We start from the raw sequence: 62422 nt of genomic DNA on the forward strand, positions 1-62422 counted from the left end.
AATAAATAAATTATTATTATAATTATATATATAATTTATTATATTATTTGTTATAATTATATTATTATTATGTTATTTATTATAATTTATAAATATATATATATATATATATGAGCCAAATGTATATATATATATATACATTTGGCTCAGGGATCTCGAAAAAAATTGGAGCATTTACGAATTCCGAATAACCGTGAATTAAAAATTTCAAGCTATTTTTTCAGACTTGGAATTCTAACCGTTTCCAGTAACCTCCCATAGAAACAGGAACAAATCGAGGATTATTAAACCACGTATCCACGATTTCTACATTGCAAATATTTTTTGTAGCTTTATCTAAGCGAATCATCCGGTCTGTAAACCTTCGGTATTTCCAGGAGCAAAAACGAAAGAAAAAAGAGAAAAAAGGAACCATGAAAGGAATAAAAAGAGAAAGGAATCGAAACATCAACTCGCCAGTTGGTCAGAGAGTCGTGGAATCGTTTCGAAAATGTTCTCACCGGGAGAGGGAAGGCGAGGGAAGGAAGATCGGTGAACGTTCGGTGTTCCAGCAAGTGGGAACGCAACAGGCCGGGGAATCCAGCGAAAGAGGAAAAACGGGACTGCGAGAAATAATCCGCGGCTCACAGCTTGTCCGGTAATCGCTCGCGTGGCACACCTATGCGATATACGGTTTTCTATACGTCGTGTTCGTACAACGTAACGTACAGAAATCGGCGAAACTCGGCGACATTACGAATCGTCCACGCGAACGATTTTATTCCCACTGGCTAGAACCATTGTATGCAATGTAATTTTTTTCAGCCACGGAAATATTACCATCTTTCTTGTCACATCCTGTCGTATTTAGGCAGGTTTTTTTCACCGCAGCACTACTGACGATGAGAATTAAAATTAAACAATATTGACAGTATTGCCGGATCTGTTTCAAGAAATCGATTATTCATTGAATTAAAAGTACGTGGTGATACTTCATCGATGAAGGAACATAATTTAAAACAGAGGTTGATGAAAATTGGGATGAAAAATTTAGTGCATATTTAACTGTTAACGTCTGTTTAAAAGTATTAGAAAAAATTGATTCAAACATGGTATTTTTATGAACAATATAACTTTTATAATATATATATATATATTATAAAAGTTATATTGTTCATAAAAATACCATATTTGAATCAATTCTATATACTTATATATACTTACTTTTATAATAATAATATATATATATATATATATACTTTTATAATAATATATATATTATTAAAATATATATATATATTTTATATATTTTATATTTTTATACATATTATTTTTTAAATAATATATCTAAATAAAAATATATAAATTATTAATAAAATATAAATAAAATATATATATGTATAATATATTTATGGTATTAATATATATATATATGTAAATATATATAAATTATAAATAAAATATACATATATATATATGTATATTATTATTAAAGTATATATATATATATAATATAAAAAATAAATTACGTATTTTTAGTATAAAAATTATGTATGTTATATTATTTTAAATATATATATATATATATATATATATATATATATATATACTTTTAATTTTTATATTATATATATAACTTTTATGCTTAAAAAAATGAAAAATTTTTTCACGTACAAAATAGATACATTCACGAGGCAGAATAAAAAAAAAAGAGAGAGAAATTTTCACATGCAATCATCCCCTAATCGGTCGTCCACGATTTACGAGACACCGCGTGTACAACGTCTGTGGTCACAGTTCTTCTCTCTAACCCCCTTACGATCTTACCGATCTCCACGTTCCTTCACTTCGCGCCGAAAGCCTTCGTCAATCAATCTTCCGTCTCAGCGTCGAACTTCCTCAAATCTCCGCGCGCGGCTCTCCGCTTCTCGATCGGTCGATCATTCTTCCTATTCGCGAGTCGTCGTTGCGCAACGCGGCGACGACAGGTTTAGAGAAATCGTAGCGTTCGTTTCCTCGTGGCATTTAATTCGATAATTAACCGAGGGAGATCAGAGGTTCGTCAAACACGAGTAACGAGCGTATAATTCGAGGAACGAAGTGCCGATTCTCGTGAGAAAGCCTGCCGGTCGATCAACGCCGACCGATGATCGAAATGAATCGGCACCCGAGCGCAAGATTTCCGCGTCAACAAAGTGAGAACACGCCACGCTGCGCGTCGAAATCGTGCGAAAAATAGACGAAGATCGCGGTTGCTCGGCTACGCCGTCGCTCTACCGATATCCGCTTCCGAAACTGTCCGTTTCCAGTCGTGATTGCGTAAACGGAACGACGATCTTCTCCAATTTAACGCTCTAGAAGTAATAAATATTCAACATTCCAAGATGGCGAAGTTCGAGCTGACAAGGCGGAAGCTCTGATCGTGTTTCTTTGAAGGGTAATTGAAAAGATTAGATTAGCTCGGATAGGGAAATATTTTCGCGGGGAAGTTTAATTGTCCGGCGTTATTAGCGGGAATTTCTTGGCCGGCGGTAACTTTCGTTTCTTTACTTTTCGATTACACGTCGAAGCATTTTTTTCTTTCTTTTTTTTTTTTTTCTTTTTTTGGTAATTGAAAAACTTGCTCGATCATTTTTTACGCTCGAGCAAGTATCGTTATCCGAGCGAAACTTCTCTCGAGCCCCTTGTTAAGAAATTTAATTGGTTACTATATTGAATAAACTCGATTTGACTTTGTCCTTTTTCTTATTTAACGCGAATTATCTTACGCTTCTTTTTCTTATGTGAAAACTGTACAAAAGACAAGAATCCTGTTTCGTCTCGGACATGCGAAATTTCTTTTAAATCGCCTAGGAGATAAAATCTTGGAGAGTGGATTCGATAATTATCTGCAATGTAGCAATAATTGTTCGTTATATTGGCTGCACTAAATGATTATGTATAAACGTTAGTCGATTTTTATTTCACGACTAGATATATTTTGATCCATTATCTTAATTTCTCTCTTTTATCTTGTTTGTAATGACGATGATAATGGCTATTTTACATTTGCGTCAGAATGAAACAACGTTTCCATTTTCTTTCCATCATTTTTCTACAATGTTGTTCAATTTTCTTCGTAATGTATAGGAAACTTATAATATTTGGACAACGTTGTCCTTCGACTTGATGTATGTTAATAACTTTAAAATTGCAAAAGAATTATAGGGTGCAGTGCACGTGTGATCTTGGACAATCATATCGAGATATAATTTATTTATAAATATTGACTTCTGTTTCTATATAGATTTAAAAAAAAATTATTAGATATAATTTATTGAAAAATATTGACTTCTGTTTTTATATAGATTTAAAAAAAAATTATTAGATATAATTTATTGAAAAATATTGACTTCTGTTTTTATATAGACTTAAAAAAAAATTATTAGAATTATTAGAAATTATTAAAATTATTAAAAAGACCTAATTAACCCATGAAAGAACCACGCAATAGTTTATTATAAATATCACGACTTTTTTAAATTTCGTACAGTTATAGATTCCAGTAGTAAAAAGGAATATATTCTTGGAATTAATTTTTAGGTAGTTACAATTTTGAAATGACCAGATTCGATAATACGAATTGAAAATGAAATGCACCAATTAGATCAGATTAGAAAATAATATCATTGTACGAACTTTTATTTTATCACTTGTGACGAGAACGCGGATTTTATGCATTTTTAAAATTTTTATGAACATCACCGAAGAAGTAGAATCTATGAACGAAACAAAATTGTTTCATCTACTATATATTATGATGTACTCTATATATGTACTTTAAATATATTTACATATAGATACAAATTTCATACAGCAATACGTAATAGCGTTTATTCAAATCGCTTTGTCAAGATCACTTTGTAATCTGGAATCTCGCTCGACATAAGTTTCACGTCAATTTAAAAATTTTCAAGTCCAAGGCCACGAACGTCATATCCGAATGTATTTTTTCATGAGCCACGCAATGGAATAGAAAAAAAATACACGTTCAAAAAGTGGCAATGATCTCGAAACATTAAAAAATGATATTGTTAAAAAAATAGTTCAAGTCACTTTAGGTATGTTTCGTACTATCACTGACAGAGAAAACATTTAGATGGCCTGGTTTCCTCGCAAAACACTCATTTCAGCAAGAATTATCGCAGATTTCCTATAAACGCCTATAAAATCTTGCATATCCAACTGTCCACATTTCAGCAGATCATTTAATTGATAATCCCAACAGATATTTATAATCACTGAATTACCCTCGTACAAGGATCTCGACAGTCACTGTCAATTTTCAACTTTCAAACACACCGAGAGTACGATTTCACCGAGAGACACGCCGAGGAAAGCAGCTTCTCTCTCTCTCTCTCTCTCTCTCCTTGGCTCTCTGGATTAATTGCAAACGAAAGGACTCGCACGCGAATCACGCATCTAAGCACGTAGCAGAGCGCAGGTAGCATAATCGGCCGATGCCGATGCAGTAATTATCCTTAGAGAGCAGGAGAGAGAAACGTACGATATGCTCTCTTTCTCCTTCGTGCCCGGCCTGTTGGTCAGCTTGGCCAGATGCTCGCCGCGCACCTAATTACGAGCAAGAACACTAAACTGCAATTAACAAGCCTCTCCCCGGTCGAGCGCCATTTTGTCTTATTGGCAGCGCGCGCGCCGTGGCCATCGTTTTCTTTTCTTCGCCAAGAAGAAGCGGACGTGGACGTGGATGCTGGATCGATGGTTGACCTCTCGTCGGTCGATGGATCGGCTCGTCCAGCCACTGAACTCCGCTTTCGAAAGGATAAAACACGCAGCGCGCGTTTAAACGTAACCGTTCGAGGGAACTTCCGCGTCGATGGTAGACAGAAACGATTTTTTTTTTTTTTTTTTTTTTTTGAGAGGAGCAGCATCTGCGATCGCGTGCAATTTATTTGACACACGATCGCGCGACTTATCTTTTGATTGTCTCTGTATTATTGTTATTAAAAGTGTATCAGCTGAAAATTACTCCATTGTTTTCTTTCCCTGTTTAACAGATGTTCAAAACCGACGATCCTTGACTCATTCAATGTTTCTATTTAATCTCTTGCGCGCTGGAATGGATGGCCCAAAATTGCGATATTTTCTCAATTTTAAGTATATTGAAATATACAAATGATAAATTTATTAGCTCTAGTAATATCTATCCAGTGATATACGAAAATTCGAAAAGAAGACGAACTACTGTCACTTTGTATTTTTGCACGGTTACACTTTTGTCACGGTTTGGTCACTCGTTATGGTCCGTGAAACCAGTTACTAGCGCGAGAGGTTAATTATTCAGTACGGCTGTTAACGTATAACAATGTGTATTGTTATCTAAAAAATAAAAAGAAAAGAATAACTTAGTACAAGAAAAAGTTGGTGAAATATGAAAAGGGGTTAATTATTATATTTGTAATATATGTATGTAAGAGAAAACCGGTTTATATTTATACGTTGATGAAGATTTTTCAAATACAGCTAACTCGGATATTTCTCCGCGTAGAAACGACGAGTCGCATACGAATTACACGAATTACCATTCGCAGGATCATACGCGAAACACACGTTTCGCCATTTCCACGTTAGAATAATGAACAGACATTGTTAACAATTTCGAGGATAACGCTTACTGGAACGAACTGAATTTATATTACGTTCGCGTTTATGAAGCAATCTCTGCTGATATTAGCAGTAATTTTCTGTTTGCAACTTTCAACTAATATCTGCTTCGAATTCCTTCGATTATACATGTATATGCAAAGATTACGCGTATATTACGAAAGTGAATAATAAAAGTTGATTTATTTTTTTTTATCTGAATGATTTCGAAATCTATGTTCACTTGGATTTGATTTTTAATGGAACATGTACATTTCAGCAAATGCATAAATAATTCTGACAACGTGTGGCTGCAAGTTCGTAATGGAAGAAATGTTATTTTCTACATATTACAAGTTTCTCATCCTCGTTCCTTCCCCTTGTTTATTGAGAATACGATCAATTTCTGAAGGAAGTTTCAAGTAGAAAAAACTGGAATATTATACAAGTCCTTCAACTTTTTTTTTATGTTTTGTGTCATAAAAATTTAGAGTTTAATGTCTATTACAGTCTGTATATACAATTGACACACTTTTGCAATAAATGTCACTATTCAGAGCATACGAATTTACTTGTAGAGCTTCAACAAGTTATGTATCTGCGTCACGATATTTTCTGAACAAAAAATCACGTTCAAATCTGACTTATCTTACTTCAACACGAACTTGTTGCGATAATTATACAAATGGTAAGATATCATCGATTACTGGGAATACAGTCTTCTCAAACATATTAAATCCCACCACTTCTCTTCGGAAACAATTAAATATTATATGATATAATTATTATATAATATTTAATTATATAATATAATTACTAAATAATAATTTAAATATTATATATAAATATAAATATATAATATTAAATATTATAAACATAAATAAATATAAATATATAATATTCAATATTATAAACATAAATAAATATAAATATATAATATCAAATATTATAAATATAAATAAATATAAATGTATAATATTAAATATTATAAATATAAGTAAACATAAATATATAATATTAAATATTATAAATATAAATAAATATAAATATATAATATGAAATATTATAAATATAAATAAATATAAATATATAATATCAAATATTATAAATATAAATAAATATAAATGTATAGTATCAAATATTATAAATATAAATAAATATAAATATATAATATCAAATATTATAAATATAAATAAACATAAATATATAATATTAAATATTATAAATATAAATAAACATAAATATATAATATTAAATATTATAAATACAAATATAATTATTATTAAATATTATATAGTAATTTAAATTACTGAACTTTTCTTTTTATGCTGATTTTCCTTTTTACTTGTACACCTAATACCATAGAGTGCGTGTGCGCGTGCAGAGAGGCGCGAGATACCGGTTCACGAATCCCACGCGTTCCACGTAACAGCCTCTCCTCACAAAGGCACTATACGTTACCATTTAATAACTTAACCCGAAGCGATCGGCTGATCACTGGAAAATGACTCACGGGGCACCGTGTACCACGGAACACGGAGTGATAACACAGGGAACGCCATACTATCCGTGGTTTCCGCGTCCGCGGTAAAAGGTAAGTCACGATAGAGGTTCCATTGTTTCCGCGCGCCACGGCGAAAAATGCTAATATACGGCCGGGGTGGCGCAGGTGTTAGGTCGCATATTTAAACATCTTATTATATCGTTGGCTATCCGCGATCGGATAGCCAACCTAACACCGCATTAATTTCCACCCACCGGATCAGACAATGACCCAGGATCGAGCACGCGGCGCGATGCTCATTAAAAGCAACGGGGTGGTGCCGTTTTCCCCGGTCATTCTCCATCAAATCGTACTCTCCATCAGATCGTACTCTCGATCCTTTCTCCTTCGATCGAGAACCGTTCTACCGTTCTGTTTCTGCGCGTTTGTGTGCGTGTGTGTATGTGTGTGTATGTGTGCGTGTGTATATGGGTGCAATTCACTCGGAAATGTGAAGAGCAGTGATGATCATAGAGTGGATTTATGGGAATTCTTGAGAATGTAAATAACGCACGAATTATATATCATACAATGTACAAAATATCAAAAATACAATGGCAACGTTTAACCTCTTGCGCTGGACTGGCGTGCCACGCGCGTCGAGAATTTTTTGTTCCAAAATTGTAATATTTTCTCAGTTTTAAATATATATATATATCTCACTTTTAAATATATATCTCGGTATTAAGTATATTTAAGTAAAACAAATAATAAATTTATTACTTCACAACAATTTCTATCCAGTGATATCGTACCGACGAATTATTGTATACGGTTTGGTCACTCGTTATGGTCCGCAATCAGTTGCCAGCGCAAGTGGTCAACAGTAGAGGTACATTTTTATTTTCTTGATCGAGCTTGCAGAAATTGGACCGAGATCTGCAATCTGATGATGATCGAGAAAGTATATCGTGAATTGAGGCGATTCTAAGTTTGGGGATTAGTTTCCATTTGTACTATTTGAAGTTTGTTCAATATGATGGTATTTGCAATCGTTGGACTCGATTTTTATGCAGATTCATGTTTTTCAGAAAAACATAATTAATTCGACCGGTTCTTTTGATTTTGGACATTTTGGCTCAGTAATTGTCTTCTTTATGTTAACACTAACATATATTAATATTATATTAATAAAGTAACAAGTGATACTTGAAAGAGCACAGACTTTAACTAAAATTTCACATTGAGCAGATTTCAATTAAAATTTAGCAAATTCCTACGTCCTCTTTCAAAGTTAACACTTACGTTTTTCGTATACTACAAAGTATCAATACCAATCGTAAAAATCTGTTATAATATATAACATATGTTAACGTTATATTAACTATGTAACGAGTGATACTTGAAAGAGCACAGATTTTTAACTAAAATTTCACATTGAGCAGATTTCAATTAAAATTTAGCAAATTCCTACGTCTCCTCTTTCAAAGTTAACACTTTAACACTAACGTTTTTCGTGTACCACGAAATATCAACACTGACCATAAAAATCTGTTACAGTAGCGAGGTTCTAGTCGAGGATCACCCAAGATACGATGAAGACTGTTACGCCTCTGAAACGGGAATACTGTTCCGCGCCTGTCCCAGATGTAAGCCAGATTCGTTAGAATTCTCAATGAATACTTCTTTGACTCGACGGACTTCTGAATGAGTCCTATTATTACCGAAGAGCCGCAATTGTCGCTCAGAATCAAAAATATCCCCGCAAGGGCTTCCCTAACAGCTCTCCGAATGTTCGGCGAATTTCTTTTATCGAAATCGAAATTTCTTAATCGAGTTTGTCGATTACGAAAGATATACGAAAGAGAGAGAAATCGTTTCTACTCACCAAAACTGAGAAACGGAAACATTCACCCGCGAATCATCGGTGGCCACTTACCTGAAACAGAGAGGAGGAAAATCAGTGAGGTCGTTAGAAAAGCGTTGCACGATGCTAAACATCCGACGTATCGTTTTAATTAACCGGGCAATTAACACCGTCGCCGTGGCAATAATTCTTCGTCGCTTTCGAAACGAGACGACAGACGAATTGCGAATTCTAAGATATTATGCATTCACCCCTTTCGCGTCGAGAGAAATCCAGGAGAAATTTTGACGCGAGTCGAGAGCGCGCCGCGACTGTTAAACCGTGTTTCAAGTTAATGGTTCCCGGGAGAGGTGTCAGGCTCAGGCTTGATTGATCGATCGAAGGAATAAAACAAAGTCGAGCCTCGTACCCTTTCTTTCTTTCCTTTCTTCTTTTTATTTCTTTCTTCCTTCGCTATTAACGAATATTCTCTGTCCGCGGGCAAGGGTGGAAGAAACTCAAAACTCGAATTTTAAGATTAGCTTCGATATGAATGTTTCGAAGAGTATTTTAAATATTAAAAATGAGAAAGAAGTTGCAACGAAAAGAATGTCAGAATATCGTTGCTTTCTCGTTTCATCGTATGTCGTAAATGCTTTGTTTATAAAGTTGTAACGAAAATATGGTCGCTTTCTCTATGACTTGATCATATTTACCGAAGTTCTTGTTCAAGGAAAAGTTAAAATAGACAAAGTAAAAGTATGAAAAGACAAAGTATGAATAGAGAACCGACATCGTACTGACTTTCGAATATCATTCCTTTTCTCTCACTTGGCTGTACGATGTATAAAATTTCCTATTGAATCCTGGATTTAAACGAACTGATTATCGTACGCGATAAAATATTTCTTCATTTCCACAAGTGAATATCTATAATGATAAATCTAGTGATAAATCACTGTTAAAATTCCATATGTACATGTGGTATTACAACACACGATAATATGCATCGTTAATATTAAACACAGTCGAAAATTTATATATTAAAATTTATATATTAATATCGTGTCTTGTAATGTCGGGTTCCAAAGAAAAATTAAATTCCAATTCTCGAGCAATATCTTTGAGTTATAAACATAAACAATTATATATAACAATTTATACATATTAGTAATTTATATTAGATATAAGAATTTAATACATACATACATACAATTTATATATACATATATTAATAAATTGTGTACACATACGAGAACTTAAAATTTAGGTTGTTTAATCGTTTGAATCATTATCAAAAAGTTTCAGTTAAGTTCAGTTTAAAATTATCAAAAGTTTCACACTGAATTAAGACAAATTAAGAATGTATATATTTTTAAATTTTCATGTTATATTCTGTTTAATACGCAAACCAACTATAATTAAAAAATTATCTATACGTACAATACTTTGATACAGATTAAATAATTATTTATATCTTGTATTTTATTTTGTCAAATTCAGTGCGTATTTTAATTTTATTAAAATAAGTACGTAGTTTATTATTATACGTCTCCGCTATGACAAAATTAAATTAAATCTAAATCCTAAACTGTCGTATTTACAACTTATTTATTTATTCCGTTTCAATCATATTTTACATCCGTCACAACGAATAAAATGGCCATAAATAAGCGACAAGCTCCCAAGATCGAGAAGAAAATCCAAGACCAAGGCAAAGATCGGCCAAGATGCAAATTTGTCAATTTTTCGATCGCTTTCTTCTTCACGCGTTTGAAAACTGCAGTTCAGCGTTCGTAGTCGACCGTTTTTTGACAAAATTATCTGCTGTTGTTTGCAACAACGTGAAGCAGAAATCGTTGCGCGTGAAATACGTAATCAGCGGAGGGAACGATGACGGTTGTTCGGGAGTCGTTCGCGTTAATCATCGCGAAAGAGCCGAACGATCCGACGGCTGTTAAGTCGCCACGGCTAATGTCCGTAGATCTATTAAGCCGTCGCGTCGGTGAGCGGCGTAACGCGCGCACGATTAAATTAAAGAATTACAGGGGAACGAGGACTGATGTCGATGAAAAATCGCGAGCCTCGAGTGGCTGGCGTTGAAGTATGCTTGGGGCGCGCTGGAGCGGCCATCGGGATCGAAAACTCGGTACGAACGTAGACGAAGACGATACAAGACGATCGAAGGATCGATATTTTTGACGCTGCGTCACAAAACGATCTAGTCAAAAGAAATTAAACAAAATGACACAGCATACAGTGAGGAGCAAAATTGAACCGATGCAGGCACTGTTGCAGGTAATAATAAATTATTTACGCATTGTAAAAGAATCTGTTGCACATATTAATTAGATAAAAATTGCAAAAAGCTTATGGACAAAGTATTAAACACTTATAAAACTCTAATTTTCTATTATTTTTTTAGGTGGTGCACAATTGAGTCACAACAGAAACTATGTTACTGCTAAATTAAAGAATATGTAACATGTTCCTTTCGTTCCTTATTAGAATATGTATAAATAAATTATTATTTTCTAGAAAAACACGTTCATTGGTTCAATTTTGCTCCTTACTGTATATCGCAGAGACTATAGCACCAATTAAGCATTGGAGAGTAAAATTGAATCGATATTGAGTTAAAGAACAATCACGAATTTTAGTTTTTATGTATCATTAATATTAAGAGTAGAAAGAATCGTGTTTTATGTATCATCAAGAGAAGATAAATGTCACAGAGTATTACAGTTCGCTGTGACTCGTGTCTTTCTCTACGATTATCGTACGATCGTCATTAGAAGCTGGTTTTATAACGTATAAAGATCAAAGAATTAACTAGAATTTTAAAATCAGGTCAAACGTAACGTCACGTTACAATAATGTCACATTACCATTACCAATATTACCATTTTAGCAACTATCGAATTAGCGAGTTGAAGAACAGTAGACGTTCAAAAATCGCGTTTCGAGATATTTGGAACAATAGCTTTTGCCAACATCCATATTTACAATGTTGCTCCAATTTAAATACCGTCGCGTTAATTTGGATGAACGTTCATATTTGCCTACTTGTGATTAAAAAGACGTCGTAACGTAACGATACGGCGTGACGCGTGACGACGTGATTAACAGAGTCCCGAGAAAAACACGGGACAGGGGACGGACATTTGTCAGCGGGAAGCAGCGGAAAAACGAGATCCGACCAGTTCGACAGTCCTGGACGATCGTTCGGGCCACGCGCAATTTACCGCGGCGCCATTACTCTTCGCGCGTCCCCTCGTGCAACGGGACAGAGTCTAATTGCGTCGAGCCGTGGACAAAAAAAAATAATTAAAAAAAATAAAAAAGAATTTGACGGAGCTCGTTAAGCGGCCCGCGGTACCGCCAGCCCTGAGGCAACCGTGGTGTTCCTTCGACGTCGAGCGTCTGTCAGCGACTTTATACTCGCACATATCGAAATGTTACCGATTTTGATGAAATTTGGCATAAATGTAGTTTTCAAAAAAATAATTATAAAATATTACACCCGTGTCTTCTTCTTTTATAGGCAATCGTCGATGTTGAAAAGGTGAAAACTACCCTCAAGTGCTATAAAAAGACAGTCAGTTTATTAAAATCCCTCAAAAATATATATATACATATATATGTACATAATAATAATTATATTTATAATTAAAAGCAAATATGGCATAAAGAAATTTGGCATAAATATAGTTTTCAAAAAAATATTTCACCCATATCTTTTATTTTTGTCGGCAATCGTCGATGTTGAAGGGATGAAAACTATCCTCAAGTGGTACAAAAAAATGTTCAGTTCATTAAAATCCCTCAAAAACGTGTATATATATATAATATGAAAATATATATGTTAATATGAAAAAATAAAGAATCAAAATAACAATAAATGTAAATATGTGCGAATGTATTTATCCTTGCTCTTTTCCTATCTCCCGTTTTCTTTATTATAATTTCAAAGTATATTCAAGTAAAATTATAATCAAATTGGATGCAATAACTAACAATCGACGTTATTAATCGATTAAATCAATCGCCAATTGTTAAGAAATGACGATTTTACTTTTACTCGCAGTCGGTCGATCAAACGAAAACTTCCCATGATTAATCTTCAACAAACGCTTGGCTGAGGTATGGAGGATCACGACTTCCACTCAGAATGAAAAAAAAAAATCCTATATAATAATGCTAAAACCCAATAATAATACTAAATAATAAAACCTAATAATAATACTAAAACCTACTTAGCGTGCAACAATCTCTAACTCCACCGCGCCACTCATTCAAGAGTCCACCATCGACCGAGGCGAAACGAGCGAAATCGGCTCGAATGCGTGGAAAGGTGATATTCTCACGACGTGGAAAAGCGACGCAGATTAACGCCGCCACAATGGCGAAGAACAATGGCCGGCATTGTCGGTGAATAGTCAAAGGGCGCGGAAATCAGGAATATGCCCGGTAGAGATCTTCGACAATCGGTGGGGATCGATCCCACGGGCCGATCGCGGAAAAGGTCGAATCTGTCTGCGTAAACGTTACCGTTCTTGCGCTGGAACGACGTGCCACGCGCGTCGAAAATCTTTTGCAATATTTTCTTAGTTTTAAGTATATTTCAGTATGATCCAGGCGAAACAAATAATAAATTTATTTACTTGTCAATAATTTCTATCCAGCGATATCATACCGGCGAGTTCCAAATGAAAGCGACGAATTGTTGTGTACGGTTTGGTCGCTCGTTATGGTCCGCAATCGGTTGCCAGCGCAAGTAGTTAAGAACGCTCCGTTATAAAATTAAGCAACGATTGAACGTGATATGAAATGTACATATACCTTGACGAAAACGTGATAAAATATGAGAAATAATGTGGTGCAATAAGAATGTACTTTCTTTGCAGAACATACATAAAAGGTTCATTATCTATTATTTAAAAATCAGCCGTTCGTAATTTGAAGACAAGAAGTATAATGTAAATATAAACGCAGTAAACACGATTGATCCGCCGATGGGAAATTTTTAATATTTCAGATCTTCTCAAACTTCAAGAAATTTCAAATACATCTCGAACGTTTCAAATGAATCGTTACTTGTATTATTTACAATAAAATCAGACCTCGTCGAAATAAAATCAATCTACAATCAAACATCAAAAAGCATTCTAACTTCCCCCGAAATTAAATATATATCCCAGATGAAACAAATAATAAATTCATTATTTCTCAATAATTTCTATCCAGCGATATCGTACCGACGAGAAGGCGACGAATTGTCGTATACGGTTTGGTCATTCGTTATGGTCCGCAATCGGTTGCCAGCGCAATTGTTTAATAGAAGAGCCAAGCCCTGAGCCATCCAGCCGCGTGCAACACCTGCGCTTCCTTCGAAAGTCGAAGAAACATCATCCGCTGCACCTCGTTAAAGACACACGTCGAACTAGCCCTGGCGGCCACTTTCTCTCTCTCTCTCTCTCTCTCTCTCTCTCTCTCTCTCTCTCTCTCTCTTTCTCTCTCGCCACGTAGGCGGCACGATGGATATGGATTGCGCCGATCCACCCCCGGGGCTGTGTTGTTTTTGCAAACCGACACGCTAATTTGCGTATTGTTCGCGAACCATCGCGGAGCAGGGGAGAGAAGAGTTCGAATCGACGAGAAATAAGACTGCCGGCGGTCTTATCGGTCACGTATCGCGGCACGCTCGCGACTGACAATCGCTCGGGGGGACGCGATGGTTCTTATTGTCTTCAGCGGTGGGAACTCGATTCGCGAATTTTCCTTCCGCAACCACGTGCCACTCGAGAGGATCGATCAGGTGTCTGACATTCTACTGACGCGACGGAGAGTCATGAAGTCCCGCTACTTTCTAAAATTCCCCGAAAACTATAGAAGAATGTGACCAAAATAATAATAATAAAAGAAGCAGTCGGTATATTTAACCTTCAAATTTGTGTCTTCACTTCTTTGTTCGACCTATGTAGTTGAGACTATAGTTAGCCGATACAAGTCGCTATACTCTTCGTGAACCTTGATTTTCAGACTTACAATTAGTCTTAGTTACTGAAGGATCACTGGTGAACCTCTGAGCTAATCATTTCCTTCCAACCAGTCGATACTTGGTTACTTCATGATTTAAAATTCAATACATGTTTATGAAAGGAGAACAACTCTAGTAATGTCCTCAAATTTTGTTCGTTAAATGTTCGAGGAACGGGTCCTATTAAAAGTTTATTTTGAACAAGTATACTATACTATACTATATACTATGAAATACTATATAATACTATGTGGTATAGTACAATATATAATACTGTATAATACTATAATATTATATAGTATTAGTATAGCACCACACTACATAATATTATATTCTATATACTACATAATACTATAAAATACACTGTCCTCTGTCTCAAGTCTGTTGTTCATCATAGTTTAGATACACTCTACTGTTATCATTATGGAGCAAATAATATACTATATAATGTTACATGGTATATTATAATATATAATACTGTATAATACTATAATATTATATATACTATCTACTATATGATACTATATACTATCTGCTATATAATACTATACAATACACTGTCCTCTCTATCAAGTCTGTTCTTCATCGTACTTTAGATGCACTCTACTGTTATCATTATGGAGCAAATAATATACTATATAATATTATATGGTATAGTATAATATATAATACTATATTAGATATACTATCTACTATATGATACTATATACTATTTACTATATAATACTATAAAATACACTGTCCTCTCTATCAAGTCTGTTCTTCATCGTACTTTAGATGCACTCTACTGTTATCATTATGGAGCAAATAATATACTATATAATATTATATGGTATAGTATAATATGTAATACTATATTAGATATACTATCTACTATATGATACTATATACTATTTACTATATAATACTATAAAACACACTGTCCTCTCTATCAAGTCTGTTGTTCATCATAGTTTAGATACACTATTGTTATCATTATGGAGCAAATAATATACTATATAACATTATATAGTATATTATTTGGTATAGTATAATACATAATACTGTATAATACTATAATATTATATATACTATCTACTATATAATACTATATACTATATACTATATAGTACTATAAAATACACTATCCTCTCTATCAAGTCTGTTCTTCATCGTAGTCTAGTCACAGTCTCTTTACTGTGTCATCATTACGGAGCAAAATCAGTAGAAGGCATCGCGACAACCTAATTGTTAGAAAATCCGATAACACAGGAATCGAGTGGAACGACAAACACAAACACAAACACACACATACACACACACACACACACACACACACAGGGCAGGTGGATTGCGACAGAGAAATCCGACCAGCGAGAATTTAATTCGTTAAGAGGGAGAGTCAACGACCCGCCGGTGCTTCGTTAGAATTCTACGCGGGCTATTTGGGTAATAAAAAGCTTGGCTCCCATCCCCAAGTTTCGACGGGGATGTTGCGAGGACGTAGCCTTTGGCTTGAAAAAGAAAACACCGTGGAAAGAAGAAGGGAAAGGAGAGGAGGAAACGGTCCCCATCGATATCCACGAGGTTTCCTCCTCGAGTTTCCACACGACGGCCAACGCCGACCGTCGAGAGTGTCTTGAAAGCGCAAACGTTTCGATAGCTCGATAAAAGTTTACAAACTCCCGCCTCTTTGCTTCGTCGAGTATCATCGATGCCCGATGGAAATCCTTTTAGATTCCTCGGAGGAGCCAGGGGGAGAAGAGATACGAGCGATATCGAGAGGGTCGATCGAGACCCTCTCGGTGCCGCGAGTCGAATACCGGCTCTCTCCTCCACGGTTTCTCTAATTCGCAATCCCAATAAATATCGATATCAATGGCACGGCCTCTTCATTTTCTCCTTTCACTGTTTCCCAGCCGATCCTCTGTTGTACGCGGAACGTAATTAGTAGGCTTGTTCTTTGTTCTCAGACATTTTGTTTATTTATTTATTCATTTATTGTCTGTTACTTTTGGAATGAACAATAGCTGCGAGCACGATGGTCAGTTAAATTAAAGGAAAAAAAAGAAGAAATGGACAGACACAGGTGAAAGTAGTGCAAGAAATAGTGAAAATATTAGAAATTTATACTGAATGATACTGTTCAAATATCTTCTCGAATCAATCGTGAAAGATTATTAAATGTTATTGTACCAATCTAAAGGAAATGTCAGGATTAACCGTCGAAATCTCGAACAAAAAAGAGACATGTCGAACAATGTAAAAGTATGATTTGTGTTATAATACAGGGAATTAAAGGGATCAATTGATCAAAATCAAAATTTTCTGCGCAAACGTATTGATATTAAAATATTAATTCTAAGATATAATATTAAATATTTATTACATAACATTATATCAATATTTAATAATATTATTAACTGTATAATATATTATATATATAAATTATAAATTATGTAACATTCTAATATTGTAATATAATGATAACACGATAATAATACTATAATTATAATATTATATAATTATACTATGATACAAATAATTATATAATACATATAATAATACTAATAATACAATATATTGTTATCTATATAGGTTAGATAACAATGCTAATAATACAAATGAAAATAAAATAAAATATTAATATCCCATAAGAGATGGTTACACAAGAAATTAAATTATTCTTCAACCCCTAAGAAAATTCTAAAATTATTTTGTCGTTGACTTCGATATTTTAACACGTCCAATCGCGGTGATGCCAAAGGTCGGAACGAAACAATGAACTCTGTAATTTTGTCGGGCGACCACGACCGAGGGACCCAGGGACCGTTTTTCGCGCGCCACCACATGGCCCAAGGCTGCCAGTTTCACTGCCGGATGCGAAAGCTCATGAGATTGAGCTATCAGTCATCTATCGATCACTGCAACTGTCCGGCGAAAAATAAGAAGACACTACTCTTGTAGAAATCAAACGAACCTGTTCGTTTATATTACACAACCGAACAATCGTCAAGAATCGATCGAGGGTTGCGATAAAGTGTTCTAAATGTGTTTGCGATATTTGTATGAAACATTTTACAGGTAGTGAATGAAAACTATTAAATATTGTTAGGTGTTTAGGTACGTCGTAAATGCATTCGTTTTTCTTATCTCTTTTTTTTAATAAAACATCAAAATTATTAATTTTTAATTAAATTAAAGTTGAAACACGAGTTTCTCATGTTTTAAAAATTTCATGCATTATACATTTCAAAAGTTATTTCTTTCAAAGGAAAAATAATGAAAACTATTAAATATTGTTAGGTGTTTATACGTCGTAAATGCATTCGTTTTTCTTATCTCTTTTTTTTAATAAAACATCAAAATTATTAATTTTTAATTAAATTAAAGTTGAAACATCGAGTTTCTCATGTTTTAAAAATTCTATACATTATACATTTCAAAAGTTATTTCTTTCAAAGAAAAAATAATGAAAAGATCAGAAGATGGAAACACAGTAATAAAAGAACAAAACAGAGGCTCGCCTGTGCTTTCTAATTTTCTTGTTTAAATTTATGAAATTCGATTGTACATTTAGCTTCGATCATTCTCTCGAAACGACTTATGAAACGAATTTGCAACAAACAAAAATCTGATTAATGGAACGTGCATCCAAGTAAATACGAATGCATCGAATATGCAATTCTGTGGATTCTACTTCATTCAACGAAAAGTCCTCTCATTATATATCGCTGTATTTGCAAAAGCATAATACTTAAATCAAGTGCAACTCTGATCACCTAATAGAATTTCAGTGAACGAGCATAATTATTTGATCGAAGATTTTCGTCAATTCTCAACGCGAATTATTAATTACTTCTTATAGATCCGGACACAAGGATGATGACTGGCTAAGTATCGTTAAACTTCAGAATACCACTCGCTGTGAAAAGTGACTTCAAGTGCGAACGAGTCTGCCGGATTTAACGCAGAGGAAAGTCGAAAAATCACATCGCTACGAATCACGAGAAGTTACGCCGAAATTTCTAAACTTGATCGAGCCAGACCTATCGTTCCGTTCACCAGCGTTCACCCTTCGCATCTCCGCCCATCGACCTGCGAAACCGATATATAGGAAAATATTTTTCCACCGAGAACACGCCCGGCTGTCTACGATTTTTACACCGTAGCCACCGTTGCCTTGCCGTTGTTTCCCCGTGCTCAATTTTCGGGAACAAATCAATCGACGGATCCCGTTAACAGAGTGTAAAGGCCCTCGACGCGTATTAAACGCCCGTTACGCGAATCTACTATTTCTATAAAACCGGCGCGCAACATTTTATTCGGCCGTAGGTAGAAAATTCGGACGCCCGAGCAAATAAATCAAGGGGTTGGGAAACACGCACCCCTCGAACTATGCCGCCGATACGATTAAGGCTCCGCGATGAAAAAGTCTACGCGCGAAAACGGCAGGGGGGGGAAATTTATCTGAAACTCGACGGTCGTCGTTTCGGTTTTTTTTTTTTTTTTTTTTTTTTTTTTTTTTATCGACGTTACCATTCCCTTCTTTATCGAGCCACGCTATCGGGTGATTAATGACTGCTCCCACTACGAGCAGATGGCGTGCCGATTGCCACCGTGAATTATTAATTGCCACGATCTATGGGGAAACCGGACGATTTCTTGTTTCGTGCTCGAAAGGCAGGCCCGAGATCAACCTTTCACTGTTCTTTCTAAATCACGGACCATTACTTTCTCGAAGCCTAATTACGAAGGCCCCGGGTAACTTTCATCGTAATTACCGGCAACACCTACATATATCTCTTTCTCTCGTAATTCCGCCGAAGCAATTACGAAGCTTAGATATCATCGTTAACTTTACTTGTTACCTGCACAGCCTTACGAAAGAAGAACTTTTGCTCTAGCATTAATATCCATAAATGAGCGTGCCGCTTCCTCATTCTTAAGTTTCCGAGTTTGCACCACGTTATGGTCGGAATCTTTTGCAACCGCTGGCTTAGACACGATTCGCATCATACTTTTTACGTAATAGGAATTGTTCTTTCCTCGAGGGCATTTGAAATTTCAGAATCGTCCGGAACAGTGAATCAAAATGATGAGTAAATGTTTCTCTCCCTTTTTTTTTCTTCCCCTGAACGATTTGCATGCCTATCAGGTATAATCGAATCTGAGAACCAGTTTATCTACGTCATGTTCTTTATTATTATTACTGATATTCCCGACTCTGTTTCATAACTGGTTGTCTGTTCATACTCTGGTTGTAATATAATATCTGTTATGTCTAGCGATTACTCTGATTGTTTTTGCACTAGGTTGTCTAATTAACTAGACCAAAAAGAAGAGATACAATAATCTTGAAATGATCTATAATGATCTATCTTGAAATAACGTAATATCTTGTTTAGTAATTATTTTGATATTAAAAAATTGATATTAACTGACGTTATTGTTACCAGTATTATGAATATTAAAAATAATGTTCACAATAATAATATTAATAGTATTAAATAATTTACTAATATTAATGTTAATATAGTAACATTACTAATATTAATATAATATAATATAATATTAATATAATAATAATATTAATAATATTAAATAATTTACTAATATTAAGAATAGTAAAAATAATATTCACAATAATAATAGTAATAATATTAAATAATTTACTAATATTAATATAATATTAAGTAATTTACTAATATTAATATAATATTAAATAATTTACTAATATTATTACTAATAATAATTTACTAATATTAAGTAATTTACTAATATTATTATAATATTAAATAATTTACTAATATCAAGAATATTAAAAATAATATTCACAATAATAATAACATCAATGAATTCCTGATGTGCCAATCGGTAACAATAATAGCTACAATATTAGTAACTCTGGTCGGAGATACATGTGGTGCCAACCTCCCCTCCCTAGTAACATTTGACTCATAAAATTTCACTTACCCATGGAGAACCAACTAAACTGTTTAATTCTACTTCTTACCATAGTAAAAATTGATATCAGTTTTAACATGAACAAGCCGATATTAACATTAACAAGTAAATTCTATAATTTTGTGAAATATCAAAGGATCGAGGTACTTGTAACAAATGATTGTTTGATTCTTAATGGGTTGGACAAGGGGATGAATAACACCGGGCTCGATCCTTTCCCAATAATTGGGCTTTCGTCGACAGGGAATCGTACTTGAAAGCGGTGGCAAACGTCAATGGCCGATCACTGTCACTCTCGATGGGACGCTAATGGAAATTGTGCGTGACACGTGTTGCCTTCTAATTATATCCGATCAGCATACGGTTAATCACGAGAACTCTGCTGTAATTCTGGGGCAAACGTGCCTCTGCATATTCCCCCCCCGTCATGCACAGTAACATACATACATGTGGGAGTGTCCTAGCAAAATTGACACGCTGGTGATTGACGAAAGTATTCGTAAAAAAAAGAAACATTGCGTGGAATTGCCACTGTTATATATAAGAATATATATTTTGCTATTAGTCTTTAATTTAATTTGTAACTGTCATACAGGGGGCTCATGAAAGTATTCGAGCGCTCGTCATCGGAAGAATTTTTGTCTAATTATGTAAGTGGGTATAGTATGTGGGATCATGAATTTAAATTGCTATGAAATTACAATTATTGATCATTGATTATTATTATATTAAGTTATTAAATTAATATTATAATAATTATTCATTATTATTGTAAGACATTCACTGGAAGCATACACTTGATAAAAATCAATCTATTACTATATATATATATATATATAGTAAGTAATATAGTAAGTAATAGATATATATATATATTTTTTTTTTTATATATAAAAATAAAGTAAAGTAAAAATGAACGAAGGACTAACTTTGCTATTAATTGTTCACTGTGTCATTGAAACAAGATGAACAAGAGTTTTCTCTAAACGATATATCAGTTATAATAGTTAAATAAAATAAACAGGAAGAAGTTAACTCTTGCTGCAAGTCCCATTAAGCAACGTTATAAAAAATATATATTGCAAGACATTTCAAATGTGCACTCCACGAGTTTAGGTCTACTTACTTAGGTCGTTTCTGGTAGTCCATTGTTAATGGCAGCTATTCTTCGTGCACGAAACCTAAATGAAAAAAAAAGAGGAAACATTAATATCAACATTAATTTCTATTCTGTTGCTTCCAAAAATATACCATATGTACATATATTTATAACAGTTTCAGAGTGGAAAGTTGAGAATTAGTTTGTCAAAGTGTAGCAGATGATTCATCGAACACACTCTAAGGAATTATAGTGATAATTGGTTGGCTACATAAGGAAATTCATTTATGTTAGCGTTGTGACTTGAGAATTGTGGGTATATAGTTATTGGCGATGATTCATCGAGAACTAGAGCAAGATATTATTTTTCTCGGCAACTGTGAAATCTATTAATTGGCAATTTTTGCAATTGCATATCATGTACGTATTCTTTCGATCGTGGAGACTAAACAAATATTGTTTCTCCGTTAAAATACAAAATATCAGAGAAAATTATTATTATTATATTTTATTTCTCCTCCCTTATATAATAAAAAATTAAATTCTTATATGTTTTATATGTAAATTTATACTATATAAATAAGTTATAAATTTTTATATAAATTATTTTACTATAATAAAATTTATTCGTTATTAATTTTATTATTTAATTTTTAATTTTATATAAGTTATATGAAATTTTATTAATTAATTTATTAATTTTATTAATTAATAAATAAATAAAAATATATATATATATAAAAAAAAAAAACAGAATGAATAGGAAAAAATGTGAATTTACGTACATGTGTGTGCAAACACGTTGGCGAGTGTATTGCAAAATTCATACGTAATTATCTGCGATGAAAGTTGAACGTTGAAAAATAAAAAGTATCACCAGCTCTTTCAGTAAGAGCATAAATGTCGTACACTGTCGTACAAAAGTTTGGGGCTCTCGTCAATTTCATATTTAAAAGAAGAATAATGATAATAAAAAAAATATATATATAAAACTTGCGTTATTTTAATCATAAATAAATATAGCTCCGGTAATTACAAATAATTTATAAACAATTATCGGTATTTTTAATAAAATAATCTTGTAATAAATAATAATAAGAGCAAGTAGTAGCAAACAATAATAAATGAAATAAGAAATTTGATAATACAATGTCCGTTCAGAAAGAGGGCATGATTTTGTCCAAAATCGATGGGACAACTTCGAACTTTTGATCAACAGTGTATCACGATACATACATATGTATATGAGAACGTGAATGAAAGACTTGGCCTTTCAAGTTCATCCAGAAACTGCTCGTTTGACCTATGCTATTGATTTCTTCATCGCTGATACTAGCTTTATCATTGCGTGTACACACGCATACGTAACAGTGACCCGAGATTAACGCTCACATCCGCGATAAGTAGAACAGAAGTAGAATTTCCAATCAGCCCTACGAATCGTTCAACAGGAACACACGAGTCTCTCGTCGTGCTCCATTTTTTTTTTTTTTTTTTTTTAAATAACGCGTTCCTATATTTGAAGACTGCAGACAAGGGAGAGAACATGCTGAATAATTTTCTTTAAATTCAATAAAATATTTCATACCGTCTGTAAATTAATTTAGGATATTTTTAAACGACGCAAATATACAAAAATCGAACAGCATTTTATAAAAATGAAAACTGACTTTTGAGCGATTTGACTGTTCGAAGAAACGAGTTAAATGAAGAATTAAATATTCTTCGTAGACAAAACGAATAAATTTCGTGCAAGTAGTAGCTCGATCGGGCTAAATTATGCAGAAAGACACGATCTGAAGTAGAGTAAATCTAGTTTGAGGATTTCGATTAAAAAAGACAACAAAGTAAAAGAAAACAGATGCTTCGTTGTACAATATTTATTAAATAAATAATGAAATTACGGCTCGATCGTTCAACTGCGTAAGAATAATGTTCGATAAATCAGTAAATTTTCGCAAAACAATGATGAACGCACGAAGTTTAATTAATCTTTCGTCATTGGTTCGAGAGTAGGTCTCTGTATAACCGACTGCTGGAATAAAGATCAATTAATCATCCCTAATCAAAAAATAAACGAACAATCGAATTCGATGCAAGATTAATGATCAAATCCCCGAGTTCATAATAAATGTTATTACAATATTCAATACAAATATTCAATTCCTCCGAAGGGAATCGAGTATTCAAAAGAACAAACAAATGAGAAACTTCGAACCCTCGTTTCCCTTCGATATCGCGGTTGCCTGTTTTTTTCCATCGAGAACATAGCTTCCGCGGAAGACTCTGCTTCCACTTTCCTTAAGAAAAAAAAAAAAAAAAAGACTGCCCAACGTATGACAAACGAAACACCGATCGATCGTGAACTGAATCGGTATATATATCTGCCGTCCCGTCGATCCGATTATCGTTCGACAATCATCATCAGTCCCCCTTTCGATCGTTTCGTTACAGGGCTGAGCAGTTTGATGAAAGAAGATGCAACCGGTCGGGAGACGGTCACCGTTGCCATCGGCGAGGTAATTGGCACGGCGATTCTGGTGTTCATAGGATGCACGGGATGCATCGAGGGCTTTGGGATTCATCCGAGCTTGCTGCAGATCGCTCTAACCTCCGGGTTAGGTGTCATGATTGCTGTGCAGGTGAGAATCTCAGCAAAATTCGAACGTTGAGCTCGAGCGCCCCGATACATTGGCTCTGAAGAATCTGATCCTTTGTATTGTGATGTCGACGTTATTACGTATCTTTTTTTTTTTTTATTTAGTATTTATTATATTTTATTATATACTGTCATATTTTATTTTATTATATATACTATATGTATTATATATTTAGTATTCATTATATTTTATTATATTGTCATATTTTATTTTATTTATTATATTTTATTATATGTAGATTGGAGGAAGGGGGATTATTTTCACAGTCTCTGACTCTTTTCATGTTTTTTTTTCTTTTTTTTTTTACGTCTATCGTTCTTCTTGTACTTGGGAAAAATTCCTCGAATCTTCAAATTTTTCATCAATCAATTTCGAATCAATTAAAAATCTGCAATTGAGAATGACGAGCCATTTCTTGGACAATCCGTAACGCTTGTTTTCATATAAACGATTTGTCAAAACAATTAATTTTCGAACAACATCTAAATCACACCGTGGCTAAAAAAGAAATCCCCTAATTTTAACACGCGCAGTTACGATCAATTCAGAATTTAAACGATGCTAATGTCATTCCAAATAGGTTGATTCCATTGAACTCGTATGTTCTCTTCTTTTTTTTTTTTTTTGGCACTTTTGAAACTCATCGCGCCGCTTACAATTGCTAACGAAGCGAATAGAAACGAGGAATCGCAGGGTCAACGATTAGATCGAAGCTCTATTTTTAGAACGGTCAATCAGTTGTCCATTCCAGTTGCAGTCTGTATAAATTCTTCATTCCATGTTCAACTACTTCGTTTTTCTCTCGGCAGCTTTCCTCCTTTTTGCGTTTCCGCGATCTGTCCCCGATTCGATTTCATAAATTTTCTATCGCTTTTCGGATTCGTGTCGCGGTCTCCACGAATCCGAAGGGAGGAAAGAATCTGGCTAGCCCGAGGGAAAATTGGCCGAGAGTTGGCTGACTGATTTATCGCGATGACTAGTTCATGAAGTTTTTGAAAATTTCTAACCTTCTCTCTCTTTCTCTCTATGTGTATGTGTTCCATGAATTGAACAATTCATCTTTTATGAAATTAGAATAAAAATGAGCTCAACGTTGACACGTTGTAATTTAGTATGTTAATTAATAGCATCTAGTGGATGGAAATTTCATGTCTTTTTTCGAGGAAAAAAGTTAATTGTAATATTTTTTTATTACACATGTATTGTCCTACATTTTGTAGTTCATATGGAGCTCAACGAGAAGAGAAGAAGGAACTGAAAAATGAATTTTGTAAAGTTCAATAATAATGAGAAAATAGAGACCAAGTACAATATTATTGTGACTAGTAAATATTACAACAGAACGGAATACTTTTGATATATTTTATATTGTCATGTGCATTCTATGCATTTCAAATTTTCTATAAGTAAATATATATGAAAAATGTTCCATTGTTTTCAAACTACTTTGTTCCATTCTTTTCAAACCACTTAATATAATGCGAATATATATGTCATAATAATGTATTGTACATTATGATAATGTTAACATATAACACGGAATATTTATTTTCTATTTAATTATTGTTTTTACTTCATAGAGTGTTGGACATGTCAGTGGTGGGCACTTAAATCCCTGTATAACAATAGCAGCACTGATCCTAGGAAAAAAGTCTCTGCCCATGACTCTCCTTTATACTGGTGCCCAGTGTCTTGGTGCAATGTTGGGCTATGGTCTTATTAGGGTAAATCATCATTCAATATTGACGCTATCCTAACTTTTAGATCCTGATAACGTTTATACTTTCTATAAATCCCATTTAAATATTGAATATCAATGAATATGAAACTTTGGATTATTACTTATTATTGGTATTACTTATTATGAAATTTTGAATTATTAGGTATTAATTAGTATAGTATGTATGTATTTTACGTTATATTATAATACTCTCTATTAGTATTAATTGTAATGAAATATCAGTGTAGAAAATGCAATAAATTTTGGGTATTAATGTCTAATAATTAAATATGTATTATTCGATATTAGTTATTATATTTATTATACTTTATAATAACTTTATTATAATAAATATATTGTAATTAAACAAAACTAAAAATACATATTACACTATTAGAAATACTAATGCCATTATTAAATTACTAAATATTAGTACTTGATATTTATTATTCTATAAAAATTATCCTCGGTGCTCTAATATTTCATTATACCAATAGAGACTAATATCAATATCAGTTAGTAAATTAAAAATTTACTATACATTTAGACAACACATTTTAATGCACCATGAACTTTTGATATTTCGAATATAATACAACATATTTCAACGTGTCCAAATACTTTAATACTTTGAGCATTTCAATTTTAGTACTGATAAATATTAAAACAGAGAGATTGGTAAATTAATTCCAAATTAATAGTTTAACATATAATTTAATATGCCCGGGGTATACGTCCTGGGAGAATTTCGGTGATAAAGTCCAATCGTGAGATTTAAGTCTTAATGCAAAACATTATGCACAAGCTCATGAAACTTCAATTTATCACGTCTCTCCAGGTGATAACTCCAGTGGAACTAATGTACGCGGGACAACCAGATTCGGGAAATACCTTCTGCATGACCGACCTCCACGCCGACTTGTCCACATTCCAGGGTTTCATGGCCGAGTTCTTAGCCACTGGGATTTTAGTTTTCTTCGCCTGCGGTGTGTGGGACTGCCGGAACGTGAAGAACACCGACTCGTTGCCAATGAGATTTGGTTTCTGTATCACGGCGCTCAGCCTCATTTTCAGCCCCTTCACCGGTTGCAGTATGAATCCGGCAAGAACGTTGGGTCCAGCTGTTTGGAACGGTTATTGGAATAATCATTGGATCTATTGGCTGGGTCCACTCTGTGGCACTATCGTCGTGTCGTTAATATATCGATATCTGTTTATTTACAACAGGAGAGAGCCTGGACAGTGTGATTAGAAGATTATGATGGACGATAATGGTAGGTTTTGCAAGCACTGGATCTTTGAATTAACTTAACGCTGGTTGGATCATTGTTGTCACGTCGCTCTGAACATATTCCACTTAATTTTTGTAATTTTCATTTATATTTAGTGTGCCTTACGCATTTTATATTTTCAGTATTCTTAAACTTGATAAATTTGAAAAATTTGTTTCTTCACTTCTGTGGACCACGGGATTTTTATTCACCACGGATTTTGCAAAATATAAAATTTACATTTGCAAAGCAAAGAGATTAAAACGCGGGAGAAAAGCGTTTGTAATTTGTAATAACAACGAACGGAAACATTCGGCAAGGAATATAAAAATATAAATCGTAAGATGATATTGAAACTCGAGAGTCTGATAGCTCGCGGCCAGATCCGCCTCTGCCTTTATTTTTCTCTACGCTCGCTCGATTTCACCGGAAAACTGATCGAGGCTCCTCCTTGGAGGAGGAACGAGAGGCGTTTGAAAATAGATCGAGCCACGTTAATCGACTGTCTTGTTGGTTCCAGCGAGCAGAATCGTCCCGGTGGCTTACAGTTCACAATTCGAGCGAGAAATCCTAATCGTGTCGCAGGAGGGCCGGATGACAGGGCCGTGACGACGTCGGATGATCGAGAACAGCCGAATGCCACGCGAGGAGGACTTCCCCCGTTGCGTAGACTGATATTTCAAAACGATTCGTATTCGATCAATCGCTCGTCATTCTAACTTCCCTATGAAGCGACCGCGCGTCAATCGGTTTTTCAGTATCTCGCGGCGTGAAATTCAGGCCAAAGTGGTTTCGCGATGTTTCTCCGACGAGGGGAGAAGAAGAGGAACAGAAGAAAGAACTGCGAAACTCTGTCGCGCGAAAAGAAAACGCGAGAAAGGACGACAGACTGTTTTCGATATTTCGTTTGTCTCGTGATGGAATTGCAAGGATTCGTTGCATTTGTTAATGAAAATTTCGAAATGGAGAAATAAATTTTATAGAGAGTTTTAAGAAATTTTCCTTTCGTTGTATTACTCCCACTGTGCTTTCATTTCGACGCTTCGTTTCGACGCGCTGAGATTGTGAAAAGGATTAACCACTTTACCAATGATAACATTTTATGCCATTCGACTTTAAGATTAGAAACAAGATAATCTTCGAGTTACATTGTAATTTCTTTCTGGCTAACTTTATGATTGATTTGATTAAAAAGTTCAGATACACGTTCTGTGTTTGAAACAGTGGCCGTAAACGCGCCCGATGCGCGTTGGTTTGACGCGCATGCGTCTACTGCGCATGCGCCTCACCCGATTTTCATATTTATGAACTTCAATGAACGATAACGCTTTTCTTTTTCAAAATGTGATTCGCAAATGTCGCGTTCGCCTTTACTCTATCTTCCGTTTCACTAAAATCGCTTTAAATATGCACTGCAACATAACCTGACAATTGTTCGACAGGTTACAACGACCGACAACAATCTGTCAATCCCTGACTGTCACAGGTGGTCGATTATTATAGAGCGACAAAGATTTATCCACTCAATCAAAGCTTGTTCTTGTTCCCAACCTAATTTCATCCGATACCAACGAAACCTTACAAACTCTTCAATCGTTTGACTGAAATCGCTTCCGATACGCGGATGGAACATAACCTGACAACCCAGATACATTTTCCCGTCACACCCCTATTTACCTCTCTCACCACAACACTCTCAGATCAAACGAAAGTGTTTCGTTTCATAGAAACGATGCCAACCAATCGAAGACGAAACATATAAACAACTATATAAAAATCATTTTCATTTCAAAATTCAATCTTCGTGTACTTGCGTGTTTGATCTCATCATTGCGACATAAGCTCTACGTACATTTCCCTCGACATTCCCCCGCCCGGAACTGTCCAGAGTCCCGCGTTTGTTCACGGTCGTGCGAGTTTGTTGCACACGCGTTTAAAAATAAAACTAAGTTTCTCGGCAATCGAAAATAAACGCAGGTGCACAAACACACGCGTGACCTATATGGCGCGCTGCGCGCGACTGGCCTGCCATCTGGCGGGGCAGGAGGGTTAACAGGAGGGGAGGGGAGGTGGAAAAGTGGGGAGGGAGAAGTTTCCCGCTGAATCGACGGTGTTCGAGAGAACGGCGACCACGTGCCACGGGCCGCGATAAAAGTGCGTACGATCGTGCCCGTTCACAAACTATCGGGACGAGCGAGCGTGCGCTGCCTCCTCCTCCTCCTCCTCCTCCTCCTCCTCCATTTACGCTGCTTCCTCCGATCGATCGAGATCGCGCGGAACCGTCCTCGATCTCTTTCTCTCGTCGTCGGTCCCCGAGTGTAGTATCGTAGTATTATAGTAGAGAGTGAGTGTGTGAACACACGGCTGGCGTCATGTCCTCTGGCGGATTTCGCTCGGGTAAGTGTATGTACATACAGAGCGTGTGTACACTATCGTTTATAAATCGGCGGACGTTTAATAAAGTTATAAAAGGTTGGCTGCGATTTGTACGTTGGGTGGCTGAGGATTTGACGGTGCAGTTTTTAGTTGTTTCTTATTTTTTAGATTTCCTCAGCCTTTGGTAAGCCAAGACTGTATTGCGAGTCACTCTTTGGCTCGGTATGAAATAATACAACAGCAGCTGTAAAGTATTAAAGTATTTACGTTCCTTTTTCGTGTGAAGTATAATGCAATTGTAGAGAGTATTTGCATCTTTGTTGTTGGGACTCAGTCGTGAGATGATATTTAGCAGTTGGAGAGCAATTTCGAAGCAGATATCATTGATAATGAAAATAATGTAATAAATAAATAGATGAATAATATATATATATACACTATAATATTATAATATATATAATATTACAGTTAATGTATATAATATATATAATATATATAATATTCCATTTAATATACAGTTAATATAATATAATATTAATATATTAACTGTATAATGTAATGTAGTATTATATATTATTATACGTACAATGTAATATAGTAATAACACAAGAAGCACAATCAACGCGAAAAATCGTGCGGAGAGAATTCTAACTATGTTTGCCCGAAAACGCGCGAAGTTTTCCGAAAACTTTTGCGCGACATTGTACACAATAACTCGTGCCAAGCAAATTATTCTTAAAGTCGTTCAAGTTCACTGAAACGTAAACTAGGTTAGGTTTAATTCCGTGTTAAGCAGATCGAGCGAGAATTTGTTAAAGGTGGATTTCGAGAGGGAGGAATTGATCGGTATTGAGCGGGGTAAAACGGCGGAGCATGATCGGCGGGTATAACGATGCGTTTTGTTTGGCTTCGTTGTCGAGGTGAAACGAAAAGATTCAAGAGATGGGAAATCTCGGTTTATAGTTTCGGAGGAGAATCTGTCTTGCTGATATCGATGAATTTTGGAGCAATCGAGTCGAACGATTCAGTTTCGGAGTAACTTGAAAACTGTAAATGCTATAAAGATTTTATAACAAACTATGATAATATACTAAGTAGATTCTATGAGGGAACAAGAAGACGATAAAATCCAGGGATTTCTTCTAGAAATCTACGTAACAAGTAGCATAACTAATGTCTCGACTATGCACTATGTGGATGCATGAGTGCAAGGATAAATGAGAGAGAGAGAGAGAGAGAAAAAAAGTGCATATAAAGTACATATGTATTACGACGATTGAAGAGATGAAGCGTGCTGTTCGTTAATTCTGCATTCATGAATTCAAAGAAATCGCTTCGAATCGAAGGAAACTTTGTCGTCTAATCCCTGTTAATTCAAAGTTCAATAAAATCGTTATCGGAGAGAAAATTTCAAATTTCGTGGTGGACACTTTACGAGAAGAAAATTTTCCGACAATTCTCAATTTTGATAATTCCCAAGAGCAAGAGTATCCTCACTTTATCATCTGTTCCGTGCATCGTGTGTTACAAAGTCATCTGTGATAAAAAAAAAAAAAAAAAAAGAAACGAATTGAATTCAGGGTTGCTCGGGATCAAGTGGATTGTTATTTGATTTTTTTTCCTACAAAGTTGTAACTATTTAAATGACCGGTAATTGCCGATGTTCATGCAATTTTGTATTTTGCTATAGTTTATATTTAGTTAATTACACATATATAATTAATACATATATATATATAATTATAACTATAGTTAATTATATATATAATTATAATTATAGTTAATTATATATATATATAATTATAATTATATATATAATATTATAATAGTTAATTATATATATAATTGTAATTATAGTTAATTATATATATAATTATAATTATATATATAATAGTTATATATATAATATTATAATAGTTAATTATATATATAATTATAATTATAGTCAATTATATATATAATTATAATTACAGTCAATTATATATATATAATTATAATTATAGTCAATTATATATATATAAAATTATAATTATAGTTAATTAAGTATAATATTTAGTACAATTACATATAATTATAATTACAGTTAATTAAGTATAATATAATTACGTACAAAAGTTAATAAGTTAATATATAATATAGTTATATATAATTAATAATATTTACGTATTTCATAATATTATATTTATCATGATTAGTTGCACCTTATACTCATGATTAAACAGACAGAAGAAACAGTTAGAAAAAATTATTCCTCCTGTTAGATATTGCACGAAGCAATTATACTTTGTACATCATACACATTTTTCCATATTACAAGACTATGCATTTGCGCATCTTTAGGATTCTTTTTTTTTTTCCATAAACGCATAAGCGAATCCGCTGTCTACAGTTGTTAATTCAGTTATGCTCTTCGCTATGCGAACAGGAAGTAATAAAAAACGTTGCGAGATAGTGAAAGGATAATAATAATAACAACAACAATAACAATAATAATAGCAATGATCAAACAAAACCCGATCAGATGAAACATTATTATTATTATTGCCTGTTTGTGAGCGTTTGTGACATGTGCCGATTAAATCGATCGAAAATTGAAACCACCGGTCATACAGGGTGTCCAGTTTTTAATGTATAAATACCGTGACCTTCGTTCGACCTCTACACGTTCCTCTGGAAGAAAATTACTTTGTTTGTATGTCACCAGATTGTGACAACCATTCGTTTCTTATCTGAACTACTTTCCCAGACGACGGATAACTTACGTTTATAAATGTGCTGGGATTGGGCAATTCGAAGTATGTATAAAAAGTCACAAGTTTGGTCAGAAATAATACGTTCCCGATTTATCGTTATTTCACATTTGAGAAGTGACGTTGTCCCGAGTTCAAATCGAATCGGATATTATTCATCTGATTAAATAAATAATATTCGTTGGAATAAGGCATAATTCCACAAAAGTGCAATAATATAAAATATAATAAATATTCTTTTGTGTTATAATATATAAATTGTAAAAATATTATAAAATATTATAATATTATAAAAATATTATAAAATATTGCAATATTATAATAAAAATATTATAAAATATTATATTATAAAAATATTATAAAATTATAATATTATAGTAAAATATTATAAAATATTACAATATTGTAATAAAAATATTATAAAATATTATAATATTATAAAAATATTATAAAATATTATAGTATTATAAAAAAATTATAAAATATCACAATATTATAATAAAAATATTATAAAATATTATAATATTATAAAAATATTATAAAATATTATAGTATTATAAAAAAGTTATAAAATATTATAATACTATAATAAAAATATTATAAAATATTAAATATTGTAATAAAAATATTATAAAATATTATAATATTATAAAAATATAATATTAATAAATATAATTCCGCAAGATGAGTGAAGTTTGCAAACAGTTTAAAAAAAATTGGAAATTATGTGAGAAATTATTCGTAGAAACAAATACAAGAACAGAAAAGTAGAAGGTAGAAGTTTCACGTTTCGAAATGGTCGCCAAGTGGATCCTTGCGCCATCTTTCTTCTTCCGAAGTTACATCCAAATTTATCAATATTTTTCACTATTATTGGCGCAGCGTACGCTATCATATTCGCTTTTATATGTATTATAAAACTCATTCTCAGGGAAATCTAGCCTCGTACCGCGACCTTGAAACCACATCCAGTTGCACGCCGCTCGAAATATCGCGCGATCGGTGAATAATTAGAAGTTTCGCGGGAAACGCAGCGCTCGCGTTTATGTGCTCCCCGTGCTTCGAGGTACATTCATTGGCGAAGTATTAAATTACAGACGTACCGATTGCATTTGTAATCCCCTTTCGGCTTCGTCTTTCGAGTCTGATTTAAACAAACGAGCGATTAACCTCGAAGGGGAATCTCTTTCGAACAGTTTCCGCAAAACTGGCAATGAGAATTGACACGAGAATTGCCGTGAAACTGAGAATTTGCGAATTAGTTCCGAGTTCGCGTGAAAATAATCCACGGTCGAAGCAGAAGCGTTCATCGCAAATCTCATATTTTTCGTACTTTTGTAGTTTTTTTTTTTTTTCACAAAACGTCTGCTTTGCATTTTTGCACTTTGCATTCCCACGAAGTCTGTTTTGCACTGTTTCATCATCGAACGATCTTACGAAGTTTATTTTGCAATTCCAATGTCTTCGCATTGAGCCTTCACGTTTCACTTCGATTTGAATTTAATTTTACTCGAAACTTCATTCGCTCGTGATTCTATATTTTCCCCGAGTGCCATCGTGATGTTCCGCAATTTAACATTTCAGCGAAACCTATTTTGCATTTTTGAAATTCAATATCTTCACGATTGCCGATTTTACATTATCATAATTTCATGTTCCTGCGCTTACGCTATCCTCGATTTTTATCCAACTATTTCATATTTCGTTTCAATATTTATTTCCACGAAGCCTAATTTTGAATTCTTGTCATTGAATATTTCCACGAAGCCTGTTTTTTTTTTTTTTTTTCTGTTTCTATATTTTTATACTTGTACGAAGAGATCTATATATAGAGTCAATTCTACATTTCAAAATGGAGAAAATTATTTCACCTTCACTTTAAATATTCTACACTTATATTTCATACAATTGTATTCTATTCTACTTTATTTTTTTCCATTCAATTTTATTCTATTCTTACTTTATTTTTTTCTATTCAATTCTTTTCTATTCTTACTGTTTGAATTATTGCTTTATTGGCATTTATGCATTTTTAAATTATATTATACCTGTTGTTTGCACTGTGCCTTGCATCTGCACGTGTCTGGAGATTTTTGTGCATTTATTTATCAATGGAGATTTTATTTATTCAAATGTTGGTTATTATTTATTTATGTGTATTTATAATGATGGATGACAAGCCGGAATTTTAAATCAACGATTTCCAGCTATCCTTCGTCAATCAAACGTGTTCTTTATTTAAATGTTAACTTGATTAATTCAGAAATTCAAAATTCAATGAAATTCAATCATTTGAAATTCAATCGTTTGACGATATTAAATGGAACACTTATACGAATATTTGCATTATTACAGAAACGAGAATAAGAATCGTGTGCTACATTGTATTTAAAAACTTTGTTGTTATTTAAAACACCGTTGATTACCTACACACATCGTCATTCACTTCTTTCTAAACTGCAATTCATAAGAATTGACTAACTTGAATCGTAATAAATTCTTTTAATAAATTCTTCTCCTAAATACTAAATAAATTTAATTTTCTTTTAATTCCTAAGTAATAGATAATGAATTTCTTTGCTTTTAATTCCAAAACAAGAAACGATTCCCCCGACTATTAAAAGAAAAACAGAGAAACAAAAATATTAAATTAAAAATTTTATACAGAAAGAATATAAAATTATTATTCAGTTACGTTCCCTTCCCTAAAGAAAAAAAAAAAAAAAAAAAAAAAAAAAAAAAACCATAACCAAATAAAAAAAGAAAAAAAAAAAAAAAAAACAAAAACAGAAGAACGAGAGAAATCTGGAGAGACGTGCCTAATAAACGAAATCGAGACTCACGTGCCTGTTTGCGAATCATCGGACACGTGTTCGGAATCGCAAGCAAGCAAACAGTCGCGCGGTCTTCCGATAACTGGTGGCCCCGGCGGCTCGATCAAAACGTTTCGATTGCGTAACGACATTAGCCGCACGGAACATCGTTCCCCTGCCGATACGTTAATACGTTTCCTTTTGTACGAGCAACGAACCATCCGGCCCCGAAAAACCTGCTCGTCCCGGCGATCGGCTGTGCCCCAGGTGGGTCACACAGGGCAGCGGTTTAAATTAGCTTCGTTTTAAATTCGGCTCGAGGTTGCTTCGATTTTCAGTTAGGTCAAAGCCGTGGTCACGTCCCAGTTCACGTCCCGACGGCGGAATTGATCGTGACATGAAAATTTCCTTGGATTCACCAAGGGCGAATCCATTTCGCGCGATTCCTGAATATCTTTTCTCTCTTCTTTTTTTTTTTCTTAACATTGTTACGACACAATGATACATGCGTGGTGATAACAGCAACACAATTATAACGTAATGATAATGATGCAACGAACGATCTTGTTTCTTTGATCGTAAAATGTCTATCACATGTTTGACCAACCGCGCTGGCAACTGATTGCGGACCATAACGAGCGACCGAACCGTGTAATATACGTGATAATTCGTCGCTTTCATTTTCTTCTGCGCTCATGTCGGTGTATCGCTGGACAGAAATCATCGAGAAGCAGTAAATTTATTATCTGCTTTGCCTGGGTTATATTTGAAATGTTGCAATTTTGGGGCGAAAAGTTTCTCGACGCGCGTGGCGCGTCGAGGTTCAACTAGAATTTCTATCTTACATCCCCAAACTGTGTGCAATTTTCTCTCCGTACAAACCCCTCGAACCTTGTGTAAATCGTTCGTAAACGAAAATTTGTGCCTACGAATACCAAAATTTATATACTTTCGCATAACAAAACCATGAAACTCGAATTTTTGCTTCAAACATTGAAATGTAATCATTGCTGAGATAATAAGAAATTTCCCTGGATCAAGGTCATCAACGTTTCAGATCCAAGTTCATGCGAGTTATTCTGATGAAAACGTGTCACGATAAGTCTATGTTAGGCGATAGATATCCTCCACCGTTTCGATTGGAACCGGGTCGCAGATTATTAAAGGAAATCGGTCGAAAAGAAAACAAGACTAGTCTTCAATGCCTATCGAATGTTATAAAAACAATTCTTATCGTTTTCTGTGATGACACAGCTGTGGCTAGATACGCTCGTTTAAAACGGTCCACGAGGGAATAGATATCTGTATGGGGGATTGAATGGCGATCGAGCAACGTGGAGAAGTTGTTCGCGCGGAGACCAAAGCGATACTAGCGCCACTGGTCTCGATCTTCTCGGACTTACGTAATCTTCCCATTCTCGCAAACGGAGCTCCTCTATCGCCTTGTTGTTTGCGATCAATTAGATTTTAGGCGTTCGAAACGTATCTCGCGCTGGAAAATTTGGAGCGTAAAAACAATGTGCAAACAAAGTGCTCTTCTAGTAAACAGCTGTTCACAATCTTTCTATACTACTGAAGCTTTGAATCAAGTTCCTGTACTTCTGGAATTTTCAATTCGTCCTTATACCACAGAATTAAATGTCATCCTCACGTTACTGAAACTTTCAATCAAGTTACAGTTTTCTCGTTGCACCACTGCAAAGACGAGATCGATCAAATTGATCGAGCTTTCTTTAAGTTATTCGATTTCTTTTCACCATCCCTCGAATCTGAATAATTCAACAGTCGCTAGAATTTTCCTGAATTTTTCTATGTGATAAATAAACAAACTGTGTGATAAATAAACTTCGTGAAAATGTTAATAATTTTGAAATGATCTTGAAACAAATTAATTTTCAAAGTAAAAGTAAGAGAAATCAGCAAGAATCATCCAAGTGGTTTAAAATTCTTTAACCATCGTTTCTTTCTCAATGTCTACGTGACTAGTATTCTGTTCTTTTTGTTTCCCGCTATCAGACTGAAAGCTAAACGGGATCTGAACGTTTTATGAGAGGGTCGCCAAGGAATTCGGTCAAATTTCATCTTATCTCGGAAGTGTGAATCGAAATCGAGTGAGGCCACCTTTTATCGGATCCCTGTCTATACAAATAGGAAAATCGCGTTATCAGCTTCGGGGTTACCCGATAACACTTGCACTCGTCGCGTCGTCCTTGTCTCGTTTGTGTTTCGTAAACCGATATATGTTTATCGTTTATTTTTCTGGCACGTTTCATGCGATAACTATGTACACCATCGTTCATAAGTATGTATCTATATATTTTATATTTGGGCACTTCTAAGTTATCTTAAGTATGTAAAATATAGTTAAATTAATATAATATAATATAATATAATATAGTATAATATAGTATAGTATAATATAATATAACATAATATAGTATAATATAATATAATATTAAATAGTATAATATAGTATAAAATAGTAATATAGTATAATATAATATAATATAATATAATATAATATAATATAATATAATATAATATAATATAATATAATATAGTATAATATAATATAATATTAAATTAATGTAATATAATATTATATATAAAAAATCATACAATCATATTCTAGTAATCATATAAATTATAAAGCTATATTTTTATTACATTTTATTTCTCAGTTCCACATACAAATTTCATGTATTTCTTCTTTGAATATTTTACTATCTACTTTCTTACTTTCTATATATATATATAATATTTTACTATCTTACTTTCTCTACACAAATTCTCTGCAATATTTGCATTTTAAATTTTCCCACAGACTCACACAGGAATCGATAGTTCAGTAATTATCAAATTAAAATTAAAATTTCCCATCAGCGCGTTTCAAAATCAATCACTGCTAAGAACATTTACTACCAGCCTGTGGATGTTCGTGAAATTTCAAATTAAAAAACCATTTCCACACGCGCGGACGATTATTTTACCCGTTAGAAACATACTTCGCGAATACTTTCGACGTTTCTCCTAAATTTTTCATGAACGTGCCGAAAATCGATATGTCCGACACGTCCGTACAGAAACGCGTTGAATAGTTCGACATAGCCGGACACAACAAATTCTACGACCGTTCGAACGCTCTTGTAAGCCCGTGCGCCACGTAAGATCCCATAAGATCGGTGAAACTTCATCGGGAACACGGCTGGAACGTGGAACAAAGACGGCGGACTTAGATTGGCTGTACTGACCGTGCCGATACGAGCCATTAGTCAATACGAACACGGTCCGCTCTATATCCGATGGCGTTCATCCACCTAATAGGCAGATTATACCAGACTAATTGCCGCGTAATCTCTCTGCAGAATTAGCCGATTGTCTGCTGATCGTACGCTGCTCGAGGACACTCTCTAAAAACGTTTGCCCAACAGATGATGATCGATTGGAATGTCGCTGCTGTTTGCACGACTGCAACCGAACAGTCACTGGATCAGCTCGCGAATTTTTAGATTAGACGCCGCAATAAAACATTAGCTGTATTATTTTTATCAGTTTAGTGGTTTCACTTATCGTGCCTGTTGTCGCGGGGAAGTTCGCGAATTTTTTTTATATCGCTGTTTCTATTTTTTGGAAATTTTTGTAACTTGAGAGAGAATTCGTTGAAATTGTTTAGTTATGCAATACCAATCGATCGGACCAGGTACATTCGTGTCTTTTCTCTCGTTAACCTGAGAAAAATTTATTTTAACTTTGCAAATTTTATTATGTAATTAATTTTCAATATGTACTTTTTTTTAAATATTTATTTATCTTATTATTTTAATATATAAATTCTATCGTACTGATCCCTTGTTTTATACGCTGTGTTCGTCTATCTGTCATTAAATTGTGAAAAAATTTCATCCATTACTGCTAGAGAGACAAGAAGTACAGAACAAGAAACATAGCTGTGTAATAGGCGAACGAAACAAGGTGGCTAGCATAAATTATAAGAGATGAAATAACAATGGATTGGGTTTGTTTGCTGATCAACCTGTCTCAACGTTTCATTGTATATGTTTCAAAAATATTATTCTTACATCTCATCTTTTGATAATACAAGATAAACGAATACATAATATGTATTTCTCTCTTGTCTCTCCATCTAGTAGATAAAGTTGTTTTGACCAAGTTAGTTGTTTGATCTCAGTTATCAGTATTTAAAAATGTTGTGAACATTGGCCATTGTGAGGGAGCCATATAATTTCTAAATCTGTAATTCAATTTAATTTAATTTTATCATTAATAAAATCTATCAGTCTCCATGGCCAAGTGTCTAAAGTGCAAAATAAAATCTAATGTAAATCACTCATTCAATGATTAGACCAAATTTTTATTCTCTTTCGTTTTTTTTTCTTTTTATGGATTTGTTATTTATAGAAAGTGTTGTGAATAAATGGTACGATCATTTTGCGTAACGAAAGATATGACAGCAGATAAATAAATGAATATTTGTACGAGGACTTTAGAGGAAAAAAATATTCCTATTTAAGTTTGTTAAAAATTGTCGTGTTTACATAACTTCAACATTAACTGCAAAGATTATGAAACAATTATTTGAATTGTCCAACATAGGAAATTAATTAGCGTTTTCTCCAGTAAGCATTCAAAACGTTTATCTTACCATCGACATGCTAGTAAAATACTATTATTACTGCTAAGTAGCTGCTGTTGTTGTCAATGCGCCATTTCAGAGTAACAACCGAGTGTTCTATTTCAAGAGCAAACGAAATTTCCAAATTTGGCTAACAATATGAAAAATTACTATACCGTTGAATAGATAGGAATTTATTATTATTATCATCAGAATTAATTTCCTAAGACTGTGTACAATCTTTTAAATTACAATCTCCAAATTATTACTACCAGTTCATTATTTAAAAGAATAATTTTTACGCTGTGCTGTTCTACAGTAGTATGTTTCAAAATAAAAGAAATCATTATAGAACACCATATCAAGTATTAGGATACTAAATACGCAATATTATACTATTCTACGTTACATCTACATACGTATATGTAACGCTATACAATGTCGTCAGTATTTGAGTGATACTACAGTGTTATTAACATAACACGTAGTATTACAGAATACTATATTCGTCAGTAAGATACGTTTACCTCACAGTTAATTAGAAGTCCATTTATAATCACGACTCCGGTCGATATTACAGAGTCGAATAGGCTTTGAAAAAAAAAAAAAAAATTCCCCGCGTTTTCTTTTTCCCCCCTATCGAAACACGTTGGTTACTGGTATTTTCGCGGATCTGCGAATTCGCTCCTCTAACCGATGAATGCCGGCGAAAGTAATCAGAGTGCACGTTCATCGGAAGAGTGCACGGTGATTGATGTGTGGCTCTATCCGTATCGGTATCGATCCGGTCCCGATGAAAATATCCATACCCCGTGGAAATTGGATCCATGGCGGTGCACGTCTGGATCCGCGATCTCGTTATCAACAATTACCGAAAAATTGTCGGCAACGCCGAAAGGGAAACAATTTCCAAACGTTATCGACACGCTCCGCACGATTCGTTCGATTCACTTCCTTCGAATTTCCAAACGTTCCACCTGCGTGCAATTGATTTCCCCATGAATTTATATTTTGTCAGTCTTGAAAGTCAAACGATCGTTCTTTCATCCTCGGTTCGAGAAATCTTCGAATATTCACAGCTGTGCGTATTTATTTCGACGACAATTTTTTTTTTCGACAATTTCGAGAAATCAATCCGATTTATTTGAATCGAATGATTCTCGTATTTGTCCTCGCGCCAATTTACAAATCTTGGAAGTTGAATTCTTTTTATATTAATTGGTTTGCACGAATTTCTAATATTTAGATCTTCGTGCTCTGCTTCCTCGCTGCTCTGCAATTCTTTGCTTTGAAATATACAGTACGGAAGTGACGAAAGTTATTATTAGATTAAGCGTAACACGTTTGTGAAGTTATGTTTTTGAAATGTCCTGTATAGAAGTATCGCGTTACTAGTTAGTGCGTAATAGTTTAAGAGGGGAGAAAAAGTTTTAGAAAAAGAATTGGCTGCCTTCTAAAAACAATCCAATTCGAAGTTCCAATTTTGAAACACTCTATATTCGAGCAATTGAATCCCTGTATATTAAACTTCCTAACCTCAAAACCGAGAACCTTCGTTAAAAACTCCACTGTGTAGAGAAATTTAATCGTAAAATGTCGAGGCATTTTATAGGCAAATATCTAAAATCCTGAATGACAAATTTTTTAACCTCCAAAGTAGAATCTTTCCTGTTACAAAGGATTCGTTTGTTCTAATTGGAAGTTCCAATTTTGAAACACTCTATATTCAAGCGATTGAATCTCTGTATGTTAAACTCCCTAACCTCAAAAACGAGAACCTTCGTTAAAAAAATTGACACTGTGTAGAGAAATTTAATCGTAAAATGTTGAGGCATTTTATAGACAAATATCTAAAATCCTGAATGACAAATTTCCTAACGTCCAAAGTAGAATCTTTCCTGTTACAAAAGATTCGTTTGTTCTAATTGGAAGTTCCAATTTTGAAACACTCTATATTCAAGCGATTGACTCTCTATATATTAAACTTCCTAACCTCAAAAACGAGAACCTTCGTTAAAAAAATTCACACTGTATAGAGAAATTTAATCGTAAAATGTCGAGGCAAATATCTAAAATCCTGAATGACAAATTTTCCAACCTCCAAATCTTTCCTGTTACAAAGGATTCGTTTGTGAACAGCCCTGTAGAACGGAAGCGTTTGATATCGCGAAGTTTCCAACGCGAGTTACGAAACTCGCACAACAGAAGGACCAACGTTGTTGAGTGATTTGCTCCGCGACTTTGAATCTCTCCTGCATCTGACGTTATCTCTCGTAAATGCGTGCGCGCGGCTACCTCGCGCGTGGCAACGTGACTGACATCGTCCTGATTTACGATCGATCCTCATTGCGATCCATCGTTTAAAGCGAGTGACGTCGAGTTAATTGTTCACCGGCATTCTACGTTCTCTCGACTCGTAAAAATGAACTTATCACGATCGATACCACGGGAATTATATAAAGGAAATCTTGTTGCCCATACTTCCGATTCAGATATGAGGCACAAATGAAGCTCTGTGATTTCTTCGCAAACGACAAAAGAATTTATTGGAAAATGGTTGGATTAATGATGGATTTCTTTACTTGTTGCGAAATAATTGAAATGTTTCAGAAAGAAGTGCTGCTTGTTAGAATGCAATAGTAATAATTTCAATGTAATAGTGATATGTAATAATAATTGATGTGTAATCTCAATGTATATAGTGTATATAGTAATTGTATGTAATCTTAATAATAGTGATATGTAATCTCAATGTAATAGTAAAACGACAGACAATTGAATTGAAGATAGTAATAAATTTACTGAGAGCAGAAGAAATAGTGATAGTACTACTAAATTTAGATAAAATTTGGAGGTTGTTTTAAAAACGCAAGTCCCATTGGATGGAAAGTGGAATAAACAGATTTGGGGATTATCATAAGAGAGTAAAACTCTTAATTAAGATAGTATAGTACTAATAAAAATAGCAATGAGAATGGTAAAAGTATTATATTACCACATTACCATAAATTATACTAATAATATTCATTATTCTACAAATAATTGCAACTACAAAAAAAGTATTGCGTCGGAGCAAGAACTTATGCGTTATAAATATTGCGCTAAAAATATAATTTACAGGACGTTTCAAAAACCAATTTCCTCCACAATTTCCTCAAGATCAACATCTCCTCTCATGTTAGATTAAAAAAAAAGAGCATTTCAAAATTTCCTTCTCATTCCCTAACAAATAACAAAATAATTCGTAAAAATCGATCTACAAGATGCTTCAAAATTTGTGTATCCAGTCAACGGTGAGAATACACATATATTTTTATTAAGAAGAGTGTTAGCTCTGGATTAACAGTCGCATAACTTTCCATAGCATTGAGAGGACACCGCTATAGCGAAACAAAAAAAAAAAAAAAAACAGTTACCAGATATACGTGGCGACATTCCTGGGCCTACATATTCCTAAAAAGTCATCAGTCGTTGAATACCAACAAAAATTAAAAGACACCGATATAAACGACTAAGGAGGATCTCTGGCAATAGTTATCGAACTGTTAGAAAAATACCGATCAAACTGGTGCAATATTTGCGTTCGAATGGCAATGGTTGCGTGATGTAGGTGTATTTACACTTACGCTATCACTCGGCTGAGCAATTTTCATGCTGCGTCGTACATAGTAGTGGCTAATCAGCAGTCGACTGAATCAACGTGCACGCTGTCTTTCGTGAACAAACGTTCAGCTTGTTGTCGTTCAGGCTATTTATTTCATCGGTGCAAGTGGTTCAGTGTACACGCGCTGAGTTCTAGGTATCGATACAATGGTCTGGAATTGCGGTAAGGCCATCGATGGTAATAACATACAATGGTATTCTTTTTATTTTTATTATTACATAATGGTACTCATTTATTTTATTATTTATTATTATTTAATGGTCGATTTTCATTATCATATGTACTTATTTTCGATGATTTTTTGCGCAGTTCTTTTTTTCACTTTATCTTGCCGTTATCGTTGTGCATTAGTATACGTAATAAATAACATTTGTTTGGTAAAATTTCAAGTAATTATCGTTTTCGACAAAATTTCAAATAATTATCGAGTGAAACGAAATCCACTCAAAAAAATTTTGAAATACAATTTTTTTCTTTTTTTATGCAACGTAATATTTCCTTTACACATACATTTTAGTATTGACGCTTCGTTATAAAACAACTGTAACTCGAACTTGAAAAAAATCCTCCCTAAAGAGAAGAAGAGTTTTCGTCACCAGGGAGAAATTCGAACAAAAAGAAATGAACGAAACCTGTAACAACGTCATCTGACAGATGTGTTGCAGTTTCCTTCAGAATGTCCAAGCTCTCGTTCTGTTTTCCGAGAATGCCGGGGACAGCGAAGGAATTCATAATTCAATAGGTTTTTGGCTCCTCGAACATGTTGCAACGCGGGCAGACGGAAGAAAAATAGATTTATTAATATTTCATCTTTATCACCAGTGTGTTTCACTCGCCGGGAGAGCAGGCAGCCACGACGGAAACGTCTCTGTCCCTGTTGACACCTGTCGACACTCAGATCTCGAGAACACCATTACGAGCGGTCGTTTGGCGTGTCTTCTATACATGATAAACGTCGTCGACGTCGTGGAAAATGTCTGCTGCCCCTGTTGACGAGTGAAACGGAAAGAAACATTTCCATACGGGGGAGGTGAAACGTTACCACAGAGATGAATCCCTTCTATCGTCGGCAATTCTGTGAAAATTTCGCGGCAAAGTGTTTGGCGTGCAAGGGAAAAATTGAAACCGTAGTCGATCGGATTTTAGGAATTTTAATTTGAGAATTGTTCCGCCAGGGTGACACGCGTTCTGAAGTTTGGGTTATTTTATAATAAAAATTATTGACAAGATGTAGATCCATGTTTGGACAAGAGAATTGAAACTACCTGTAACTAATTGAGTCGGTGATTTTTAGTTTGAGAATTATTCTGAATGTTCTTTATTATTTCAAACGCTCTATTCATTATCTTAAAATAGTTTAGACTGTAGCGAAAATTATTGAGAAAAATATTGGTCCATGTCTGGATGAGAAAATTGAAACTACCTGTAACTAATTGAGTCGGTGATTTTTAGTTTGGGAATTATTCTGAATGTTCTTTATTATTTCGAACGTTCTATTCATTATCTTAAAATAGTTTAGACTGTAGCGAAAATTATTGAGAAAAATATTGGTCCATGTCCGAATGAGAAAATTGAAACTACCTGTAACTAATTGAGTCGGTGATTTTTAGTTTGAGAATTATTCTGAATGTTCTTTATTATTTCGAACGCTCTATTCATTATCTTAAAATAGTTTGGACTGTAGCGAAAATTATTGAGAAAAATATTGTTCCATGTCTGGATGAGAAAATTGAAACTGCCTGTAATTAATTGAGTCGGCGATTTTTAATTTGGGAATTATTCTAAATGTTCTTTATTATTTCGAACGCTCTATTCATTATCTTAAAATAGTTTGGACTGTAGCGAAAATTATTGAGAAAAATATTGTTCCATGTCTGGATGAGAAAATTGAAACTACCTGTAACTAATTGAGTCGGTGATTTTTAGTTTGGGAATTATTCTAAATGTTCTTTATTATTTCGAACGCTCTATTCATTATTTTAAAATAGTTTAGACTGTAGCGAAAATTATTGAGAAAAATATTGTTCCATGTCTGGATGCGAAAACTGAAACTGTCTGTAGCCACTTAAATCTGGGAATCGTTTCTCTAGACTATTTTTCTTTATCATTCCTATTTAAATCATTTCATTGACGTTGAAAATTCAACTTCACTTTGCAACAGAGTATCTCTCACAATTAAATCATCCACGACAGATTGAGCTTTGAATCTAACTCTATCTAGATTGCATAATAAAACAAAACTTCCTGCATCTACTAAAACAATAATTCTCACTTCAAGATGCCATATTTTCTCACAACTAACAGCACCTCTGTTTAATTCAACTGCACATCTACATTAAGCAATTCTACATTACATAATAAAATGAAATCCGCTGTATCTATTAAAATAGTAATTTTCACCTCGCGCCAGAATATCTTCTCATGATTGTCTCGCCTTTAACAACGCTGTAGTTAAATCTATTTCTGTCTAGGTTAGAATGGTGGTTCTACATTATATAATAAAATGAACAAACAACTGTTGTAGTTAAATCCATTTCTGTCTAGGTTAGACTGGTAGTTCTGCATTATATACAATAAAATGGAACTTCCTGTATCCACTAAAATAGAAATTAAACTAGATCTCAGTAGTGACTACGGTATCGACGTTGTTGTTGACCAACAAAATAGAGAAAATCGAATGAAAATGTACAAGACCATCTACAGGGTGTTCCATGTTACAGGTTTCAAGAAGCTGATACAAGGAGATGGTGCTCTGAAGAACACTGTAATCACAGCATTAGCGGAAGTGATTGGAACCTCGATGCTGGTGTTTATTGGCTGTATGGGATGCGTCGGGAGCCTGGGCGTTGCTCCCTCGCATTTACAAATTGCTCTGACCTTTGGCCTCGCTGTGATGATCGTGATTCAAGTTGGTGTCCACTGATTTCTTTCACAAATTTAATTCAACTTCTGAATAACGAAATTTTTATTCTCACATCATTCAAGTCTACGTGTATATCGTTTCTGTGTTTTTTATATTTAACATGTATTTTCATGTACTCAAATTCCATAATTTTCATTTGAATTGAAATTTTAACCTTTGGTCCGCAGACAATATCTCCATTATCGTGAAGAAATCAGTTCCCGATTTCTGGTGTTCTCGTTCGACTTCAAACTTTCCAAGATATTCGATCGAATTTGGAATTAAAATTTTTCCCTCATTTTCAGTCCGTCGGCCACATTAGTGTTGCTCATGTCAACCCCGCCATCACGGTTGGATCGGTGGTGCTTGGACTGAAGACTATTCCCGAAGGATTTATTTATCTGTTGTCTCAAACGGTCGGTGGAATTCTGGGTTTCGGGATGCTGAAGGTTCGTATCTTTGTTTAAATTTAATTTCTCGAATTTTCATGCATTTGCGAGAAATTTAGAGATGCACAAATGCGCACACATACACGCGTGCAAAAATATATAAAATATCATCGAAGACATTCAGTTCTCGTTGTAAAATTTCCTAGCTAAAAATGGCTTTTGCTTAATTTTATTCGCCAAAATATCAAACCTCGTCAAAATCCGCTAATTTGTTAATTAGAAGTCGAGGTTCTCTGTTATACGTTTCTTGAAATTTTCTTCTGCCTGTCGCATGCTGTCGTACGCCGATTAAAAATTCTCACATAAATCTGTCTGATATTCTAATTCAGTTTATCGTTGAACAAATTACGGAGAATAATGAAACAGACGAAGGTATACAGCCTGGATAAGAGAGAACGTTTGCAAACATTTCTTATCGCGGGTGTTTGTTTTCGAACAGAGCTTCGACTCGATTAGATCGAACTGATGTCCCGTTAACGAAAGTACAATGTCGTGTTCGAAGAAAGTGAGGCAGTTTCGAAAAAGTGCGAGTAATTCGTGTTACTGGAGATTAATAAATGTTGAAACTGTTACTATTATTTTGCGAAAATAATAAACCTGGAGCCATTCTAAAGCTCGAAGCCTCTACTTTCAAAATGCATCGCTCAGTTTACTTCGTAAAACGTTTTTACATCGTGCATAGGGTGGATAAATGAAGATAAATTAATTAGAAAATGCAACAAATTGTCAGTAGTAAAATATAGAAAATACAGTGAAATGTAGAAAAATTTGTAATTTGATGATATAGATTGATTCGTCTTGCCAAGTTGACTAATTAATAGTCAGAGAGAGAGAGAGAGAGAAAGAGAGAGAGAAATGAATCAATCTGTATCGAGACATAAACTTCAATTAAGTCACCAGACGTTTCATTGCATCAATCCTCGAAGCAATAAAACTACTGCTGAGTGATCCGTCACTTTGATCCCTTAGATAAATCGTTCTAGTTATAAGATTAGACAGTTTGTTCCATTAATTCTCAATTGAACTTCACCCAAATCGTCGAAACATCCGCTGTAATTTATTCTATTCATTCGCAATTAATCATTTTGTAGATTCAATTGTTCGCATTCCGATCTAATCATCGCATCGATCTTCAATTAATTCTCAGCTAGATTATTCGATCAAATACGTATGTATATGTGTTTTAACTTGTTCATTCGCATTGATAAAATCAAATGATTTACACTTGGCGAGATTTGGAAATCTCAGATTAATTAAATAACAATTCATGCAGCAGAAAATCTGAATTGAATTTTGAAATTTTGGAACTTGACGTGACAATTTTGATAGATTTTTCATTTGAAGATTAACACATTAATAAAACGCTAGAATCATGTCAATTTAATTTTATTTCTTATTTCATCGTTATCTAGCGATGAAATTAAATTAAATTAGATCTACCAATATTAAATCATTTAAACTTAAATTGTAGTTACAACTTTTTTAGTTTTAGATCCTGCTAATATCATTTGGAACTTTACACCCTATCAAAATCCTAAAACTAGAAAATTCATCATACCAATCCTAATTAATAATTTATAATAATTCACTGTAATTATTTATGCGTGATTTTTAATGTTTAGAATATTTTCTATGTCATAGTTTTCATATGATAAAAATTAATAATTAGGTACTTCGATTAAATTAAAACTACCAAAACAGAATTTATAATTGTAGCTTCTAATGGACTAATGATATCACTTGAAAGTTAACATACTAGATTATCCATCGTGCCAATCTTCTTTCACAAATCTAATTAATATATTAATCTGTCCTTCTAATAAAAACTCAAACACCAAACCTAATATCAAACCAAAATCCCAACAGGGGATTTGTCCTTAATGATGGACATATTATTAAAATCTTAAAACCAGACAATTCATCACACCAATCCTAATCTCTTGTAAAATAATTAAATAATTTAATAAAAGCTCAAGAATCAAGCCATAATACCAAAACCTTAATGGTCCAATGACAGCCACACTACTAAAATTCTAGAATCAAATGATCAGCCATACAAATTCTAACCAACTCATCTTCTCTCACATATCTAATATTAATCTTCTCCTTCTAATAAAAGCTGATCAAACCGAAACGCTAACTGTTGCAGCTGGTAACTCCAGGAGGTCGTCTGACGAGCAAGACTGCGGACGAATCTGACATGTTTTGCGTGACCGATCTACACTCGGAGCTATCCGCGATCCAGGGCCTGGTACTCGAGGGTATTGCCACCGCAATACTGATGCTGGTCGCGTGCGCCGTCTGGGACAATAGAAACACGAGGAACACGGACTCGGTGCCAATCAGATTCGGCCTAACTGTGGCTGCTCTTGCACTCGCGTTCGGACCTTACACAGGTTGCAGTATGAACCCGGCCAGGTCGTTGGCACCGGCACTGTGGAACAATCAGTGGTCCCATCACTGGATCTACTGGTTCGGGCCGATCGGTGGCGCCCTTTTATCGTCGTACATGTACAAGACCATCTTCGGCGTGAGAGAGAGTACGGAGGAAGAGCCGGTTGCCGAGGCTGTCGCTTTGAACAGCGTCGCCACCCAGAAGGCGGAGGTATGCCTCTTTGTATCTCGTTACATTTCAGCATTTGGTTTCTAGTTTTTTTAGCATTCTAGTATTTTGGCATTTAGTATATCTTACTGTCTCCAGTATTTAGTATTTCCAGTAATATAGTAGTACAGTTTTGTTAGCATTTAGGGTAGTCTAGTATTTTAACATTTAATACATTTAGTATATTTCAGCATTTGATTTCTAGCTTTTTAGCATTCTAGTATTTTAGCATTTAGTATATTTTACTGTCTCCAGTATTTAGTATTTCCAGTAGTATAGTAGTACAGTTTTGTTAGCATTTAGTGTAGTCTACTATTTTAACATTTAATACATTTGGTATATTTCAGCATTTGGTTTCTAGTTTTTTCAGCATTCTAGTATTTTGGCATTTAGTATATTTTACTGTCTCCAGTATTTAGTGTTTCCAGTAGTATAGTAGTACAGTTTTGTTAGCATTTAGTGTAATCTAGTATTTTAACATTTAATACATTTAGTATATTTCAGCATTTGGTTTCTAAGTTTTTTAGCATTCTAGTATTTTAGCATTTAGTATGTCTTAATGTCTTCAGTATTTAGTGTTTCCAGTAGTATAGTAGTACAGTTTTGTTAGCATTTATTGTAATCTAGTATTTTAACATTTAATACATTTGGTATATTTCAGCATTTGGTTTCTAGTTTTTTCAGCATTCTAGTATTTTAGCATTTAGTATATTTTACTGTCTCCAGTATTTAGTGTTTCCAGCAGTATAGTAGTACAGTTTTGTTAGCATTTATTGTAGTCTAGTATTTTAACATTTAATACATTTGGTATATTTCAGTATTTGGTTTCTAGTTTTTTTAGCATTCTAGTATTTTAGCATTTAGTATATTTTACTGTCTCCAGTATTTAGTATTTCCAGTAGTATAGTAGTACAGTTTTGTTAGCATTTAGTGTAGTCTAGTATTTTAATATTTAATACATTTAGTATATTTCAGCATTTGGTTTCTAGTTTTTTAGCATTCTAGTATTTTAGCATTTAGTATATTTTACTGTATTTAGTGTTCTCTCGAGTATTTAGTGTCTCCAGTAGTATAGTAGTACAGTTTTGTTAGCATTTAGTGTAATCTAGTATTTTAACATTTAATACATTTAGTATGTTTCAGTGTCTCCAGTATTTGTAGCCAGTATAGTATATTTTAGAATTTTATTAGTACTTTGTATAGTCGAGTATTTTTAGTGTTTAGTACATTTTAGAATTTTCTTAGTAATCAGTGCGTTTTGGTGTTATTTAATCTACTGTAGGCATTATATCTTTATGACATAAAGATATATTTTAACATTTATTTCTTGATCTGAATTTAAACTTTATTGGAAATTTCATATCTTAGATTCATCTTGCATTTGTTTTTCAATGTCTGTTTCTTGTTCATTTCATCTATCAATTTTCTTTGCAAATTTGACACATTGAATTCATCATTCACATATTTGATATTTCTATGTGATCAGAGAATTTAATATTTCCAGCAGATCACTCATATTTCCCTGATTATCTTTTAATATTCCTTTTCCTTAAATTCTTCTGCGTTTATTTTTTAAATATATTTAAATACTCGACTATCTAGAAAATTCCATCTTTTAATTCTTCGTGAACTTGATATATTAAATTCATCTCGTATTGTAGAATCTTCCTTTCATCTTGGCTGAAGCTTCACTGAAAATTCTCTTTCTAAGTCGTCGTAGACCTGTCAGAGGATTTCTTGGATCCCCTAATATTAGAGGATAGAAGCATTTTTGTGTAGACTGAAATCAAGTTGGATCAAAGCTGTTACGTCAACGCTTGTACACCGCAGAATTCCTCGGATCGTCTCGTATTAAAGGATAACAAAATTTTCGTCTGCACTTAAGTCAAAAAGAGTGATCAATCTTTATCATTGCTTTTTTCTCGTTTGTTAATCGCAGTCCGTGTCGTGTTATTAAAAATTTACATTTTAACTTTCTGCAGTTTGTTATGTTGGGAGAAAATATTGTTCGACTGAAGTTGATGAAAGGCGACCAGTTATTATAAAAATCTGAACTGAATTATAACTACTAATTTTATTGCTCAAATTCTTTAACATTATTCGTGAAATTCCAAAATTCATCGCCTGTTCATTAAAAAAAAAAAAAAAAGGAATCAAGAAATTACTAAATTGTGCAATAACTTCATTCGCCTCTTGACGTTTCATGACATATATAATTCATCCACGTCGATATTTCAAGTATAATACAAAAGTAAGTGCACCTCTTCCTTCATCGTTTTTTTACTTTCTTCCCCAAGTTCACCCAAATTCACGAATAGATTCACAGTTCGAACACGTCAAAATAGTTTCACAGTCTCTCCACTCTCTCGAAAATTCTCAAATCTCTCTCTTTCTCCGGCATCTCTGCAACTCCTCAAAGAATCGCGATGAACGGAGGAAAAAATTCCAAGCCGAAGCCGGGAAAAGTTTAGTTGACTAAGGTTTTGTCATGTAAACGCGATGCACGCTGTGCATCAAGATTTTTCGCTATGCCGGATTATCTCCGGCAAGGGCTGGCCGTAAAGGTCGGACGATAAATCGTCGTTGGCGAGGAAGTTTGGTGAAACTGGTTTTACGACGCGGTGGGATTTAACGTTCTTGGTTTACCGTCGATGGGAACCCTAACCGTGGATCAGGGGGAAAGCCGTTCTCGCCACGACATATCGTTTAACTTCTTATCCACGCCGCGTTGTTAGAAGAATATTCTGAATCAGGTTTAAGTCACTTTCCTGGAGGATCCCACGTGGGTTCTGGGACAGGGATGCAAATACTCCCGACATTTGTTATCGTTGCGATCCGTGTATGTGCTTGCAGCTCGCTCGCGAAATTGTTTCGATATTTATTGTGCAAAAATCTTCGTACAAAGACACAGGATAAGTCGATAGGCTCTTTTCAGGCTCGAAGCGTAAACCAGAATGTTTTTCTCATAAAACGTTTCGTTCTAAAATTAACTTTGAAAATTAATCGATTACACGTGTTAATTTTTAATTTAATTTTCTAAAATAATTGTACCATGATGTTCTAGGGAGACATTTATTTTATATAAATTGGCGTTTCATCCTAATCAGTATCTAAACAGAGGAGCATTTCATTAAAATGTTGTTTAAACTACGTGTCAGAGATTTACATTATCTTCAGTCAGCTTTAGAAATCCAAATACATATGTATACCTAACCTAATCTCACGTTCAAATATTCAAAGCGCCCGAAATAAAATCTTATCCATCTTAATCGTTCCTCCTACTCCATTGTCAAATAAACTGTCGCGAGTAATCAAAGAATTATTGACTCTTCGTCGCTGAATCGGTAAGACCAACAGTCTGTGTTATCGACGATCCCGAAACTGATGTTCTTCCTCTCTTTTTTTTGTTTTGTATTTTAGTCATGATGCGAGGTCGAAGAGGGCAAAATCGGAAACGTCCAGGGTACAAGTCGATCGGAAATATCTTCAAGAAACCACGAGATATTAAATGAAGGATGTGTACCGATCGAATGAATCGTGCGCCGCCATCTTGCATCTTCTGTACCTCAGCTTTTCTCGACCGTATAGCGCTCGAACGATCAACGAAATCGCAAGACTGTATATTTCAGAGAAATCGTCGCCAGTGAAGCATCAGCATCGTTGCTCACAGACGACATCATTCACGACATCATTGTCATTTTATTGAAGAAAACATTTTACAGGTTATGTGAATCTCGGCCATTTTGTGTTTGAACGATTCAACATGGTGGCTGTTGGATAAACAATCAGTGCTGGGAACCACGCGTTTCGTTGATTTTATTCCTTTCCTTCTGAATACTCTGTTAATACGTTTCTGCGGCACTGGGCGCTGCGTTGCCTGTTGCGATTCAACGATTCGTTGTACATAATTGTTATATTTTTTTATAGATGTGTTTACCCGTCGACGATGGAAAAATATAATCGAATGGAAATTAACGTTTCCACGTTTGTTCGACTGCTGAACCCCCCCTCTCTTATTTTAACTTTTCATCGAGAAGAATTCGCCGTTTGCTCACTTTTTAGGAAACTTTTTAATAAAAACAGGGAACAGGGAAATTTCGGACTGAAAATATAGAAGTCTCCAGGGCAATTTCGAAATGGAAGTACGGAAATGAAAGAATTTTTAGATTACTGAAAAAAAAAAAGATTCCCGGGGTGTTTTAGAATAACAGTATAAAAATTTCTAGGAAAAATATTGAAACGGGAGGATAAAAATTAAACCAAAATGACAAAGAGACAGATTATTGAAAAAAGAATTTACCAAGGTATTTTATATTTTAGAGTGAAAATGTAAAAATTTCTAGCAAACTTTGAAACGGAAGTATGAAAATTGAAAGGTTGCCGAATTATTAAAAATGAATTACCGAGAAAATTTGAAGCACAGGAGCTTCCAACAAATTTCTGACAAAGATAGAAGAAGAATCACAGAGTTAAAAACCGTGTTGCAACGATGCATTATATAGTAGTCTATCTTCAGGCGTCGGGCAAGTAAACGGAAATAAATAAAAAGTCTAACTTATGTAATTGAATCTTGGTAATGTAATAAACTAATTATAATATATTCCGAGATCCGGGGCATAAACTTCGAGAACATGGCGCGAGAAGTTATTTCCAGAGATAGTTATCCGACGATCGAGCGGGAAAAATGAATTTCACTCTGTGTTTCTCATTACGAGCTCCGAGCTCCATTTAAAAAACAAAAAAGAAACGCACACAAAGCACGTTGTATTTGAAACAGGTTCGACAGAATCGATTCGTCGGTGCTGATGAATACTCGACAAAAAAGCCGGCAATATTAAAACAAGCTTGAAAAATCACGAGTTACAATTTGAAACGCGATAGCCAATCAGTTGCCAATTAATTTTTTTATAAAACCGATTATTATTAAAGAGAAGTGTTTATTTAAAAAAATCGAGCAACAATGAATTTTAATTCTATAGTACCGAGCGAAAATGAAATTGACACTCAACAACAATGAATTATTAAAAAACAGGAGACGATAAACTATCAACTGAAGTTCAAGGAAGATGAATGGAAATGAATCCTTAAATCTTAACTAAAATATGAAAAGGTCACGAATTTAATAATCGACGTCGTCTCTAATTAAAAGTCATATTTCATTAGAAGTAGTGCGTCCGTGAATCTAAATCCATTCTGATTATACCAATCAGATATTTAACAAAAATCCATATGATTCAGAAGTATCGTTGATTCAATAGAGTTTCAATATATAATAAAGTTAATTCTTAATTTAACAATAATTTGATGAATCGTGAACGTAAAAAAAAATTGGGAGAGCAAGAACCTCGTTAAAAACAATCCATCTCGTTTCTAATTAATTTCTCTAGAAAATCAAAATTATTAGTTCTGACGGGTAATCAATCCTAACCACCGTAATTTATAACTCGCCGCAACTTCGAACCGCCTTTCGTCCGAGAGAATTTCCAAATTTTCATTTGCAAACATTCGTCGTTATCATTCCTAATTAATTCGTGCAGAAAACTAAAATCAATTGATCGACCGTTCACTCTTGAGGGAATTTTAACGGACCTTCATTCGCAAACAGTCGTCGTTTATGATATTCAATTAGCATAGAATAACGGTTCTCGTGGGCGCAATAGCCCCGTTAGAGAACAGGGTCAGAAAATCAGACGAAGAAAAGGAAACAAATGTGTGCTTCACCGGAAGAAAATGAGAAAGCTACGTCAGGCTGTTGGCGAACAGGTCGAGGTAACGTTTTCGTATGATTTACATGGCAAGCGTCGACTCAATAATTCAATTTTCAATCTGTTCCTTAATGCACGCCCCCCCCCCCTCCTCCCCCTTTCCACCCTCGTTTCATACAGATTTGGATATTGTTCGAGTAACGTGCTTCGAAAATGATGAATTGAATAAAACACTGCGATCTTGAAATCGCGTGGAAGAATGAGAGATCCGCGTCCTTTTCACTGGAATTTCAAAGGAGAGCCAATATTTTGCTGTTTATTCAGACGAGAATGTTCAGACAGCTCTGTTTGAAATTATTATCGCAAAGCTATGATGCGCTGACGCATTTTGCGATTCATTTTGTTGTCATAATCCTTCGTATTTCATGATCTCTCCAGAAATACGCGTGCAACAATTCACTTCGACTTTTCATCAATAATTAACGCGGCCGTTATTAATTGTCGAATAATTAAACTGTTCGTCACGTACGCGCGTGTAAGTGGAGAGTTTTTTTTAAATTGGCGCGCGTAAATTATTGGACTTTTATACAGAGGGACGAGCCGGTTTAAATTTAGATTGTTAGACATTGATTTATAATATGAATGTACCAAGGTAATTCGGAGGAGAGTTATAGTGGCCATAAAGATAGATAAAAGCGGGCCGTGTTTTGTTTGCGAGTTACGAGGAAACGTTTGCGTCTTCCATTAATATCCCCCGTTTGCCTAACGTTATCAGTCTTGATTGTGTCATCTTAATGCATGCACGATCCCGTAATTCCGTTACCCACTGTGTCAATTTGCCGTTCCGTCATGGAAACGATAGACAACCATGTCGTACACAAACACTGATACTCTCCACCGCCCCCTCTCTTAACTCTCAAACTTTCATTTCGAAATTTACACGCTCAAAACAGCACTTTGGCAGTTGGAATATTTTTGTGAAAACAAGCAACACGTTAACAAAATCTGTTTCCACAAACAGCACACTACGTGTAAAAGTAACACAGCAGCAATTTCGAGTAATTTTTAATGTTTGTAAAACAAACAACACGTTAACAAAATCTGTTCCCACAAACAAAATTTACACTACAAAAGTAACGCAATAGCAATTTCGAGTAATGAGCTATGCAATAATAATTCAGGTAATATAAAAATTCGAGAACCAAACAGGCATTGGTTTTTTTTTTTCTTCTGTTGCAATTCTATCATATACTCGAGAACAGAATGTGAAATTAAATTTAAATAAATAATGAAATGCGAATTGTTCGGTTAAACGATAAATTAACAAAAATGTTGATGTAAATTCTCAAGACAATAAATCGCACATCACCAGAGATTCAAATTCTCTGTGCAATGGGTAAATTAATGTAGATCAATATAAATTAAATTGTAGATTAATAAAAATTGTTAGAATGATAACTCGCAGGACTAGCGATACTGTCTGACCGGAAAGTTCAAAAATACCAGCCCTGAGAAAGTTCGAACCACTGAAAGTGACTCGCTTTGCGTTTCCGAGGGGGCGAACGTGAGCAAAATTAATGACGAGTCTTGATCTAATTGGCCGTGCGTTCGTACGTAAAAAAGTTAAATGGAAAAAACAGGGACAAAGGGAAATGCGAGTGGGACGTGTTCGAACGTCCGTAATCGGGAAGGCTTATGAGCGCGTGTAATTGCCCATTGTCGAGGCGATCTGGCATTTTCTAGGGAAAAAATATTCGAGAACGGGCCCGCTTAGAAAGCGTAACGAACCTATTCGGTATCGATACGCTGCCACGCCGGCCCAATTATGCGGAAAATCACGCGGCTCTGCTCCAATTTTCCTCATACGCCAGTGAAAAATTCCCCCCCCCCCCCTCTTCAAATTTATCCAACGTCTCTATTTTCTGTTCTCTGTGCCCTTTAATCTCTCACTTTATTTTTCTTAATAACGAAGATTGTTAAGTCTCTCCGCAATAAAAATGCGCGTACAATTGGCCACGAAAGTATCCGAACGGTTATCAGGAGACTTTTTAACGTATAACATATGAAACGTGTGCGTCAACAATGTATAATACATAAAATGTTTCGTACAATATATAAAATATATGAAATGTGTGTTATCAATGTATTAATGTATAAATTGTTTCAAAATTTGATCAATATTGTAATGAGACTGTAAATCGAAACGAAATTTCCAAAATGATTGTAATTTTAATAAAATATCCCCAGTGTGAGATGAAAGATATGTACATCACAGCTTTTGAATCTATAAAGGTGAATATCTAGAAACAATTGCAAATATAGTGAATGAAACGACACGATAAAAAAATAAAAAAAAAAATAGAACGTTAAAATTTTAATGGCGGTAAAAGAATATGATCATTAGTTGTACATATTAGTTGTACGGGTGAAATTATCTGATGGAAACTTTTTAACACGCGCTTGAAAATTCTGTTAAAATGCATTTTGTTTGATGCGAGCCCCTGACTTATATTTTGTGAACCCTTGTGACTTACATTTTGCATAATAAAATTTTATTAAATTCCACATTTAAATACGCGAGCATGCACACAAGCATCTACTTGAATTTCGTTTCAAGTTACAAATCATATTTGTGCTCATTCCCTTTTCAACAAAACTGAGACAATATAGTCAAGTCTATTCAATTATTTCCAGTTAATTTAAACTGAAAATTATTTATGCAACGAATATGCTGTTTGCGGATCTATATTGGTATGAAAAATGATCATTGGAAACACTTGGCAGATAACCACAAGCCAAGGTAAACGAACCTCAACGAGGTTGTAATTCTTGACCAAGGTTCAGCATGTGATCTGTTTGCATCAACCGTTTTATGTCTAGTACGAGATGGAAGCTGTGGTATCACGGACTCCATGATAATGCTCCGGCAGATGATTTTTTCTCAAGATTAATTCCCTTCCAAGATCGTCATTTCTGTTCTACTTGAAAATTCAAACAGAACAGAAAATGGTATTTAAAAGAAACAATAGTGATATGAATAGTTTAAGCTTGACTTCTTATTGAAAGTCTAGAAACTATTTAAAAGAAATAATCATGATATCAATAATTTAAGTTTAATTTTGTCTTTACAATTCTAAAGAGTATATTTAAAAAAGAATAATTATGAACTATTCTCTAAATTGAACATTTCATTTTAATTACCATCATGTTAAAATTGCTTCAATTATTTTAAAAACTAATTCTTTTTTAAAGCAGTCAATATTTTAAAATTTCGTTAACATTCAAATTTTATAACATGTAAATTTAAATCTTGCAACGTACAAACAAAATTTTGACAAAATGGCCGCCAATATATCAGGTACGGCATTGTGTGCATTGAAGCTACACAATTTACATTTATCAAAATTTGTGCGTTTTTAAAATTGTCAGGATATCATTTTAAATAAACAACGTTGCTGTAGGATCCATGTATAATAAAATTTCCAACGTCAAATCCTTGAGAAAAAATCATCCATCAATGTTAATACGAGCAAGATATCGATCAAGCGTGTGAATTAGCAATTATGTAACGTGCAAATTAATAAAATGATCACAAACCTCGTAACTTTTTTCGATTCAAGCTTCAACGACAGTTAACAGCCTTGTAGACCAAACGGAAGTGATTTGTTACACTTTCGACATTCAACGGTTGGATGGTGGATGACGTGCCTCGACGTATAAACGAATTCTACCACAATGGACACGGCGAGCATTATCGTTCCTGCACACAATACCTGTTGTTACAACTTGCAACGTATCAAACACTTCAATCTGAGATATCATTTATCAAAAATCAAATTCAAATCGTGTCACGCTCGAGTTCGCCGGTACGCGGGAGAAACGGTCACTCGGGAAACTACCCGTTCGATAATCGAAAGATGCGACGCGAGCGCCGAGATATCGAATCTCGCAGGCAGTGTAGTGCCGTATTAACTGACCGCCGCTACCCTCTTCCATTATTTGCGTGATCAAATTAATATTATTATTAATAAGGTTATTAATAATCTATAAATTACGATTGATCGATTTATTTTTATTAATTATAAATTATTTTTTAAGAATAGTCTCAATCGTACTTGACGAAAAAGAATATTTTTTGAAAACGTATTTCCTTTAGTAAGTTACTAGATCAACGTTGTTTGTATTTCACCAGAATTATATCAGTATGCGTAATATATCAATGTTAATATATTCTATATTATTTTTAGCACAGTGAGATACATGTGTTATGTTTTATGTTTCGAAATGTGCTTTTAATTTAAATTTCTAGTTGGAACTTTGTTACTAGAACCGTTGAATTTGAACTTTGGTATTGTAAACTTTACGACTGTACGTGTAAAGCGTATTGGGAATATTTGGTAAGGGAGGAATTATAGGATGAGTGAACCGTACCTTTTAGGGATTCTTCGTGTCGAATTTCACCGTGGTCTTTTCAGAGTCCTACCTACCGCAGTTACGAGTCGCGTCACTTGCCCCTTCGACATGGAAAAAGTTTGCACTGCGGTTACGCTTTGTCCACTGCGCAAACTCGACCGGTCGTTTGACTCGGTGGTCGATCTCCCCAAGTCCCGCCCAACCCCTTGCCGCCAAACACACTGCCGGTAGGTTAACCTGACCGTGAACAGGCGCGACGCTACTAAACGTCCAAGAAAGAAATATTTACCGGAATTTCATGCAATCAACCCGCCATAAACTCCACATATGACTTTAACATGCTATCGAATGACGTTGCTCTTACGATTTCATTGGTTGTAAACGAACACTTGTTTCTTTCTAGAAGGGATCGTTCGAATATATAAATAATTTTATGTACCGTATATTTTTAGAGGACAATAATAAGAGGTAAGATAATATTTTTCATTTAACTAAATTCAATATTTTTCATTTTCGTTTAATATTTTTCATTTAACTAAAAAAAAAAAAAGAATATGATTGGTTGTTAAAGAAAAATTTGATTGGTTCTCTGATTAGCAAAGGACCAGTGGCCAATAGGATTCAACCACTTGTTCTTTGTTTTGGCGCTAATTGATGGCTGCACTTCCGCCCTGTAGATTTGAATTATTTTGCATTATGGCGTTGGAAGCGTGGAGTGAAGTCGTGTGTGACGAAGAAAAGAGTTTATTACGTGCAACATGTTCCGCCCTCTTAGAATGTGTTTTTATTATTAAAAAGAAAATGCTGTGTGAAAGTATGGTGAACTGTGTGTATTGAATATGAAATGAAGTTTTGTAATATTGTGGATAATATAATAACCTGTACACCTGTGCAATCCGTGGAATGGGAAACTGTGATGAAGGAATCGAAGGTATGTACGTATATTAAGCTTTGATAGTAATTATTCTAATGAAAGTCGCCCGAAACAGACAAAAATGTAAAACATAAGTGTCTTGTTCCAAACATTTTATCAATGTCAATGCTCGACAACTGTTTTTGCGAATTATTTTAGATTTCGTATTGTTACATTTTGAACGTACAGTCATGTCGTACAGTGTTAAAAGTTTGCATATACATAAACTTTAATAAATATTCGAGTTTAACTATCCCATAACGTCATTGACTTGTTACTGAAATAAATGGAACAAATTAATGATTCGAGAGATACGAAATTTTACAATTACAGTCATTAAGTACAATAATAATCTTCAGTAGCACGATTCAATATTTCGTGAAATTATAGTATCCTGCGTAAAGTTCCTCTTACATTCTACTTTGTCTAAACTGAATGATTAATTAAGTCTTTCGAAAATAAATAAACTCGAAACTTTTTAACAATCGCAAGACATCGAAAATGGCAAAGGAAATAAAGAAAAAGTGAAATCAATTGCTTTCTTACCTTCTAGGAACCCTCTCGCCCTTTCCAACGTACGTTCCTGCCTTCTAACGTCCTTCTCACTTTCTCCCATCCTGAATCGAATGGCGCCGCGCGCCTGTCCTTTTTGCTCATTGCCGCGCAGTCTCGTCACTTCGTCGTTTCTCCCTACCAGTGGTCCTACCTGGCTTCCCTCTCCCGGTCGTTGGTCGATGGAGGGGCGCGGGTGAACGCGGTCGGACGACAGTCCTTCCGCGGATTGCGGATATTGTGTCGGGAAGCCTCGTGGTACGGTGTCCTTGTTGCAACCGTGTTCCTTGCGACACACACGTATACACACTCACACAGAGTGGAAGAAGAGCGGCGTCCGGTTTTTCCACTGGTGTGAATCGTTTCGTTTCGTTTCGTTTCGTTTCGTGTCGTTTCGTCGGGACGTTCGCGAGGACTCGGTGATCGTTCCACGGTCGTTTCGTCGCCTTGGTGCCTCTCTCGTTGTTCGTCCGTCGTCCGTCTCGTTCTCATCCTCGGCTCCGCTTTCGACGTACGTACGTTGCTTCGCGACACCGGTTGTAAGGTTATGTTCACCCCTGTCACATCCGCGTGCCGCTTCGTGCGACCGTACTTCTCGCAATCAGTGAATCTGTCGCGTACAGTGTTCCTTCGTCGTTTCGCCTAGTGTTTCGTCTACCACTGGCCGTGTATTATATTTCGCGAGTGCCACATCGTTGCGAGGAGTTTGTGCCTGCGAGGGACACGCTCGGCCTCGAGGGACAGGAGAGGTGATTTACGAATGACGCTACCACGCCTGGAATCTTTTCGGAGTTCGGTGAGTGAATTGCTTGATTTTATCGGGGACGCTCCTCGTGGCGTCCAATGCTCGCGTGTGCCTAGGACGCTGCGTATTTCAGCACGGTCGATCGTTCCTTTTGTTTTTGTTTCTCTCTCTCTCTCTCTCTCTCTCTCTCTCTCTCTCTCTCTCTCTCTCTCTCTCTC

At 34.5% G+C, this 62422-nt stretch overlaps 2 protein-coding genes and 1 long non-coding RNA gene across 6 annotated transcripts; 2 read left to right on the forward strand and 1 right to left on the reverse strand.

Annotated features, from left to right (window-relative positions):
- Positions 1–21980: 21980 nt before the first annotated feature.
- Positions 21981–60249, reverse strand: LOC122529708. 2 transcript variants are annotated; one of them, XR_006306846.1, is made up of 4 exons: positions 60013–60249; positions 59175–59341; positions 53872–53873; positions 51495–51506 (listed from the first exon to the last, which is right to left on the reverse strand). It is a non-coding gene; the product is annotated as an uncharacterized LOC122529708 (long non-coding RNA). The 2 variants fall into 2 exon arrangements; XR_006306845.1 differs by lacking the exons at positions 51495–51506; positions 53872–53873 and adding an exon at positions 21981–22118 and having other exon boundaries at positions 59179–59341.
- LOC122529707 (aquaporin-like) lies at positions 24458–28684 on the forward strand. The gene is made up of 4 exons (XM_043656091.1): positions 24458–24678; positions 26277–26420; positions 27255–27690; positions 28208–28684. Exons 1-3 carry the CDS (start codon positions 24505–24507, stop codon positions 27666–27668), a joined length of 732 nt encoding a protein of 243 aa, XP_043512026.1. The 5' UTR covers positions 24458–24504; the 3' UTR covers positions 27669–27690; positions 28208–28684.
- On the forward strand, positions 29844–53851 carry LOC122529706 (aquaporin-like). Of its 3 annotated transcripts, none has more exons than XM_043656089.1 (5): positions 29844–30084; positions 46644–46831; positions 47131–47274; positions 49424–49879; positions 53297–53851. In XM_043656089.1, exons 1-5 carry the CDS (start codon positions 30060–30062, stop codon positions 53300–53302), a joined length of 819 nt encoding a protein of 272 aa, XP_043512024.1. In that variant the 5' UTR covers positions 29844–30059; the 3' UTR covers positions 53303–53851. The 3 variants fall into 3 exon arrangements, with proteins under 3 accessions (XP_043512024.1, XP_043512025.1, XP_043512023.1); XM_043656090.1 differs by lacking the exon at positions 29844–30084 and adding an exon at positions 43930–44085; XM_043656088.1 differs by lacking the exon at positions 29844–30084 and adding an exon at positions 43932–44100.
- Positions 60250–62422: the final 2173 nt, after the last annotated feature.

Source organism: Frieseomelitta varia, unplaced genomic scaffold, assembly GCF_011392965.1.
Source record: "Frieseomelitta varia isolate USP_RPSP 00005682 unplaced genomic scaffold, Fvar_1.2 scaffold_304, whole genome shotgun sequence".
Lineage (NCBI taxonomy): Eukaryota > Metazoa > Arthropoda > Insecta > Hymenoptera > Apidae > Frieseomelitta > Frieseomelitta varia.

Coding starts and splice junctions, on each gene's coding strand:
- LOC122529707 (XM_043656091.1), top strand. CDS start 24,505: ATGAAAGAAGATGCAACCGGTCGGGAGACGGTCACCGTTGCCATCGGC. Junction 24,679..26,276: donor GTGTCATGATTGCTGTGCAG/GTGAGAATCTCA, acceptor TTTACTTCATAG/AGTGTTGGACATGTCAGTGG. Junction 26,421..27,254: donor TGGGCTATGGTCTTATTAGG/GTAAATCATCAT, acceptor ACGTCTCTCCAG/GTGATAACTCCAGTGGAACT.
- LOC122529706 (XM_043656088.1), top strand. CDS start 44,070: ATGGTCTGGAATTGCGGTAAGGCCATCGATG. Junction 46,832..47,130: donor CTGTGATGATCGTGATTCAA/GTTGGTGTCCAC, acceptor CCTCATTTTCAG/TCCGTCGGCCACATTAGTGT. Junction 47,275..49,423: donor TGGGTTTCGGGATGCTGAAG/GTTCGTATCTTT, acceptor TAACTGTTGCAG/CTGGTAACTCCAGGAGGTCG.